Source organism: Pipistrellus kuhlii, unplaced genomic scaffold, assembly GCF_014108245.1.
Source record: "Pipistrellus kuhlii isolate mPipKuh1 unplaced genomic scaffold, mPipKuh1.p scaffold_m20_p_3, whole genome shotgun sequence".
Lineage (NCBI taxonomy): Eukaryota > Metazoa > Chordata > Mammalia > Chiroptera > Vespertilionidae > Pipistrellus > Pipistrellus kuhlii.
In genome coordinates this window covers 73,751,268-73,823,356 of record NW_023425529.1, presented here as the reverse complement: position 1 = coordinate 73,823,356, position 72,089 = coordinate 73,751,268, and positions in this window count along the sequence as shown.

Below are 72,089 nucleotides of genomic sequence, written 5' to 3'. Positions count from 1 at the left end.
CAAAACAATTCAAGAGGAAGGAACACTTCCAAGCTCATTCTATGAAGCCAGAATTACCCTAATACCAAAACCAGGTAAAGAAAATGCAATGAAAGAGAATTTCAGGTCAATATCCCTCATGAACAAAGATGCCAAAATCCTGAACAAAACTCTAGCAAATTGGATCCAGCATTACATTAGAAAGGTCATACAGCATGATTAAGTAAGATTTATCCCATGGGTGCAAGGATGGTACAATATCCGCAAATCAATAAACATGATACATCACATAAACAAATTGAGAGACAAAGATCACACACTCAATCAATTGATGCAGGAAAAGCATTTGACAAAATCCAACACTGTTTCTTGATACAAAATAAAAAATAAAAAATAAAAAAACCTTCAGCAAAATGGGAATAGAGGGATCATACCTCAACATAATAAAAACCTTATATGACAAATATACAGCCAACATCAGACTCAATGGGTAAAAACTAAAACTATTTCACCTAAAACAGGAATGAGACAGGGATGCCCACTTTCACCACTCCTATTTGACATAGCTCTGAAAGTGCTAACTATAGCAATTAGACAAGAATAAGAAATAAAAAGTATCCAAATTTGAAAAAAAAAAAAGATGTAAAACTGTCATTATTCGCAGATGACATGATGATGTACATAGAAACCCCTAAAAACTCCATCAAAAAATTATTAGACTAAATAAATTAATTTGTCAATGTAGCAGGACATAAGATTAATGCCAAGAAATCTATGGCATTTCTATGCACCAATAGTGAACTTACAGAGAGACTAAAAAACAATCTCATTTACCATTGCACAAAAAAAAACCAAAAAAAAAAAAAAAAAAAAAAAAAAAAAAAACACCTAGGAATAAACTTAACTAAGGAGGTAAAAGACCTGTACTTGGAAAACTACAGGACACTGAGAAGAGATAGAGGAAGATATAAACAGATGGAAGAACATAGTGTGTTCATGGATTGGTAGAATCAACATCATTAAAATGTCCATTCTACCCAAAGCAATCTATAAATTCAATGCAAACCCCATTAAAATACAATGGTATATTTCACAAACCTAGAATGAACTCTACAAAAATTCATCTGGAATTAAAAAAAAAAAAAGACCCCAAATAGCTGCAGCAATTCTGAGATTAAAAGAACAAAGTAGGAGGGATCTCAATACCAGATATCAAACTGTATTACAAAGCCACTGTTCTGAAAACTCCCTGGTACTGGCAGAAGAACAGAAATATAGATCAATGGAAAAGAATAGAGAACCCAGAAACTGACCCAAACCAGTATGCTCAATTAATATTTGACAAAGGAGGCAAGGACATAAAATGGAGTCAAGACAGTCTTTTCAACAAATGGTGTTGGGAAAATTGGACAGATAAATGCAAAAAAAATGAAACTAGACCACCAACTTACACCATACACAAAAATTAACTCAAAATGGATAAAGGACTTAAACATAAGATGGGAAACCATAAAATACTAGAGGAATCTACAGACAGCAAAATCTCAGACATATGCTGCAGCAATTTCTTCACTGATACAGCCCCTAGGGTAATGGAAACTAAAGAGAAAAATAAAAAAATGTGACTACATCAAAATTAAAAGTTTTTCCACAGTAAAAGAAGCCATCAACAAAACAACAAGAAAGCCCACTGCATGGGAGGACATATTTGCCAATGTTATCACATAAGTGTTTAATCTCCAACATTTACATGGAACTCATACAACTTAACAAAAGGAAGATAAACAACCCAATCAGAAAATGGGCAATGGACATAAATAGACACTTTTCAAAAGAAGACATAAGGAAGACCAAGAGACATATGAAAACATGCTCAAAGTCACTAATCATCTGAGAGATGCAAATCAAAGCAACAATATGGTACCATCTCACACCTGTCAGCATGGCTATCATCAACAAATCAACAAATGACAAATGCTGGCAAGGATGTGGAGAAAAAGGAACCCTTGTGCACTGCTGGTGGGAATGCAGACTGGTGCAGCCACTGTGGAGAACAGTATGCAGTTTCCTCAAAACACTAAAAATGGAACTCCCATTTGACCCAGTGATCCCACTTCTAGAAATATATCCCAAGAAAGTGGAAACACCAATCAAAATAGGATGTATGCACATAGCAGCACAATTTACAATAGCTAAGATTTGGAAACAGTCTAAGTGCCCATCAGCAGACGAGTGGATTAAAAAACTGTGGTACATCTACACAATGCAATACTATGCTGCTATAAAAAAGAAGGAATTCTTACCATTTGCAACATCATGGATGGAACTAGAGAGCATTATGTTAAGTGAAATAAGCCAGTCACAGAAAGATATATATGACATGATCTCATTCATTTATGGAATATAATGAACAATATAAACTGATGAACAAAAGAAGATCCAGAGACAGAGAAGCATCGATCACACTATCAAACCTCAGAGGGAAGGTAGGGGAGGGTGGGGTTCAGGGAGAGAGATCAATCAAAGGACTTGTATGCACGCATATAAACCTAACCAATGGACACAGACAACAGGGGGGTGAGTGAAGAGGTGGGGCGGGAGTCAGTGGGGGTATAAGGAAACATATGTAATACCTTAATCAATAAAGAAAAGAAAAATTAAAAAAAATTAATATATCTCAGAAAAACTGCCTCCAGGAGATACTCAAACACACTCATATACATTATCACCTGCAAACTATGACTAGACTTGCAGGAAACCCTGGTGCATTGGATGTTGAAAGATGGACATAAGAGGTTCAAGTTGCACAGAACTAAAAGATTGAATCAGTATCTCTGGAGCCCTGTTCTTTTTTTTTTTTTTTTTTTTTTTTTTAATTACTGATTTGGAGAGGAAGGGAGGGAGGAAAGGAGGGAGAAAGAAAGGGGGGAGGGAGGCAGGGAAACACTGATTTGCTGCTCCACTTATTTATGTACTCATTGGTTACTTCTTGTATTTGCCCTGACTGGGGATCGAACCTGCAACATTGGTGAATCAGGACACACTCTAATCAACTGAGATACCCAGTCAGGGCCTATTTGTTTTTTATTTTAATTTTTGAAAGATTACTTGCAGACCTTGCTGGGTGAAGTACTTAAGAAACTGAAAGGAAATGACAAAATAAATAAATAAATAAATAAATAAATAAATAAATAAATAAATAAATAAATAAAAGTAGGACAAAGTTTAAATTTCTTAAGAAATTTTAAAAGAAATTTTCAAAAATATAGCCACTGTAACTCAAGCAATAAACATGTGCTAATGATTATCAATTTATGAGAATATTTTACAAACTCTCTTAGCAAAAGCCACACAGGCACCAAAACTGTGGTTTCTCTACCTAAAAGGCTGATGAAACAAATTCAGCTAGTAGTGATATTCAACAACAGCTATGGAAATAACACCATGAAATGTTAAGTAAGATTGAAAATTTATTTTAACGCACAATTTTAAAATAATGTACTTTCAACTAGGCTCTAAGATATCTGAATGTTAGAAATGTATTTAATATATCAAGATACAAGTATGCTGTCCTATTTTACAAAAAATATTCAGATAATCTTGAATGTGTTGTTAGCATACAATTTTGTATTTCACAGACAATAGATAAAATTCTGGACTTCTTGTGGGTTTTTCCATGACAACGAGAATATTCACAGGAAAAAATAAAGGCCTTCAGTGATTTATGAGTCATGAGAATTTTTTCAATGATCTAATCTAGGGAAATGTGTAATATTGTTTTAAATTCCACATTGGGTTCTACTTAGCTTTCCTAATTATGCAACAAATCATAATAAAGTTTCTGCAATCCTAATTTTTTGAAAAATTGACTTATATTTTTGTTTCCCTAAGATCTATACTTTTTAATATATATATTTTATTGATTTTTCACAGAGAGGAAGGGAGAGGGATAGATAGTTAGAAACATCGATGAGAGAGAATCATTGACCAGCTACCTCGTGCACACCCCCCCCCCCCTGGGGATGCGCCCACAACCAATGTACATGCCCCTGACCAGAATCGAACCTGGGACCCCTCCCTTTCCCCCCCCCCCCCCCCCCCCCCCCCCCCAGTCCTCAGGCCGATGCTCTATCCACTGAGCCAAACCAGTTTTGGCAAGATCTATACTTTTAAAAAAATACCTTTTATCATTTCCTTCTAATATATAATTGATTTATTCAGTGTCTCTTTTTTGATTGAATGTAAGCTGTAGGTATGCCAGGGTGAATGTGAACTCTGTAATACCCTTTCTCTCCCAGTTTCTTGCACTATTCCTTAGAAAGAAGGGTGCTTCCATGATAGATCAAGCTTAAGAACATTTTTTTTTTTTACTGTGTTTAAAGAGTTAGGGGTGTATCAACAGTCACCATGTCAAGTGAAATGTTGGCTGCAGACATAAAGCTTTCAGATTATCTCAAGAGATGAACCAGGGTAACCTTAGGGTAACTCTGTCCTGAGACTTGGCATGTCTTCTCCTCTCATGTGCTTCAAGATTTCAGTGGCAGAGTAGTTGATCAATGACGATAATCCAGGTTATAATGCAATAACAAAAATACCCCAACTCTCTGTAACTTAAACAACAAAGAGGTGCCCCTCTCTCATGCTACATGTCCATTCCAGGTCATCTGGGGGCAGAGTAGATGCAACATTAAAATCACTCAGTTATTTAATCACTAAAAGCATGTTCAGGGGGTTGGGGTGTCCCTCAGCCCGGCCTATTCCCTTGGGGAATGTCTGACTGCCCATTTAGGCCAAACCCTGTGGGGATCAGGTCTAAACCGGCAGTCGGACATCCCTCTTGCAATCCGGGACGTTGCATGAACTAGTGACCATACTTTTCACACAGGCGAAAGGCTTCTTGCTGTTGTATGGGCAGCTACATTTTTTTTGCCCTGATTATAAAAAGTAGTGCATAACATGATCCTTCTGAGGCAGGAGTACCATTTCCCCCATCTTATGGGAGGAAAAAAACTGAAGCAGAGAGAAGTTAAGTAACTGGCTTTGTCACACAGTTATAAGTGTCAGAATCAGGGCTGACACTCATGCAAGCCAGAGTCCATGCATGTCATCGCTGCATCATCCTGTTTTTTCAGTGTTAGAGTAGCCTTGCCAGGTTTTAATTTTTAAATCTAAGAGCCTGTTTCCAATATATAGGGTAGGATCCCTAGGCCTGGCTGGCAATCAGGGCTGATCTGTGGGGTGACCTGCAGGCAGGGTGATCAGGGGATCCCCGCTGATACCCACCTTAGCTGGCAGCCTGGCACCACCCGCCAGCCAGCCCCCCCCCCCGCCCCCATCACCACAACCGCAGGTGGCTTCCTTCTCAGGGGGCAGTGGGCATCATAATGGCCAGTCATTCCACCATTTAGTCAATTTGCATATTAGTTTTTTATTATATAGGATTACCTTTAGCTACTCAGATGCATGTTGATGCATTGTATTATTAATTACTCCCATTGTATTATGAATATTAATTTTACAACTCAAGTGTCAGTTTATGTAAGACTGAAGATAAAATGCTTAGTCATGCAGCTCTTACAGTCAAAGACAGTGTTTAACAATATCAACCATGAAGTGGAAAGACGTCTTCGATGTTCTTCATAAGAAAATCATTTTGTTGGTGAGAATCAACCTGGAAGTTGGTCTTTTCCAAAATATTGCTATTTGCCCTTTCTCTATAAAGAAGTGTCAGAGATGAAAGAAAATTAGTAAAATGTATATGAAAATCTTCCTCCTATCAGAATCTGGGGTGCGCTGCAGGACCAAGAGTCAAGACCCTGACCACGCATGGCACCTCAAAATCAGGGAAGACCCAGACCCAGCCGGCCCCACTCCCGTCAAGCCCTGCCGGGTGGGAAGCACAGCCTCAGGTCTCCCATCAAGCCCCGCCAGGCTGGGGGCATGGCCTGAGGTCCTCTGTCAAGCCCTACCAGGCTGGGAGCGCAGCCTGGTGCAGGGGTTGGGGGAGTGGCCTGAAGTTCCCCTGCCTGGGCCCAGGGTGGGAGGTGCACCTTAAGTTCTGCTGCCAAGCCCTGCCAGTGGGGAACACAGCCTGAGATCCCCTGACAAGCCCCGCCTTACAAGGGGTGCAGCCTGAGGTCCCCTGTCAAGCCCTGCTGAGTGGGAAGCATGGCCTGAGATCCCCTGTTAAGCCCCACCAGGCAAGGGGCACAGCCTCAGATCCCCCGGCTTAGCACCGGAGGGGAGGGGTACATCTTGAGGTTCTCAGTCAAGTCCCACCTGGCAGGGGGTGCAGGCTCAGGTCCCCTGTCCTGGGCCAGCGCCATGCAGCCTCAGATCCCTGCTGATTGCACCTTAAGGCTCGTTATGGGAACTCAGCCTCTGCTATGGGTACAGTCATTTTGTGTTATGGAAACCCCACCACCACTGTGGGCACCACCATATTTGTGATGGATTGGTGGTCAATTTGCATATTCCTTCTTTATTAGATAGGATTTTAATATAGTTCTAATATTTTAAACAAACAAAAAATAGAATAAAACAGAAGTAGATCATCTACTATAGACATTGGCCCAAAGGTTTGCTTAATCACAAATACTTCCTTTTCCATGGCTGTCAATGTCATTAACAAACTTCCAAAAAGATTTTCTAGAAATTAGTGCATTTAAGAAGTAATTTGATTAGCTGACCCTGCTGGGGAGTAAATAATCATTCACCATGATAATCAACTCAAATTGATTTCTCTCTGTGCTTTGTGAAATAAGGTGTTAAATTGAAACTTCCTTTCAGATTAAGAGTAGTGACAATGTTCTCTAGCTCTGGAAGGTTACTAAGCTACAGGAAATATTTGGTTTTTAGAATAGAAGCAAATAAAATATTGTAGCATTTCTCAGGCCAAAAGAATTTATTTAAATTAAATTGTTATTGCTGGGTATAAACATTATTATGTTAATTACTGTCTTCAAGTATTTAGTGTCAATAAAAAGCTTTCCAAGCTTCTTAAGGGTACTTCCGGGCAGAGCTCTGCATCTATTTTTGAGGGCATACTAGGCAGACAACTTCAGATGCTCTCAAACACTGGAGCCAGGAAACCTCTCAGGGTAGAAAACCTTCCACTACATCTGTCATATTAAAATCCAATTATACACAGAGAAAAGACAAAGAAATGTGATAAATTTGGGAACAACATATATTTAATATTGCAAACATATTTCAAGTAGGCTTAAATAACTACAGTTAAGATATTTACTTTTTTTTCTTGGAAATCTGAAGAAAAGCATGGAGTGAAAATTAAAAATAAATTTAAAAATAAACCCACCATGGATTCTCAGAAAATGAATTAATGAAAAAAAATAATCATTTTTATATTAACTGATAAAGTTGCTATAATATAACCTTCTTTTCTATAATATATATTCTATACAATTGCCATATTATACAAGTCTATAAATATCATAGGCATTTAGGTATTGTAAATAGCTTCAAGCTACATCTCTGTAAAAAACAAATCTACTGAAAGAATAAAAAACTCTATTAGTGTTAACCAAGCTCTTTTTAAATTAATAAATATGGATGGGTCACTTCAGATAAATTTATTTTTTGAACTGGCTGTGTATGGGTTTTTTGGGGTTTTTTTTTAAGACAATGGAAGCTTTAATAAAGTGGCAAAATTAAGACAATCTTATTTATAGACCATTAGGCATTATACTTAAAGATATACTGTAAGAGACAGATCTTCCCTTTGACAAATGCCTATTTGATTTTTAAAATAATATTAAGCTTCAAAGACATAATGCTGGGTAGTATGTGCTCAAACTACCTCAGAAGTTACACATTTAGACTTAAACAAAAGCCTGCCCTGGTGGGCTGCTCATTGCTTAGAGCAGTGGTTGGCAAACCGCAGCCCACGAGCCACATGCGGCTTTTGGCCCCTTGAGTGTGGCTCGGCGTTAGAACCACTTCTTCAAAATGGACTCACACAGGCCGACAACCAACTTCTGCGCATGGATCACGAAGTTTCAATCGCACTGTATGTGCGCGCCCACACGTGGAATTTTGTGGAAGAGCCACACTCAAGGGGCCAAAAAGCCACATGTGGCTCGTGAGCCGAGGTTTGCCAACCACTGGGTTAGAGTGTCGTCCTGAGGACAGAAGGGTCAAAGCAACCAATCGATATGTCTCTCTCACATCAAAAGATGCTTGTGCCACAGTCCTGGCCCAGGCTTTCCTTGGCTTTCCCCTAGCCTGTGGCAACAGCTTTCTAAGGAGCTTTTCATTTCCCCTGAGAACTTTTTTTTTTTTTTTTTTTTTTTTGAGAATCAACCCCCAGTCAAGTGCCTTGAACTTTCTGATCCTGTTCTTTTGTTTAATCAGGCAACTTAAGAATGATCCTAGACCTTTACCTGTTGACATCTTATTCAGCCTTTACAGTTCCTCACAAATAACTGCCCCATGCTCCCCACTGTTAGAGGTACTTTTCTTGGTGCCTTCATGTGTAGTATTATCACCAACAGCAGCATCACTTGTTCAACAGATATTCTGTGCCAATCACTGTGCTAGACAAGTGTTAAGTGCTTTCTCTAACTGATAAAAATCTTTTCAGGGAAGATATTACAATCTTCACTTCGCAGGAAAAGAAAGCTGCGTGGTGAGGTTATGAGTCGTGACTATTAGGTGACTCAAAGGAAACGAATTAACTGTCTGCCCGCAGTTACTTGGTTAGTGAAAAGTGGAGAAATATTTGGAGCAGGAGCCTCCCTACAAAGCCCAGCCACTTCCTATTGTAGTTACTGTGAGTTGTGGTCGTGTAGGCTCACAGGGTCCCTCCAGGCAGAACTGAAGCTCTATCTTTTCATCCTCTGGTATTCAGTACAGGCTCTAGCTCTGCACAGAGCAGAGTGTCTGTGAATACTGGTTAAATGTGTGGGATCCTCTTTTTACCCGCTTTCTACTAATTTGTGTGGTAAACCATCAAATACTCATATAGTGAGAATGGACAATATAGTGAGAGATGGAAAGCAATTCGTTTGTTTGTGGCTGGATAATTGAAATCTTTGGAAAGGTAACTCCTGGAGTTACATAATTCTCAAGAATTGCATGTTATTCTGTGTGTAGCTGGATAAGCTCCTTTAGCTAATGGGGTTTGGATTTTGGTCTCACTAAGGTGGAGATTGTGAGTAGAACTCATCCATTGGAGTAGAACTCATCCATTGGAGTGGGCATAGTCTGCCTGGATGGTAGATGTAATGGGGCAAAGAATGTACCAGTCCATCTTGGTAAGAGACTGGACCTACCAGACAAGGAACAGTGACCTGGAAATTTCTTAGCATGGAATTCTGGGCCTTTAATAATTGGAACCCTGTTTATCTCTCTAGCTCACGGTTCCCATCGCCTTGCATGCTAAGCTCCAACCATTATGAGCCATGAAAGCATTTGCATCCCTCTGGATAAGCCATGCTCTTTCATCTCAGGGATCTGGACTCTGCCAGCAATCTACTCAGCTCTCATTTCCCTATCTCCGTGGTTGGCAAACTGCTGCTCGCGAGTCATATGTGGCTCTTTGGCACCTTGAGTGTGGTTCTTCCACAAAATACCACAGCCTGGGCAAGTCTATTTTAAAGAAGTGGTGTTAGAAGAAATTGAAGTTTTAAAAAATTGGCTCTCAAAAGAAATTTCAATTGTTGCACTGTGGATATTTGGCTCTGTTGACTAATGAGTTTGCTGACCACTGCCCTATACCCTCTCCCTTCTCAGGAATGTTTAGATGTGAGCAGGTCCAGATCAGCTTAAATGTCACCTCCACGAAGGCTTCCTCCATGCTATACTCAGTGCTAAAGATACAACTGTGACTGTATTAGCACTACACTCAGTCCCCTGACAGGGGACTAGACCAGGTCTCCTAGCACCCTTTGCTTTTATCATATTGCTCTAGCATTGCACTTCCCTCCCACCCACTACATTGTCAACATCTTAACTCCTGTTAGATTATAGGTTATTTGTTACTGTGATTGTTGATTTTATATGAGGCTACAGAACTCAGATATTTGATCAAATATAATCCCCCATGTTTCTGTCAAGGCAAGAGACAAGAGGGAGGAAGGAAGAGAAGGAGGGAGGGAGGGACAGAGAGAGAGAGAAAGAGAGAGAGAGAGAGAGAGAGAGAGAGAGAGAGATATGAGATTTCTTATTGGTTCTGTCTCTCTGAAGAGCCCTAATACAGTCACCATTGTATCTTTAATACTGAGTATAGCGCCTGGAAAATAGAACAGGTTAAAAAATAATTTTTGATTATTTTGAATCAATCTTACTTACAAGGAAGAAAACCACCACAGACATAATGTCATGACTTCTCTCTTGAGAATTAGAGACCTGCACAGTTCAAGTTACTGTACAGCACAACTGGTTTGCTAACCTGAGATCTCCTTTCTCCTGATCCAGTGTAAAGAACAGAGGAACTGAAGGATAATACAATTTCTCATGTGTTAACATGTTAGCCCATGGATTGCATATACTTGGCACTCTGACTAAACCTCCCTCTACAGTCAGAATGGGGCTTATCCAACACTCTTAAATGCGTAATTCTTACAGTCTGGAAGAGAAAGGCAGATGGGATTGTCTCAGGTTTCCGAAGACACTCTCAGAAAGAGAACTCGGCCCATCTTCATCGTGATCATTTGAAATCTAACACACACCATGGAATTATACAGATTTTAGACTTGGAGAGAATGCTTAGAATATTTGACAACTAGGATTCTTAAATATTCAAGGTGAATGAGGAAATTGTTATAAAAAGTGACCTAGTAGAAACTTTCTTGTCAATGAATAAAGTTAAACTTCTCATCTAGAGCTGCCTGGGCACCTGCTAAGCCAGGAAATTCTTGGATGGGTATGGATGAAAGACTCTGGCTAAAGGATAGGATATAGTATTTGTGACTTAGAGGCAACCACTTGTATTTTCTGTGCATTGAAAAGAATGGGGAGGTAAATAGGCCAACATTTAAACTTGTTTCTTTCAATGAGACTGATTGATTCATTCAGTTTTTCACTAATGTTGATCATTTCTCTGCTTTCTTTACAGAAAAAGAGTGAAATGATACAAGCAAAAAAAAAAAAAAAGACAAGCTATTGCCAAGCAACAAAATTGATAGCATCAGGCAACAAGAGATGAAAGGAGAAGGGAAATGAAAATCTGCAAATCCACAAACTAGATAATCCACTCCAAATCCAAGATCAGTATCTTTTTTTTAATAAGTAGTTTCTCAGTTATATATTCTTATATGTAATCTAATTTTATTAAAATTGTTGTTCTACTTGCAAGGTCTTAATTTGGCTCCAACTTTTCTTTTTTGTTATTTTGAATGGTTTTTCTGAAAGATTTTAGGGTACGTATTTTTGCTGCAGGTATGCTTTTTTTGTGTGTGTCCCTGGACCCAATTCCAGTTGGGGGGTGGGGTGTTCCCACACCAACAAGCAATTCTCCTACACTAGCAGGCTGTCTGAAAATTGAACTCAATTCTGACTTTATCTACCATCACATTCCACAGGTTGAGAGAGGAATCCCATGAGACTTGGCCCTCCTACTCCCCAAACTTCTGACACCAATGGAAAGCCCAGCTTATTTCCAGGGCTTCTGACCCACCAGCTACAGATCAGAGGTTACCACAACCCTCTTCTTACACTTCGGGTGCCAGTCTTACGTCCAGGTGCTAACCTGTACTTCTGACTAACTGTTTGTAAGTCAGAGGCTCTCACAACCACCGCCTTGGGTTTGACTGATTTGCTAGAGCAGCTCACCGAACTCAGAGGAACATTTCACTTACTAGAGCACCAGTTTATTATAAAACAATATAAAGGGGAAGCTGGATGGGAGAGGTGCCTAAAGCAAAGCATGGAGCTTCTATGCTCTCCCCAGGCACTCCCCTCTCGCAGCACCTCCCTATGTTCATCCACCGGGAAGCTCTCTAAGCCTGTCCTTTGGGAGGGTTATGGAGGCTGGATTACATAGGCATTATTGATTAATCACCTCCAGTCCCTCTCCCTTCCCTGAGCTCAGGGGGTAGGACTAAAAGTTCCAACCCTCTAATTATGGGGTTGATCCTCCTGACATTCTAAGGTGGAGTCCAAAAGCCACCTTATTAATACAACCTTATTGTTCTCATCACTTAGATTTCAAGGATTTCAGGAGCTCTGTGCCGGAAAGGTAGACAAAGACCAAATAGATATTTAGGATAGATAATAAGCTAAAGCTTATTTTGAACCTGGTTTGCATAGAGTCTCAAAACACAGGTCAGTTTCCCCAAAGTTTCTTAATGTTTCAAATCAGTTAACCATGCCTTGTCCAATAAACAAAAAGAAGTAGCTTGTTTGAAAACCAAAAAAGACAAGCAGTGCATTCTGCATTAACTTTAATTTCCCATGCATTCCTTAGCTTCACAGCTATTTATAGATATTTTTCCCAGAATAATTTGTAGTTTAAGTGGCTAAAGTTTAAAACTACGGGAAGTAGCTTTTAGTATCTCTCAGTGGAATTGTTTTTTCTTTTCTTTCCTCATCCACTTAAGTTTTTAAAAAAATGATAAGACAATGCAGAAAGTGTTTGAGGGGGAAGCTGCAGTCCTCACTGATTAAGGGCCATGGAAATAACTTTTATACTGTGCTTTATAATTTAAATTATGCTTTTGCATGTATACAATTATGCTCAGAATCAAGGCCAATGTTTAGTAAATAAATGTCAAGTAAATAAAAAATCTACTTTATTAAAATAAATCCCCAATTCACCAAGATTTGGACAGAAAATAACTCATGTAGAAAATTTGATAGGAAGGGATGACCAAGAAATGCTCCCTCCTTTCCCCTCAAAAACCCTCCTTTTGGTTCTTTCTGTTAAATTCCTACTTGGATCTCAGGGTGGGATGTAGAGAGATTACACAGAAAGTCAAGAGTACTCTTCTCTCTGTGTCCTCATGGCCTTGTGCGTTTTGGCATGACTAAGTCAGAATAACCTTGTCAAAAGGACCTTTGAAATTAAACTCTAAAGAAAAATAATAGGTCTGGCATAAAACTGCCACATTCCACAGCATATTTCCAAATCCATAAGTGGTGCCAAAAGATCAAAAGCAAACAATATTACAAACAAGAACAAAAAGATGGCTTCTACAGAGCTCATTACCCTAACAAAAATGGCCCACTAGTTTGACTGTGTCAATACAGCTTTCCAAAAGCCATTGCTGATGTGATGTTCTTTCCTTCTCAACTTCTTGTTTCCTTAAGATTTCTGTTTGCTTCTTATTTTCTTTAGGGCCATCTTGCTCCAAGGCCCTAAGAAGGATTATCTGGAATGATCTTTCTTTCCATTAAAATGTGACCTAGTTAATTCTGCCCACTCTTAGTTAAGAGACCAAATGCCCAGTCCCCTAGGGAGACCTTTCTTTTGTATATATATTTATAATTGATTTCAGAGAGGAAAGGAGAGGGAGAGAAACATTGAAACATAAATGATGAGAATCATTGATCAGCTGTCTCTTGCACCCCCTCCCAACTGGGGATCAAGCCCACAACTGAGGCATGTGTCCTTGACCAGAATTGAACCCGGGGCCCTTCAGACTGCAGGCCAGTGCTCTATCCACTGAGCCAAACCATCCAGGGCAGGGAGAACTTTCTTTATACTCCTGGTGTCCAGCCTAAGTTGGTTACCCTTCTGTATAAATCTCATAACCACACACATTTTCAACTTAACATAAATTCTAATTACACATTTGCTGGTGGAATATTTGTTTAATAAATATTTCTTTACTAAACTGAAAAGAATAACTATTTGCCCATCATTGTATCCATAAAACCTAGCAAGGAATATGTCAAATGAATGGATGATTGGATGGGAGGGTGGGAGATGAGAAATAAAAGAGGGATGAGAAGATTCTCTTTTGGTAGATAAGTTCTCTAATACCAGCTATGTGAGGATATCATGGTATTGCAGAAAAAAATTACTCAATAGAAGTCTGAGCCATATATGTAATTTTAAATTTTCCCTTAATCGTATTTTCTAAGAAGAAGCAAGTGAAGTTAATTTAATATATTTTAATTAACCTAACATATCAAAAAGATAATTTCATCATGATATCAATATAAATATTTTAATGAGATATTTTACCTTTTTTTTATACTGAATCTTTAAATCCTGATGTATATTTTACAGTTCTGACACATCTCAATTTGGACTAGCAGCTTTTCAATTTCTCAATAGCCATATGACATGACCTTGCAAATTCTGGTAAGCCAGCAAGGCAGATCTGCTAAAAGGTTTTGTGCTTATAGAAAGATCTGGAGGGAAAGGCAGAGTTTATTTTGGAATAGAGGGTTGAAAAGACATAGTTCAAGAGAACTGCCTTTGATTAAATAAGAGGGAAATTTTGAAACTAGATTGTCTTAGTTCATCCAGGCTACTATAATAGTAATACCACAATCTGGGTGGCTTTTAAACAACAGAAATTTATTTCCACAGTTCTAGAGACTGTGAAAACCAAGATCAAGGCTCTGGCAGATTCAGTGTCTGCTGAAAGCTTGCTTCCCAGTTCACAGATGATGCCTTCTTACTATAACCTCACATGACATAAGGAACAAGGGATTGGATCTCTCTGGGGTTTGTTTTAGAAAAACACTGATCCCATTAAGAAATACTCCATGCTTATGATCTAAACTAGAGGCCTGCTGCACAAAATTCTTGCATGGTGGGGAGTGGGGTGGGGGGGTGTCTCTCAGCCCAGTCTGTACCCTCTCTAATCTAGGACCACAGCCAGGCATTCTTCTCACAATCCCAAACTGCTGGCTCCTAACCACTCTGTTGGCCAGCCTGATAGACCCCTAACCATTCCCCTGCCAGCCTGATTGATGCCTAACTGCTTCCTTCCCAGCATGATCACCCCCAACTGCCTTTCTCTGTGGGGCTAAGGGACCTGGGGGACTCCAGATGGATTAGACAGGGCTGAGGGGACTGGGAGCCACCATCTTGTGGCTGTGGGCACCACCATCTTGTGAGGGTGTGATGGTCAATTAGCATATTTCCTCTTTATTAGATAGGGTACATCCCTAAGGCCCTACTGTCTAATACCCATACATTGGACTTTACGTTTCAACACATGAATTTTTTTGAGGGGTGGAGAGATACAATTGTTTAATCCATAGCAAGATGAATATTTCTGCTTATTTTATTGTCTGGCCCTAATCTTCCCATATTTTACTATACAATATTCAGAATGAGAAACTTTCACAGAAAGTAAAATAATTTTCATTAAAATCTCTCCAAGGTAATAAGAATCCATAGCAGTTGAGAAATGACCACATGAGTGGGGGTAGGGTAGAAGGGGGCACGGTTTAGGAAGGGGATCAAAGGGGGCAGGGACAGCAGTAACAGCACAGACAAGGAGCACCAAGGAAGAAGGAAGATGGTGGCATCATTGCAATGGCCCCGAAGACATGTTTCTGCAGTCATGCAAGGCTCTTCATGGACAACCTAAGCCAGTTAAGAAGAACTTGAAGTGTGGTTAGGAAACCCGAAGATTTTTATCTTACTAGAATCTGAATTAGACATAGTTTTTTATCGATATAATATTTTCCCCTAAGATGATATCCTGAATGAGAAGTGTGATGTTTTAAAAATCGATCTATTTTAAAGCTAGCCTGACCTGCATTTCAACAGTAATTTAATGGTATCTGTTTCACTAGAAACAGTGGACCTAGATTCTCATCTGTTAAAGATATATAATTATATCTAATTGAATGATTGAATAAATATTATGTGAGATAATGCCATGTTAACCCAAATATATTATATGCATGAAGTGTGATCAGTCATCCTGGTTCATCTGGTATGTATCATTTTGCTTTATTGAAAGTGTTTTGTTTGCACCTTAAAGTTACTGTATAGATCAATAGAGCTGCTGGAGTTCCAGCCATTACATTTGCATTCTAGGAAGCAACAGTAACCAAAAAAGGGTGGTACTGGCAAAATAATAATAATAATAATAATAATAATAATAATAATAAATCAATGAAACAGAAGAGAGTCCAGAAAAAGACCCACATAAGTATAGTTAACTGGTGTTTGGCAAAGGAACAAAAGCAATACAATGGAGCAAAGGTAGTCTCTTCAACAAATGGTACTGAAATAACTACAAAAAAGTGAATCATAATATACACTTTATACCCTTCACAAAAATTAACTTGAAATGGGTCACAGATCCAAATGTAAAATGTAAAACTATCAAATTCCTAGACTATAGCATAGGAGTGTCTGCTGACTTTCTAGATACAACACCAAAGGCATTAAATCCATGAAAAAAAATCGATAATCTGGATTTTATTAAAATTGAAAACTTAGAATAAATCTAAACAAAGCAACTCAAATATATAATCTAAACCCTAATATAATTATGACAAGTGTCAACTTGAAAAGAATTAATGTGTTTTAGTTGATGGGAGATAAAATTTAGATGTCTTGATACTGTAATATGCTTTCTCAATATTCTAGAAAAGACACATTTTCTTATCCTCCATTTCTCTAAAAAATCTTTTTATACATAAAAGTACACAACCATAACTCTCCTCCTGAGAAAGAATGAGAGGAACGAGGAAATAAAAGTTAAAAAAGAAAAAAGAAGAGGAGGAAGAAGAGAATGTGAAGAAAACTAACATTGAGTGCCTTCTCTATGACATGGACTGTGCTAGTACTTGATGTAAAGCATTGGAACTATAATGATTAATCAAAATTCAAATTTATATAAAATCAAGGATGTTAATATGTATTTGCTCTTAGAAGTTATGATAAAAATATAGTGATAGCCCAATACTCTTACAATATTTAGTTATTTAGTTGCGTGATCTTCTAGTTCTAAATATTTCTAAATATATTTTTATCTTTATTCCCAAAGGTCTGTTATTTTTAACTTTCCAGTAGTAGCAATCTCATAAATATTTTCTCTTTATTAGTATTCAACATTTGAAAGCAATGTTAAAACTACTGTGCGTGACATAAACAAAAAAGAGGAAAGCACATTCATTTTAAATCATAAAATAAACCCTGTGGTTCAAATCTAAAAATCAGGATGAAAATCTTGTGGTTTTATTTCAGTAAGACATGTCTTTCTAAAAATAAAAAATAAAAAGAAACACTTGGGCGGACTCTTTGTCTGGGACATCCAGTTTCTATTAGAATTAAGTCCTAATGTTCACGTGCAATGAATTCACTCATGTTCTATGCATTTAGAATGGTACTAGCTATGTACCACCCATGGAAGAATTAAAAAATCATCACTGTGATGTATTTAATTGTCTCAAAGTACACCTGTTGAAAATGATTATTAGTTATGTCCCTAATAAAATAATGCTTTTCAAAAACCATGTTGCCAGTAAATAAAATAAAGAGATGAATGCAGCAAAAGTGGATGTCAACTAATATAGAGGAAATAAACTAAGGAAATAAAAATCTAAAACATTTACTGTCTCATTAGAAGCCCTCTTTCCACAAAGGGCAATGACCCTAGAAAAATGAAATTAAAAGACAGCTTAGAAAGCGACCCCAGTGGCTTTTTGAAGAAGAAAAAAATAGAAGAATAGTGCTGGATGTTTCTTCCCTTTCTTAAAGCAATTCTCAGTAATAGTAAAACTAAATCGAATATAAAAAGCAATTGTGAGCAAGGTAACAATTAAATACCAGTTTCAGTATATATAGCTAACCAAAGAGAGAGGAAGAACACAGAAAAATCTCCACAAATTCCTATATATCTAAGCTCTGATTCCTATCCCTTCTCCATACTGTTGGGCAGATTGTCACCTACCTAAACACCTAGTTCATAAAAGGTACCCTAAGTCTATATTAAGTGTAATATTCTATTCACACTTCTCCTACCTGGAATTATTCCTCAAAGACCTTATCCTGATAACCTGCTACATTTGGCTCAGAATAAGAAGACCCATGTTCAGGTCCCACTACATCATTATTAGAGAAAAGACATCAGCAATTTACTGAAAAGAAACAAAATTAGAAACAGGGCATCGGTAGTCAATGGTAGCTCTATGAATAAAGGCATGACCCTGTAAGAGTGTATGAAAGTGCAGTCCAGGAGAAGTAAATACAGAGGAAGCTGGGTAGGGTGAGGATAAAGAGCCAGATGCTTGTTGCATGGATGAAGAAGAGATGTGAAAGCACAGAAACAGTAGGAGAAACCTAAGTATTATTAACATAAATATAGATTTGCCAACACTACATAATTTTATTATCATATTTTTAAATTTTATTTTTATCAAAACATGTAACTGTAGATCTAGTTCATTATTAAAAATGACCATTTTACAAATGAATTTGCAAAACCAGTCAACCAATCAACTCAGAACTACTTGAAGAAATATCTCATTTCCTTTTCCAATAAAGAGGATTATTTAATATGATTCCTTAAAATATCACCTGTCTACTGATTCTGTTATCTATGTTATTTTGTTCCTAATTATTTTCCTTATATGGGCCTTAATTTCCTATTTCTTAGTATGTCTATTAATTTTTATGGGATTCTATATATTTTGAATATGGTGTCATTTTGAGTATTAATTTTGTTTGGCATTTTTTAACACACACACCCCGCCCACCTCCCGCTGGGACACAACTAAGCTATTGGAAACAGTTTGATTTTTTGCAAGATTTGCTTTTAAGTTTTGTTAGGTGATCCCAAACAGTCTTTACCCTAGGGCTAATTTGGCCCCACTACTGAGGCAAAATAATCTTCTGATGACTATTCAACACCGTATGTGTCAGGAGGCTCTATTTATGTACAACCTACATGTCCCGTAGCCTGGAAACGCAATCTAAGTAACAAGATAGGCAATTATTCAACTTATTTGATGCCTATTCTAAAGGATCACTATCCTGCACTGACTGTTGTCCAATATACAAAAATCATTGTTTCATATATATTATTTTTTTAAAGGAGGGAGGAGGTCTGCTTCCTGTATTCTATCATGACAAGATATTAAATTATTACTTCCCCACTCAAAGATTTCTTAATTCAAAAAAACTAAAATTCAGCCAAAACACTCTGCTTCTTAACCACACATCTCATTCTTAGAACAAATGTATGAGACAGGGGAAATCATAACACATATACTTCCCAAGATTTCAAAATTTCTCTCTTTTTTTACATTCTGATGCCTTTATTCTTGATAAGGATGTGCCATGTAAACCTTTTGGGTGTTTAAATAGCATTCTGTGTCATTCAGGGTTGAATGAGGAGAAAGAAAGCACTCAATAACTTGAAGATGTATGATATGAGAAAAGAAATATTAACTATTTACAGGGAATTCATTACTAAAAAAAAAAATGAAAGAGAATGTTAAAAATGCTGTAGAACTGTGAGAGAGTACTGAACAAAAGAATTAACTTGAAAAGAGGTCCCTTCCCCAAAGCTGGAGCTCAGCCCTCTTTGGAGAAGGTGTGTTGCAGCCTGAGGGATGGTGGTGAAGTTGTCAGGGTTACCACGGGTCAGTTTGTCCATGATACCTACACCAGGACTAGCAGACAGGAAATTACAGGCTGGGACTGGCACAGGTTAGGGTGAGCACCATTGTGCATCCTGCATGCTGCTGGCTGCCTTGCACTGCAGTAGCCTGCAGCCTGCTGAGAATGGTGTACCTGAATCAGGAAGGAAAGTCCCTTCCTGCTGCTGCAGTCTTAATCCACAGCCCTCTACTGGCAACAAAGAAGTGTTTACAAAATTAAACTCCAGGATCACAAGCAGAGTACTAGAGTTGAGCTGGGCTGAGGGGTGGGGAAGGGGAAGTGGGGGAGGTGCGGGAGAAAGGGGAAAGGGGACATCTGTAATACTTTCAACAATAAAGATAAATTTAATTTTTTATTGTTTTTGTATTAGAAAGGGAAATTTAATCTATTGCAAATAAAAAATATTACATTTAAGTTATAGATGGTGTTGAAGAATACATATAAATTATTAGTACTGGAACCAGCATATTTCTACTGTAATTGTCAATGCTAATATTATAAACATTGCATTAGATATAGTTTTACAAGAATTAAATTGGTAGTCAGTACTGTAGCATTTGGGGAGATTTTTTAAAATTTAATTTTTTAAAAAGAGAATCAATTATCAGACAGCTGACCCTGATGGTTTCTTTTTTACCTTCTCTTTTTGTTTTTCAGTGGGCTGCGTGTGGTTATAAATGGAGGTAGGAAATAAGAAAATATGATTAATTTGCCTACAAATGATTCTCAGGCTAATCAATTTTAGAGAATATGGAAATAAAAGATATACAAATTAATTTATTTGAAACAAAATGTGTCAGTCAACCCTGAATGATACCAAATACTATTTAAATACCCAAAATGTTTATTTGGTATATCCTCATCAAGAATAAAAATGTCAAGTTGCAAAAAAAAGAGGAATTTTGAAATCTTGGGAAGTATATGTGCTATGTTTTCCCTTGCCATACCCCATAGAAAGTGTTTGTGAATCTTCAGAATAAAATTCTTCTATGATTTAGCTCATACCTACCTCTCGACACCCATTCCTCCCTGCTTTAGCAATACCAATTATGTTGTTTCTCGTCACTGCATCTTTCACCATAGTGTCTTCTCTGTATAGAATTCTCTTTCTACCCCATATCATTTTAAGCAATACCTTAACTAGAAAGCTCTCTCCTGAATATACTTAACTGCACTGAATTAAGTGCCCCTCCTCTGGTCTTTCACAATATTACCTGTTTATCTCCAGATTATCCGCTTGTCATTTTCACTAAATTATTTCATTGCTAATTACACAGACTATAAATATTAATCTTTTATATCCAACACTAGAGGCCTGGTGCATGAAATTTGTACACCGGGGGAGGGGTCCTCTCAGCCCAGCCTACACCCTCTCCAATCCGGGACTCCTCAGGGTGTGTCTGAATGCTGTTTTAGGCCCAATCCCAGAAATCGGACCTAAACCAGCAATTGACATCTTTATCACAGTCCTGGCCTGCTGGCTTCTAATCACTTACCTGGCTGCCTGCCTGGTCGCCCCTAACTGTCCCCCCACCCTGCTGGCCTGATCATCCCTCTCTGCCTCTATGTGCCAGCCTGATCACCCCTAACTGCCCACCGTACCAGCCTGGCCACCCCACATGGCCCCCCCACCAGCCTGGTTGCCCACGTAGCCTGCTGTTTAGTCGTTTGGTCATCCCTCACTACCCCCCTGCCAGCCTGATCACTCCACACAGCCTACTTGTTCAGTTGTTTGGTCGTCCCTCACTAACTCCCCTGCTGTCCTGGTCATAGGCAGCCATTTGTGAGGGCGTGACAGAGTCTATTTGCATATTACCTATTTATTATATAGGATATAACAAACAATATAGTTTTGTGTCATAGTAAATAATGACTAAATGAGACAACTATAAGTAACCAGGAAAGACTTTATAGGAACTTGAAGAACAGTGTTGTCAAAGACATGTACCCAGCAGAGATGTAAAATATGTTTGCCAAGATTTGGTGAGAGTTAGGGAGGTATGGAAGAAGCAGAATGCAGGAACTCTTAAGTGATTCCTAATGTTTTAGATAATTACATAGGGATAATATTGTTAAAGCTGTTAAATGCAAGAGAAAGGACAGATTTGAACCTGGAGAATAGCAGAGAACATTGGCTATATATTTTCATGTAAAAAAAAAAAACAAACACACAACCCAGCCAACCAACCAAAACAAACAAACAATGGCTTAAGATAATAGTAGACAAACTTTTCCTGTAAAGGACCAAAGATCAACTATTTTAACTCTGTAGATGATACCATCTCTGACACAACTACTCAACTGCTGTTGTAGCACAAAAGCAACAAAGAAAAATTTGTTGGTTTAGCCCATGGGCTGTGGTTTGCCATCCCCTGTAACTCTACTCATTCAAACAGATAAACCCAAGTGGACAGTACGAATGACTGCAGTTGGTTCTGGCTCTTGTTTTTAGCACCTAGCATCCTCCTATATGTCCTCTCATCCACCAATAGTTCTGACTGGTTTTTCTTACAAAGTAATATTTTAACAGAATACAAGGGTTAACTGCTAGGCCCCTTAATGTCTAGTGTCATAGTGGCACAATGTCATTTTCACCACTTTTTTTCCTGTTATTTCTTACCCACCGATTAGTTGCCTCCTACACACATCCAAACAGGGCCTGAGATTGAACCTGCAACCCAGGTACGTACCCTTGACTGGGAATTGAACCCGAGACCCTTCGGTATGCTTGCCAATGATCTACCACTGAGCCACATTAGCCAGGGCTCCACCATATTTTATAGGCCAACATAAGTCTCATAGTCAACTCAGATTTAAGGAAGAGAGGAAATACATTCAGCTTCTTGATGGGAGGAGCTGGAAAATATTATGATTATTATGTTACTGGAGAATTAAACTTCCCTGTCACACATGGGAGCAAGGTTGTTGCAATAAATTTTCTAAGATTCACAAAGGAAAATCAGATGTGGAAATGGCTTTATAGGTTCCAAGGTCCCCTGCCCCTTAAGCCAATCCTAGAAAAGGTACACTTGGGGTTTCAGCAAAAGCAAGGCCATTGTCCAGAGTTTCCATTCCATGTTGCAGCTGGGTGTAGTTCAGCATCCAAACTAATTTAAGCCCAGTAGTCTATGTGTGGGGTCCCATATGGCCATAAGCCACATGGGCACAACAGGAGTGCCAAGGGGGCCTGGTATGCACATGTGTGTGTGTGTGTGTGAGAGAGAGAGAGAGAGAGAGAGAGAGAGAGAGAGAGAGAGAGAGAGAGAGAGAGAAAGAGAGAGAGAGAGAGAAAAAGAGAGAGAGAGAGAGAGAACTTCCTTTGTTTGTAAGTTTAAATATTCAGGTATCCCATTCTTGCTAATGATCACACTTATTCTGGCCACTCATTTCCAGATGTGACTGTTGGGCAAGCCGCTTCACACATCCCTCAGACCTTACAGGGCATGAGTCTATCTGGTTTTCCCTTTCTTCCTTTTCTGTTAAATAATAACGAGGTTATTACAATGGCATCAATTATTTTCCATCTATATAGAGAGGCATAAAGATTTGCACTTTAAGAGAAAAATGAAATTAAAATATATTTTGTAGTTATTAGTACATATACTGAAATTATGAGAATGAGTGAGATTTCTTGGGAGAACTAACTGAAATTATGAGAATGAGTGAGATTTCTTGGGAGAACTAACTACACATATACATATCCTATCTAATAAAAGAATAATAATGCAAATTGACCATCATTCCAAGACACAAGATGACCACCCTCATGTGGTCAAAGATGATTGCCCCCATGTAGACACAAGATGGCCGCCACAAGATGGCTGGCAGGGTAGCGCAGTTGTGGGCAGTTGGGTGTGACCAGGCTTGCAGAGGAGGGTAGTTGTGGTAGAACAGGACTGAGGGGAGGGGAGTTGGGGAGGACTCAAGGCTGCAGGGGATGGCCATTGGGGGGGAGATAGGGCAGGACAGTTGTAGGGGAAAAGGACCCAGGCCTGCAGGAGAGGGAAGTTGGGGGTGACCAGGCCAGCAGAGGAGGGCAGCTGTGGGAGACTAGGCCAGAAGGGGAGGACAGTTGGAGAGGGACCCAAGCCTGCAGGGAAGAGCAGTTGGGAGTGACCAGGCCTGCAGGGGAGGATAGAGGCAACCAGACTGGCAGGGGAGGGCAGTTAGGGGCAATCAGACTGGCCAGGGAGCAGTTAGGCATCGATCAGGCTAGCAGTGGAGTGGTTAGGGGGTGATCAGGCTAGCAGGCAGAAGCGCTTAGGGACAATCAGGCAGAGGCAGGCGAGCAGTTGTGAGCCAGCAGTCTTCTGATTGAGAAAGGGATGTCCAACCGCCTGTTTAGGCCCAATCCCAACAGGTGGTCGGACATCCCTTCAGGGGTCCCAGATTGGAGAGGGTGCAGGAAGGGCTGAGGGACACCCCCCCCCCTGCATGAATTTTGTGCACCAGGCCTCTAGTATATATAACACCATATATTTCATAATGAATGAGCCACTCTTTAAATATTAACATGGACAGATTATAAAATATAATATTGACTAAAAAACAAAGTTTCAAAATTTTATGCAAGTATCAGAGCACTTACAAAAATTTAAAATAAGTTAAATCTACATATTGCTATTGGATTATTATAATGACTAAGACATATTGCTTTTATATGCCAGATCCTCTTCTAAGCACATTTTATATACTAACTATATCATTATTACCAGAAACTTTTGAGTTTGGTACACTAGAACAATAAATGATAAACTTAATTCTAAGAGGAATCAAGTTACTTGCCAAAGGCCACATAGTTGAATGGCAAAACTAGAATTTAAACCCAATTGAAAAACATGGGCCTGATATAGATGATATGCTGGATAGCTGTTGCCTTAAAGTAGGGGAGTAATGTGATTAGAACCAGTCCAAAACATTGGGAATTGTAACGTTATCAGTGTCTAGATAGAACCACAGATAAATCATCTAGCATTTCTAAGGAAAAGGCCCAGAAATAATTACCAAATGAGCTGCTTAGTTGTGATAAATATACATAGTATCCCCATTGGATCTCAAAGTCCATGTCCATGAAAATACAGAGGGCTTAACAAAACGGGTGACTTCCAGGTTTGTGTTGGGAAGTTTACTAGTATAAGATGAACACCAGAAAACTTGATGTGCCAGATAGCAAGGATAGAAGCAAAGACTCAAATAACAACAAAAAAGTGCAAACCCCTCTGGCCACAGGTGGTGAAAATTGAACTTCAATGAGGATAATAACTGCAATAGACTGAATGACACCCAATGCACTTGATCCTTGAGTTCACAATGATAGGTGCAACTTATTGTGCATCTTTACAAAACGCTAGAGAACTTGGGCATTTTCTTGAAAACAAGTAAACAACAGGAAATGATGAAGTCTTTGTGCTGCCTTTCCTGTACCACCTGCATCTTGTGGTGACCAAATAACTGAGGAGGAGAGGTTTCTTTTTAGAGAAGTGAATCAAATGACAAATGCAAAAGGTAACCAGATATCATCATTTTACAGCCCCAAGTAAATTAATGAGTCCATATAATTATCAATGGCTGCTAATATCACAAAAAAGAGAGAGCTATCCAAACGTTATACAGCTTCCTAAAGAACTCCATATAACATTTGTAAGCAATCTCGACAAAAATATAACACTGAATGTGACCCTCTACCTGTCATTACCAACTTACAGAGTACAGAGGAAGAGGAAGATGTTAAATGGTACTAAAAGGACAGACTCAGCAAAATCCCACAGAATTCACATAGTGAACCAGAACCTCTATACAACAGACTGGGTCAGAAAAAGGAGAGAACCAGTTTAGATTCCCGTGTGCCAGAAATTGGAAGTCACTGCAGCATCCTGATAAAGGGACTAGTAAAAAGCTGAACAAACTGAAAGAACAACGACTCTTCTTTTGCTTCATAAAAGAAGTGAGGTCACAGGACAAACCATGGTCTCCAAAATTGTAGATCAACAAAGGAATATAGAGAACCACCACTTACCAGAGCAGATACCAAGGAGCACAAACCTTTGCAGAAACCAGTTCCAGGAAGGGAAATCGAACAGTAATGGACAAACTGCTGGAGACTCAGGGTGAACCAGGATGAGAGGGGAAAACCACAGAGACACAGTCATAGGGGAACTCCACACTTTTTGAAAGTTATTTCTATAGTCCAACCAGGTTCTCACAGTGGATATCAGAGAAAAATTGCCTCAGGCTTCTGGCAAGGGAAGGGAAAATAAACCATTTTGAAAACTCCAGAGTAAGGTCCCTGGCAGGGTCTGTCCACAGGCGAAACTGTGTAAGTGGAGCCTAACTTCTGAGGCTTTATCAGAACCTATTGACTTGGGGGAAGGGAACCAATTCCCACTGCCTCTAGCCTCTCCCAATTAAGGGGAAAGTGTTGAAAAGCAAGGAGCCATTCTTCAAAAGCAAAGAAGTAAACTTTCTCAAACAAACAAAAATTGAGGGAATTTGTTGTCAGTAGATCTGCTTTGCAAGAAATGTTGAAATAAATCTGCACACCTATTTAAAAAAATAAAAAGGATGGCTATCATCAACAAATTAACAAACAACAAGTGCTGGCTAGGATGTGGAGAAAAAAGAACCCTCGTGCACTGCTGGTGGGAATGCAGACAGGTGCACCCACTGTAGAGAACAGTATGGAGTTTCCTCAAAAAGTTAAAAATGAAACTTCCATTTGACCCAGTAATACCATTTCTAGGAATATATCCCAAGAAAACAGAAACACCAACCAGAAAGGACATATGCACCCCTATATTCATAGCAACACAATTTACAATAGCTAAGATTTGGAAACAGCCTACGTGCCCATCGGCAGATGAGTAGATTAGAAAACTATGGTATATCTATACAATGAAATACTAGCCTGCAATAAAAAAGAAGGAATTCATTTGCAATAGTATGGATGGAACTGGAGAGCATTATGCTTAGTGAAATAAACCAGTCACTGAAAGAAAAATACCACATGATCTCACTCATTTATGGGTAATAAACGACATTATAACCTGGTGAACAAAAATAGGTCAATGAGGAAAAAAGGAGACGTGTACTACTATTTGTAATACTTTTAAAAATAAAATAAAATTTAAAAATAAAATAAAATCTTTAGACAGAAAATGCTCTAAGATAGAGACTTGGAAACACATATAAAAAAAGAAGAAGAAGAAGAAGAAGAAGAGCATCAGAGAGGAAATAAGTGAAGATAAAATAAAATAAAAGCTTTTATTTTTCTTATTTTAAATTGATCTAATAGATACTGGTTTATTAAAAATAATAATGGCAACAATGTATTCAATTATGCATCTATGTATGTGTATGTATATATGTCTCTATATGCTTAGGTATAAGTGGAATGAATGAGAGCAAGAATACAGGGACAGGAGGAAGGAATTAGGATTATCTTTTTATTATAAGGTACACTATCTGTGAGCATTTCAATTATCCCGGTTTTAGTGGTTACTCTAGGTGTAATATACATTACAATTAATCCAATCTATTTTCACATAACTCTATACCACTTCACAGGTAATCTAGTTCCTTCATATTTACCCAAAGGATTATGGCAGCTTTGTTCAGAATAGCAGGAACTTAGAAGCAACCTTCAATAGGTGAATGGATAAACTGTGGAAAATATAGACAATGGAATTTTATTCGGTGCTAAAGAGAAATGACCTATTAAACCAGAAAAAGACATGGAGGAAACTTAAAGCATATTACTAAGTGAAAGAAACCAATCTGAAAAGACTATATACCATATAATTCCAACTATATAATAGTATGAAAAAGGAAAAACTAGAGAGCCAGTAAATATATCAGTGGTTGCCCTGGGTTGGAGAAGGGAGGGATGAATAGGTTGAGCACAGAGGACTTTTAGGGTAGTAAAACTATTCTCCACGATATCATAATGACAAGTATATGCCATTATATATTTTTCCAATTCATAGAATATGAAACTCCCAGTTTGAACTCTGGGGTAAACTAGGATCAGATGATTATGATATGTCAATATATGTTCATAAATAGCTAATGTACTTCTCTGGTGGGGGCTGTTGAAAATGGGGCATAATGCATATGTAGGAGCAGGGAATATATGGGAAATCTTTGTATTTTCTTCTCAGTATTGCTGTAAATCAAAAACTGCTTTAAAAACCGTTATGTTTAAAATAAAGAAAAAGGAAAATATGAAACAGAGCCAACTGATTAAATGTGGTAGCTCCTTCTTGGATCATTTAAGTAATGAAATAACAAAGGAAATTTAAACACTGTATTGGATAATTCTGAGGAATTATGCTTAATTTTTTAAAGTATGATAATGGAATTATGGTTACTTTTTAATTGGTTTTTTTGACATACAACCAAACTTAAACAGATAGAATCATATGGTGTCTAAGATTTGCCACCAACATTTTCAAGGAAATTGATTAAATAAAATTGTCTACTATAAATTAATTTTTATTGATGTAGGTAAGGTGAAAGGAACATGAGGTACATTGCATTAATCTCTCTATCTTTGTATATAATAAAAAATTTCCTCAATAAAAAGTAAAGCAATTCAACAATGTCACACATACACACACATTTATACACCAAACACACTCATAGTGTGAGTTATAATAAAATTAACACATGACTCTATGACCCAGTTTAAGTTATAATATCAATACTGTCACATCTAGCTGATTTCTCTTTGACCTCTTCCCCTTTAGCTCCACCCTAAGTGATAATCATTAATCTGACTTTTTATTATTCCCTAAAGCGTTTATTATCATGATCATCATCATTTATTATTGTGTTTCAGGGCTATCTCTAAATAGTTGGTTTTGGTAGCTTTTACAATTTATAAAAAGTGTCATAGTTTAAATAATCTTCTAATGTTTGCTTTTTCATCAATATTATGATAATAAACTTCATTCCCATGGTTCATTTCACTCAGTACATAAAATATACATTTTAAAGAAACTAATTAGAATAGCAGTAGAAAAGCAGAGGTTAGAGATTCCTGTACTAGATGACATTGAGCATGGACTCTTTAATTCTTTGACTCAAGTTCCACTTCTAAATTATAATATATAATATATAGCATTAAAGTACATACTTTCTCAAAGAATAACCACATTTCTTAGGATTTAATGACAAAAAGTTTAAATTATGCTTTTGACATTCAGTGCAAAAATAAAGCATTATTTCAAGATATGAATAATAATATTTATTTTATTTAATTGAAAACTGACAGATGTCTGGCACTAACATTAATTGATGCCCTGAAGTCAAAGCTGATGCAGGAAAGATTAGTCTTCAAAAAAGATAATGTGACTTAAGTTCAAATATTTCTCTATTTCATTTAGGAAGGATTTTACATTTGGGATAGAGGCCAGTGATTTATTAGGTTAAGTTTTCTTTCAACAGCACCCTGGTTACTCTCAGTATTCAAACACAACAGCTTCATTGTACAAACCCAACCATCATACTTTATTTTTATTACTTTTAGGGGACTGTGATAGTATTGAATTTAGAAAGGGAAGACTAATACCCTTGTTGACATTATTGTTGATCAAAGCACTTCTTTGCAAGGAGCATGAGTCTTTGCCAACAATGACTATTGCTTCTTTAGATAAAGCCTCATAAAATGTACAGAAGGAAACTGATGAGCTACAACTTTAGCCCAACAACTGGAAACAAGCTTAGAGTTACTAACAGCTTGAAAATCTCAGTAAAATTTGGTTAACCTAAACATAAAACTAGATAAATTTATCTGTTAAATACCGGTAGTCCCAGTCTCCTTTCCAGATGCTGTTATTCACAGATGCCATACTGTTTAGTCCTCTTATTTTGGAAAGAGAAACTTTCTGTTTTCAATGAATTAAAAAAAAAAAATCTAGGCTTAGAATTTTTTATCTTTTCCACTCTGTTATAAATCTATTTTTCATCAGATGTAATCAAGGAGATAAAAAATATGAATGAGTCCCAGAAATTATAGCTCTTGGCCCTTTGACAAAGTATGTTTCATGCCCTTGATAATTACTAGTATATGGCTACCATTCTTTTATGGCACTAAAAGTTGGGCCTCGTGCATGACACAGTTTGATAAAAATTGTATTATAGGTTAGACTTTGCTGCTGTTTATTACCATCCAACATAATAAGAAATGAGAAGGACATGTTAAATGGAGTTAGGAAAAGGCTGATGATCATTGAAATAATCACATGAAATATTGTGCCTTAATGTGGAGTTTCTCAAAAAGTCAGGATTATTCTAATATTGATACTTATACCTCTTGGGGGTTTTTAAAGAGCCAAGGACACTCAGAGCTCTTAGACCTGACAGACAACCTTATTAGTCACACTGATATGATTATATGCTCTGTCTGCCATAATATAAAATGTCTGCCTAATGTTTTAAAAATTAATCTAAGAAATTGTTCTTCAATAATTATATTCTCAAGTTTTCATATGCTCCCATTGGTATTTATTAAAGATTATAACTAGCATTTTTAAATTCTATGTACTGTCAGTATATAATTCCAACAATATTTGTAACTCAATAAATATTGATATTAAAATATAAAAAGAATTTATATCAGCTTAAAGAAAGATATTATATTTCCCTATCCTTAGTTATTCTTAGAAGAATAGAGATCTCTTCTTTATCTAATTATTTTCTTACATTCTAAATAAAATATGGATCCACAAAAAAATGAATAAAGAGTACTAGGAATGGCAAATACATGGACAAATATAAAATAATGTTTATATGCAAATTTCTTTTAAAAAGAACAACTGTTTAAAACAAAAAAATAGCAATGCAGTGTGTGGTTTCTAGCAAATGTAGATTAAGACATATGACAACAGTAACACAAAAGACCAGAAAAAATAAATGGAAAAATACTATGACAGCCATTTTCAGATGGTGTGCCACTGCACCTTGGTGTGCTGCAGGAATTTTTAAAACATACAATACCTTTCTGTTTAATCAGGGTCATTGACATCTTTTTCTTTAAATTGTCAAATAAAAATATAACAATAGCCAACACAGCAATAGCCATCTGGTGTTAATGAATCAAAATCACAACTATTTTTTTTTTTGTCAGATTGACAAAAAACATGATATAATTTTTGGTATGCCACAGAATTTTAGCAATTAGTTTATGTGTACTGTGAGATGTAAAAGGTCGAAAATTACTGTACTGTAAGTTTCTTATACTATTGTACTTTAAAGAAGACTACTAAGGACACTCTAAACATTAAATAACAAAATAGTTACAGATAACAAGGCAACCAAAAATTAAATAGAATAAATTAATACTAAATTAATCCAAAAGAAAGAAGAAAAATGTGAAAAGGGGAGAAAATAACATAGGAAATAAATAGAAAACAAATAGAAAGATTACAGATTTAAACTAAACCATATCAATAATTACACTGAAAATGATCAAATGATCAAATCATCTCAACTAAAAAGCATGGATTATCCAATTGGATTTTTTAAAAAGCAAGACCCATATTATAAATTCAATTATGTCTCCTCAAAAAAAAAAAAAATTTGAAGTCCTAACCCTCAGTCCCTGTGAGCATGACCTTATTTAGAAAAAGGATCTTTACAGAAGTAATCAAGTTAAAATGGGGTCATCATTAGGGTGGGCTATAATCCTATATGATTAGTACCCTTCATTACAGAGAAAATTTTAGAGAGACAGACAAGGGACACACACACACACACACACAGGGAAGACAATGTGAAGTCACAGAGAGGACACTATCTAAAGAAGAGGATTGAAAAATGGTACATCTACAAGCCAAAGAATGCCTGAGGCTACTGGAAACTAGGAGAGAGGATGGAGCAGTTCCCTCTCTACCACCTTAAGAGGGAGCATGGCTCTGCTGACACCCTTATTTAAGACTTCTGGCTCCAGAACTTTGAAAAGAACTTTCTGTAATTTTAACCCTTCCCTCTCAGTAATAGATTTAACAAGTAGAGAGAAAATTATGAAAGATGTAGAAGACTTGGAAATAACATCAAACAACATGACCTAATTGACATTTGTAGAAAATTATAGCCAAAAAGAGCTCAATAATTGCTTTTTAAACTGCCCATTAAAACAGTCTCAATAAATTTAAAATGACTCATGCCATATAAAGTTCTCTGACCACAACGAAATTAAATTTGAAATCAGTTAGACAAAGATATCTGAAAAACCTCCAAATATTTGGAAACAACAACACAATCTAAATAAGCCATGAGTTAAAGAAAAAACTCAAATGAGAAATTATTTGAACTGAATGAAAATGAAAACACAATCTATCAAAATTTAGAGCGTATAATTAAAGCTGTACTTATAAATTTAGAGTAGTAACTGCCTATATTAGAGAAAAAACAGATCTTAAATGAAACACTTATTTAAAAATTGGCATCACTATGTTAGAATTAATTGAAATAAATGATCATCTCAATAGATATAGAAAAAGAACAAATAAAACCATAGTGAGAAGAAAAAAAATAGTATTGGTATATATATCAATAACTCAATAAAATAGAACAGAAAAACAATATAAAAAATCAATTAAACTAAAAACTACTTTTTTTAGAATATCAGTAATATTGGTAAATATTACTAAGGGGCAGAGGAAGAAAATACGAATTACCAATATTAAGACTGGGGGATATAATAGGGCTGGAAATTTTATGATGTGGAAAGGATGATAAGAAAAGTATATGTCAATTTGATACACTGGATTATATAGACAAGTTCTTTGGGAGACACAATCTATCAAAGCTCACTTTAGAAGTAACAGGTAATCTGTATAACAGCATATCTACTAAAGAAAGTAAACTTGTAGTTTATAAACTTCCCACATAAAAAAACTCTAGGCCCAGATAGTTTCACTAGTAAATTCTACCAATCATTTAGGAATAAATAATACTGACTGCACAAATGCATCCAGAATATTGAATATAAGGAAATCTGGTATTACAAACAAATACATTATCAGGTAAGAAAATAAGAAACCTATAAAATATGCCCTTGGTGTTTTAATGGGGATTGCATTGAATCTATAAATTGCTTTGGGTAGTATGGACATTTTAATGATGTTGATTCTACCAGTCCATGAACATGGTATAATATATTCTTCCATTTGTTTATGTCTTCCTCTATCTCTTTTTTCAATGTCCTATAGTTTTCCAAGTACAGCTCTTTTACATCCTTAGTTAAGTTTATTCCTAGTTAATTTAACTTTTTGGTGCAATGGTAAATGGATTGCTTTCTTTAGTTTTTCTTTCTGTGCATTCATTATATGTATATAAAAAAGCCATTGATTTCTGGGGGTTAATTTTGTATCCTGCTACATTGCCAAATTCATTTATTAAGCCTAGTAGTTTTTTTATGGAGTTTTTAGGATTTTCTATGTACAATAGCATGACATTATATCTTTCGAATAATGTCAGTTTAACTTCTTTTCCAATTTAAATACTTTTTATTTCTTCTTGTAGTTAAAATATCAATGGCTTATTTCACAGACCTAGAACAATCTCTTTAAATTCATATGGAGAAAGAAAAAAAAAAGATCCTAAATAGCCATAGCAATCCTCAGAAAGAAGAACAAGCTGTGTCTCTCCGTGGTTTTCCCCTCTCAACCTGGTCCACCCTGATCCTCCAGCAGTTTGTCCATTACAGTTCAATTTCCCTTCCTGGAAATGGTTCCTGCTGAGGTTTGTGCTCGTGAGGGTCTGCTTTTGTAAGCAGTGGTTCTCTATGTTCCTTTGTTGGTCTCTACAATTTTGGAGACCATTGTTTGCCCTGTAGCCTCACTTCTTTTATGAAGAACAAAGTTGGAGGGATCACAACACCAGATATCAAGCTATATTACAACTAGAGGCCCAGTGCACAAAGTTATACACGGGGGGGGGGGGGGGGGGTCCTCTCAGCCCAGCCTGCACCCTCTCTAATCTAGGAACCCTCAGTGGATGTCCAACTGCCAGTTTAGCCCTGATGCTGGGGACATCCCTCTCACAATCCTGGACTGCTGGCTCCTAATTGCTCACCTGCCTGCCTGCTGGGTCGCCCCTAATTGCCCCTCCCGCCAGCCTGGTCACCCCTTACTGTCCCCCTCTGCTGGCCTTCTATATGTCCTCTTTATAAAAGTGTCTATTTAGGTCCTTTGCCCATTTTTTAATTGGATTGTTTAATCTTCCTTTTGTTAAGTTGTATGAGTTCTCTGTAAATTTTGGAGATTAAACTCTTATCAGAAATATCATTGGCAAATATGTTCTCCCATGTTGTTTTGTTGATGGTTTATTTTGCTGTGCAGAAACTTTTTATTTTGATGTAGTCTCATTTGTTTATTTTCTCTTTAGTTTCCATTGCCCCAGAAGTTATATTGATAAAGATATTGCTATGACCTTTGTCTGCTATTTTGCTACCTATGGAGTGTTGTAGGATTTTGTTTGTTTGTTTGTTTCCTATCTTACATTTAAGTCCTTTAGCCATTTTGAGTTTGTTATTGTGTATGGTGTAAATTGGTGATCTAGTTTCATTTTTTTTTTTTTTTTGCATGTATCTGACCAAATTTCCCCAGCACCATTTTTTGAAGAGACTGTCTTGACTCCATTGTATGTTCTTGCCTCCTTTGTCAAATATTAATTGAGCATAATGGCTTGGGCCAATTTCTAGGTTCTCTGGGTTCCATTGTTCTGTATGTCTATTCTTGTGCCATTACCAGACAGTTTTGAGAATCATGGCTTGGTAATATAGCTTTATATGTGGTATTGTGATCCCTCCAACTTTGTTTTTCTTTCTCAGGATTGCTGTGGCTATTTAGGGTCTTTTTTTATTCCAGATGAATTTTTGGAGAGTTTGTTCTAGATCTTTGAAATATGCCATTGGTATTTTAATAGGGATTGCATTGAATCTATAGATCCTCCAACTTTGTTCTTTATTTCTTAAGGTAGTTATGGCTATTTAGTCTTTTGGGATTCCATATAAATTTTAGGATTATTTGTTTTAATTATATATAAAAAGTGTCATTTACAAAAAAAGTGGAACTTTTAGGGTTCTTTATATACAGTATCAAAAGGCTAGATCAAAATTAATTCTTGATGGGAATGCAGACAGGAGCAGCCACCAAGGAAAACAGTATGGAGTTTACTCAAAAAATTAAAAATGTAATTGCCCTTTGAACCAGTGATCCCACTTTTGGAAATATATCCTAAGAATTCCAAAACACCAAACAGAATGAATATATGCACTCCTATAAGCAACCTTACTTACAATAACTAAGATCTGGAAACAGCCCAAATGTCCATTAGTAAATGAGTGGATAAAAAGAGGTGTGGTACATTTACACAATGGAGTATACTACACAGCTATAAAAAAGAATGAATTCCTACCTTTTGCAACAGCATGAATTGACCTGGAGATTATTATACTATGCAAAATAAGCCAGTCAGAGAAAGATAAATATCACATGATTTCACTTATATGTGGAATTTAATGAACAAAATAAACTGACAAACAAAATAGGTCCAGAGACATGGAAGCATGCTAACAGACTGACAACTCTCAAAAGGAAGAAGGGGGAGGAGGGGAGAGTGGAGGCAGGGACAATAGTTAGGTGAAGGCCTGGTGAGAGTGAAAGAGTAGGAAGGAGGGTGTCCATGGGGGAGATAAAGGGGTCCTCTCTAATACTTTCAACAATAAAAATAACTTAAAAAATAAGCCAGTCAGAGAAAGACAAATGCTATGTGAACTCACTTAAACCTGGAATCTAATGAACAAAATAAACTAATAAATAAAATAGACTCAGATGCCTGGATTCATGGAACAGGCTGACAGACCTCAGAGGGAAGGTGGGTGGGGAGTCCTGGATGAAAGCAGGTGAAGAGATTAGCCAAAGAACATATATGCATAACCCATAGACAGAGACAACAGTATGGTGAGGGCCAGAGGGAGGAGAGCGTGTGGTCTGGTTGGAGTGGGCAAAGGGGATGGGAGAGAAATGCGGTACATCTGTCTACAGTATAAAATAAAAAATTAATTTAAAAAAAGTTCTTCCAGATCCCAGGGATGGGCTTAAAAACATGAAAATGTTTTATGGACATGTGTGTTTTTTCTGAGAAATGGGACTATAGATATGATGAAAGTATTCAGAGGCTTCATAGCCAAAATATTAATGACTACTCAGTGATCTATATCAAGAAAATATTTATGACAACATCTAATAAAAAAACATTTCAACCCTTTTGGTCTTATGTTCTTTATTAAGATAGTTTTATGACCAGCTTGCTGATTTTTATAAGCTTTACTGCATATTATGTGGCAATGTGTTTCTTTCACAATGAAAAATAGGTCTTCGCCAGGGGATATGGGGGAGTTAGAGATCAACCAAAGAACTTGTATGCACGCATCAAATTATTATAACCCAAGGAAACAGACACTAGGGCTGTGGAGGCTTGCCCAGGGTGGGAATGGCTGAGGGGAAGGTCAATTAGGAGAAAAGGAGACATATGTAAAACTTTAGACAATAAAAAAAAATTATTAAAAATATAGGTCCTTGCCAAATGCTATCCAAGAGTTTACCCTTAGATTCTTATCTTGCTAAACAAAAGAAAACTGAACCAAAATCTATCTAATGAGTTCTCTTCTCATCACATGTATAGAGTTGTTGCATTTAGTGTAGCCAATCAATAGTGTAAACTGTAATATCAACATTTTTATTACAAACTAGAGGCCCAGTGCACAAATTTGTTCATGGGTGCGGTCTTTTGGCCTGACCAGCTAGTGGGGCCATTCAGACCATCTCGCCCAGTCCTGATGGGGCTGATGGGGACCAATCGGCTGGGGAGGAACCACAGGAGGTTGGCTGGTCGGCCAGGGAGGGACTGTGGAAGGTTGCTGGCTGGCCGGGGAGGGACCACAGGAGGGCTCCAGGGCATGTCCAGCCCATCTCACCCAATATTGATCAGCTAGACCCCAGCAGCAAGCTAACCTACTGGTCAGAGAGTCTTCCACCTGGTAGTCAGTGTGCGTCATAGTGGCTTGTCAAGCAGTCAACCAAACAATCAACCGATGGGTCAGACACTTAGCATATTAGGCTTTTATATATATAGATTCCCTGTTGGGATCATATTCAGCAAATTAGTGGAAGCCACACAATTTTATTAAAAGTAGTCAAACAGCCCTGGCCAGTTTTGCTCAGTGGATAGAGCATTGGCCTGCAGACTGAAGAGTTCCAGGTTCAATTCCAGTCAAGAGCATGTACCTTGTTTGCAGGCACATCCCCAGTAGGGGGTGTGTAGGAGGCAGCTGATTGATGTTTCTCTCTCACCGACATTTCTAGCTCTCTATCCCTCTCCCTTCCTCTCTGTAAAAATCAATAAAATATATTTTTTTAAAAATTAAAAATAAAGTAGTCAAACTAATTGAATCACCTGCATATGTTTTCATATGTCCTTACAACATTTAACATTTTGCAAAACATTCTTAATTGTAAAAGGCAGATATACTCATGCTATGTGTTAGGAGATACATATCTAAGTAATTTTCATTTCTCTCCATTTGTCCTCTTTTACATTGTCTCTCTCAATTATTACAGTAATCTGTAGCTTTCATGATCTTGTTTTTCTGACTAAACTTTGTAATGCATTGGTCAGTTAAATAATTTATCAAGGAAACAAAATATGTAAAATTAAAACTGTTCTGGAAACTCCGTGTTCCCTCAACTCACTCTTCTTCCATCAACTATGTCTGAAAACAACCAGATGCCAAGAACATACTCCTTAGTGCAGTAGTACTATTGGTACTATTTGCATGTAGATTTCCTACTATCTCTTCTATCCCAAAATGTCCTAAGTAAGCCATGTCTTCTAAATGAACTGAAAACTGATTAGAACCCAATTGTAGTAGATCTACTTTCAAATATTTATAATTAGTATATTTCTCTCAACATTCTTTGAATTATCCTCTACTCTTACTCTACTAGGTCACTCTTTCTGCAATCCTTTTTCTCACCCAATGGTAACAACATTTTTATATTTTTAAACCTTTTTAAGTCAACATCTTGACAACCAGAATCCTCTGCCACTCTCAGCTGTATTTCTCTCTCAACTATGCTCTGATGCACCTTCGCTTAATACAAGAAACATGTTTGTCTCATTTGTTGTGTTCAATTGCAACCTCCCAACCATGTCTATTCCACCTTGTGTATCAAAGAATGAGGTTCTTCCCAGCTCGGGTCTCATTTGGTGTGACATTGACATGTATTTCTTTTCTGTTCTTTATTTGGTTCAAAAATGTAACAGCACTGAGGCAATAATTTGTCAAATTATCTCAGGAGAGGGAAATGTGAAAATTGTAGCAAAGGAGATAAAATGTGTTTTGTTGCATGTTGAGGCACTAACTTAAATGTTATTAATATTAGATGTTGTTTATTATGCTGATACTTTTCTATTAGTAGTCTGAGTGTACCCTGATTTTAATTCCTATCTTGAAGTCATGATTTTGGTGATTATTTGTTTATTAATGTTCTGTATTCTGACCAAAGGGAGGACATTTAATTTATGGTTATTACTCAGAACTTACTCCAACATGTTTCTGAATGTTTTTCTTTTTTTACTAATTTTCTCCAGGATGTGATAAGCCTTTGGATACACATGTAGATCTTTTTACAGCTCAGAAAATTGTTGTTTTTTATGATGTAAGCAGACATTTTATTTCCAAGCTCTTCAAATGTTATTACAAACACAAATAAAATATCCTTTTTAAAGTATCTCAAATTAAATCAAAGAAAAAACAAAGTAAAACACGTGCATTAAAAATCCTTTTGTCTTGTAAGATTTTCACATTATTTTGTTTTTAATAATTTTCAAAGTTTTGTAAGTCATATTTTAAATATTTTTGAAAGATATGAAATAATGGAGTATTTTTTAAAGTATAACCACAACTATAAAGTAGAGGAATTTAAAGATCTGCTGCACAAGCAGATAAGGAGATCTAATACACGTTGCATTAGTATTTTCAGACAAGTTTGCTAAATTGCTTTTTGTTAATGTTTTTCATTATTACTTATTCTGATTTGGGTTTATCCTGCTAAATCTATTATCAATATACTAATTCTTTATTCTTTTTTGAATTTTTATTTTATTTTATGTTTTTCATCAGTAACATATCCCCTCTTCTTATTCTCTATTATAATTTCCTTATCTTTGCTATTTCCCTCTACATTCTGGAAAAGTTTTGGAAGTTTCTTTATGTCATTAACTTAATTCTATGAAATATAATTTCTGCCTCTATTCCTTTGCAATGAATTTTAACCATGTTATTATTCTCTTAGTTCCTTGATATCCTTACTTAGCCATCTCCCTTTTTACCTCTATGTGCTATCCTTCTAACTAATCTACTTATCAGTTTCTGATTCTATTTCAAAGAGCCCAAGACTTCTTACCTTCTTTGGAGAGTGTCTACTTATTTTCTAAACCTTAGAATGGATTCCATTTTAGGTTATTTTCAGAAAAATTCTCTTCCTATGAGTTTTCAGTTGCTGCTTCTTTTCCCTTGGTGTGCAGTATTTTTCCATTGCTCTCTCTTGCTTCATTTCCATTAGCTATCATTAAATGTGGCCAAATCTTTTCAGATTTTATATTTGTCAACAGACAGATTGTATGGATTGCCCTTGGCCCAATTCATACATTCTTAGATAATTGTTAAATCTCTCTTTCAAAGTTACAGCTGGAGCGAAGGTGGATAGAAATCGCTCCTGAATCAATTCTCATTTTTTTTGCAAGGATATGCTTAGTTCAGCTATGCACCATGTGACCGTTTTATATCCGACAGAAAACTCCCTGTTCTTTTCTGGGTAATAATCTATATAAATTAATATAATTCCCTGAACATATTCTTTCTAGGAATTTCTGATAGCTTCCAATTCTTACAGTGTTCTATTAGTGGAAACTATACCTCTTAGGTAATAATACTTTATTACTAGACCTTCATTACCCAGCTGACTTTCTGGGATTTTCATACTTTGGCTAGATAAACAGAGAATAAGAGTAAGGAGGGGCGAAAAAAGTAGTATCATAACACCATTCTGGTTGTTCAAAAACATAACAAATGCATAATAGAAGGATAGTAGCTTAGTATTCTTCTTGATACTAGTTTCAATTATCTAATCCCTGAATATATGGTGGTACAGGTGCAAAGTATTATCTCTATTTATCGATATAAGGTGAAATCTGGATGACCTGTGAGGTGAACTTTAGTCAGCGTTTTCTTTCCCTAATCATATCAACTCTTACATGCTAAACTAAGACTTCTTCCAAAATCTGACTTTAGATTGTGCATGGACTTTAGTATTCAGCGTTGCTTGTGAAATATTTTCATAGATATTTCAGTTAGAAGTAAGGGAAAAGGCAAACCACTTTAAATGAAAAGTCCAGGTGGGAATATTTTGGCTTCATTTATTAATTAATTTGTTTTTTCTTTCTTGTTAAGAGATATTAAGAACCAGTTTATTTTTGGTTAGTTACACATTTATTTCATAGACCTCTTCTATAATTTTTTTTTTAATCTTGAAGTTCCCAGGTTTCTTTGGTAACATTCTTATGTCCTTATTATATGTTAATGATAATAGTTATATTGCAACCCTAGCCAGTTTTGCTCAGTGGACAGAGCATTGGCCTTGGGGACTGAAGGGTCTCAGGTTCGAATCCAGTCAAGGTCATGTACCTTGGTTGTGGGCACATACCCCATAGAGAGTATGCAGGAGGCAGCTGATCAATGTTTCTCTGTTATTGATGTTTCTAACTCTCTATCCCTCTCCCTTCCTCTCTGTAATAAAATATATATATTTTAAAAAAGAGTTATATTGAAGAAGTAACAAAAAATAAAAAAACAGAAGTTTAATAGCATATGATTAGCTTGCTTTTGTATAGTTTTCTAATTGAATGAATAATTATTTATTTTTGAAAAAAGATTTGAAAAATCACTAATACATTTTGGACACCTTCTCTGACCAGCAATGTATTAAGTGCCTTGATGTATCTTTTTCTACTTAACCATTTGAAAGAGAGAATATCTAACAACCATTAATACTGAAGAGACAAAATGAACCTCAGAGAAGTTAAGTGAGCTAGTTCAATGCCATACAACTATAAGTTGCCATAAAATAGTAGGCTGTAGTTCCCAGCAGGGTTTTCTACTGGCCATAAAGCCTCCTAGGAAGGAACTGGGTCAAGTTTGCTGGAGAAGAATTAGTATGAGTATTTGGGGAAAAACATGGATTATAGCCATAATGATAAAGAGGAGGCAGCAATGTGGAACAGACACAATAGACACTAACTCTGTTAGATAAAGTCTATTTGTGATCCAGATAGAGAGAACTTATGGGAGACAAAGTGAGTTGCAGAACTGAACCATGCCAAGAATTCTACTTGAAAATGAGACACAGAACAACCAGATCCAGAGAAATAAACATGATAGTGTAAACAGATTCAAGCCAACTGGTTAATCAGACAGTCATGTCTTCCCACCACCAAGTTGGAAAATCAAAGTCACCCTGGATAGTAAAATAGCCTGGCACAAGGGAAACTATGTCATCTGTCTCTTCTTACCCCCACCATCAAAATCACCATCATGCACACATGTACACAGGCAAGCATATTTTGCAGGAATGTGCTTATCCTTTCACAGTTTTAGGGGATGGGTGAAGAAGAAAAGGAGCTTTATGGTCTTGCCATAAAGCTTGCCAACATCTCATTTTATTAAAATAAATAAATAAATAAAATACTAGAAGCCCGGTGCACGAATTCATGCACCAGTGTGGTCTCTAAGCCTGGCTTGCAGAATGGGACCAAAACTGACTTTATGACATTCCCCTGAGGGGTCCTGGATTGTGATAGGGTGCAGGCCAGCTAAGGGATCCCACTGGTGCACAATTGGGTCTGGGGAGGGACACAGAAGTTCGGCCAGCTGAGGAGGGACCATGGGAAGGTTTCAGCACAAGTCTGGCTCTTCTCATTCAATCTCTATCAGCTGGACTCCAGCAGCAAGGTAACCTACCAGTCAGAGCGTCTCCCCCTGTTGGTCAGTGCACATCATAGCAAACAGTTGAGTGACCTTAGCATATCATCATTAGCATATTATGCTTTGATTGGTTGACCAGATGACTGGACAACCAGACACTTAGCATATTAAGCCTTTATTATATAGGAAGTCAGGTTTCTCACTGCAGTATGCACTCTGACTCTCAAGAAAACTGCAAATCTTCCTTGAATCTTCTTATTTGAGTATTTCCCTGAAGCAATAAACCTGAAAGAAAATTTTTCCCTTTAGGTTTAACAAAGAGGCAGAGTTTAATGATTTAAATTGGTCAGTGTTGTGCATGGTTGAGCATTGACCTGTGAACCAGGAGGTTAGGATTCAATTCTGGTCAGGGCAGATACCCAGGTTGTAAGCTCGATCCTCAGTGTGGTGCTTGTAGGAGTCAGCCAATTAATGATAATCTTTCATCATTGATATTTGTCTCTTTCTTTCCCTCTCTCTTCCTCTCTGAAATCAATAAAAGCATATTTTTTTTTAAAAAATACTGTGCCAAAACCTGTTTGGCTCAGTGGATAGAGCATCAGCCTGCAGACTGAAGAGTCCCAGGTTTGATTCCAGTCAAGGGCATGTACCTTGGTTGCGGGAACATCCCCAATAGGGGGCGTGCAAGAAGCAGCTGATCAATGACTCTCTCATCGATGTTTCTAACTATCTTTCTCCCTTCCTCTCTGTAAAAAATCAATAAAATATATTTTAAAAAATATTGTGGTCAGTTTCTTTTCTAGAAGTGATATATAAATCACACCTATTTCTGTCTCACAGTTAAACATAAGTGTTCAAATTTAAGGCATAAGAACAACCTTTAGCAGTAGTGCTTTTCTTGCTTTATCTGTGTATCTATTTTTTACTACAATAGAGATCCTTGCAGATAAAAGATTTCACTAGCTCATTTTCTTTTGAGTCAATTTCTAGAAAATCTCTACATCAAAATAACATTTTCATGCTTCCCTGGAAGATTGTTCAAGGACATTTCTTATTCTTGATGGAAAGAGAACAAAGGTCAAAATCTACAGAAAAAACTCTCACTTTTTCATCCCTAAAACACTTTATAATTACTTAATTTAATTAAGAATTGATATATGCTTGATATAATTAGTTTTTTAAATCAACCTTGTGATTTTACTGTTTAATAGTTTCATGCACTCTGAATTAGCTATAGGAATTAGGTTATATGGAAATGTACCAACATTTTTCCTTAGAAGTTATTTTTTAATAGCTATCTACATTTAATTATATATTTTGAGTTCTATGAATTTGTCCTTAAATATATACGTACAAGTCCTGAAATATATTCACACAAGCACATTTGTTTCAGCATAATTGGTATGTTGGAAACAATTTAAATGCTCATCTATATATATATATATATAAAACCCTACATACCAAATAGACCAAATAGTGGAACAATCAAATGACTGGTCACTGTAACGTGTGCTGACCACCAGGAGGTGCACATGGAACATGGCAGGCATCAGCAGCAGACAGCAGAGCATAGAACATGGTGGGCATTGGCAGCAGCGGGATAGTGGAGCAGGTGAGCAAAGGCACTGACCAAGGCAGGGCACTGGGGCGAGCCTCTGGTAGTTACTGAAAATTCTTTGCTCCTGCATGCCATGTCATGCCAAGCGCTTGTACCTGCTGCCAGTGCCAGCCCCACTCGTACCCACTGCTGGCACCGGAGCCACTGTTCACACCAGCTGCTTGCACCCAGCACCAACCCCAATTGCTCGGTGCCTTCAGCAGGTGCAAGTGGCAACTGCCAGCCCCAATCTCTTTTCAGAGCTTCTCCACCTCCCCCTGCTCCTGATCAGCGATTGGGGCAGCAGCCACTGCTCCCACCCACTGACAATGCTGGCCCTACTCACACCCACTGCTGTCACCAACCCCAATCACTCTGTGCCGTCAGGCCGATGCCATTAGCACATAGGAGTGGTAGCAGCAAAGCAGGACTTCCGGCAGACAGGGGACTGGGAGCTATGGCGGGTGAGGCCAGGTGGGGATGCAGAGGATGAGCCAAGACCTGCCCCTGTGCCTACCACAGCCTTGTGGCCCACAGTTCCTTTAAAGGTGCACAAATTCATGCACTGGGCACCTAGTAATAGATATTTGGTATATTAGTTAAGCATTCTTGCAATAGAACACCATGAAATTATTTTAAAATGAGAGAGATCCCATGAATCACTATAAATGGATACCCAGATTATATTAAAGAAAAAAAAAAGGCATAGTTTACCGTGTATATGACAATCATATTTGTGTTTAGACATGCATGCCTTTGAAAATGTGTATATGTACACAAAACATTTCTAGAATGACATGAAAGTTATGGTTTACAGCCTCTCATTGGAGAATATAGCAGAGACAAGAGGAGGGAAGGATGCTTGTCACTACAATTAACTGCATAAAAATCATATATTACTTTTATAATAAGAAGTTTAGTATATATTTTCCACCCTACTGTCTAAAAAGTTTGATAAAAGTAATCACGCCTAACACCAAGACCCTAAAAAGGGAAAAAATGTATTTTTAATGAATGTAATCGTCTAAGAAGGAAATACTGATACCATTGTAATTAGCAAACTATTAACAGTTTGAGGCCTGCTGCATGAAATTTATACACTCTTGTGGTGAAGGGGGGTGGGTATCCCTCAGCCTGGCCTGCTCCCTATCACAGTCCAGGAGCCCTATGACTATCACACAGCACCACTGGCCAGGTAACCTGGGCCTCCCCCTGTGGGCCAATCGATCATGGGGTTCTGTGATTCCATACCCCAAAGAGGTAGGCCCGGCCCACCTGGCCAGGCCTCTGCCCTCCTAGCAAGGACTCTGCAATAGAGCACCCTGCAGAGGGAGGCCCCATCAACCTGCTGCAGCATCACTGCTGTGTAGCCTGTGCCTTCCTCTTTGGGGCGATTGATCACACCCTACAGAAGGAGGCCCTGCCCACCTGCCATAGCCCACTGGTCAGTGGCCTGGGCCTCCCTCTGCAGGGAGATAATGTGGCAATGGCCAGGCCCCTGACCAATTGCATCGCACCCACCTTGGTAGGCCTGGTGCTAGTAGGTGTCATAGTGTGGTCATCTGGATGGCTGTACTGCTGTTTGGCTATCTGGTCGATTTTCATGTTATGCTTTTATTATAATATTATAAACGAGAGGCCTGGTGCATGAATTTGTGCACTTGTGGAGTCCAGCCAGCTCACCCTACCATCAGGGGTGGGCTGTCTAGGGTGAGGGGCTGTGGGTGGGACCAGCTGGTGTGAGGAGCAAGGGGTGGTTTGCCAGTCAGCCCTGCCCCCCTTTTATTATGTAGGATAGGAAAGGAGAAAAGGGAAGGATAGGCATTATAGGCATGTTCTCTGAAAAACAAAGGGAAGATAGATGCATGCCCAGTAAAGTTGGGTGACAGGGAAGGAAAGTGCTTAAAGTCAGTGACACCTGGGAGCAGATGGCATTGGCCACTACAAGCCCTGGAAGGTTTGGGATTTATAACCCCAAAGCAAAGGGGTTCACTCTCTTATGTTCTTGGCTCTCTTGGGACTCTTGTGACTCTGGGCTTGTTAGGCTCATTTGCTTCTGCTTCCCTGCATTTGCCCTCACACAATCAATTAAAGGACTACAACTCGCCTGATGCTGTACTGAACCAAACCCCAATAACAGAAAGGAAACTCTAGACACTGGCTTTGTTTTTAGCTCTACTGAAACCCCAGCTACACTTCTTCTGTGACTGGGCTATAGGATATGGGACTTGAGAAACACAGGGATTTAATTCCTTGAAAATAAAGCTTTCTACCACACCCCATTCACCTGTGGGGGCCTCCAGAAATGCTTATTCCAGCAGTTCTCCAAGAAACCTGCTTCTATCTAGAACAATACCAATTTCCTATCCCACTATTCTCCCCATCTTTTTTTGTTGTTGTTTAAAGTATTACAGAGAATAGTATATATATATATCTCTCCTTTTCTCCCCATTGACCTCCTCCTGGCCTCCCAGACCCCCTTGTAGGATCCTTTCTCAGTTTAGGCATCCCCTAGGCCCTAGGGGATGACTGTGATTAAAACTGAAGACCATGTAAATAATATATATTAAACTTAAATTCTTCCCTGTATAAGGGTGCTGTAACACATTACTACAAATTAGGTGACTTAAAAAAAAAAAACACAGAAATTTATTCTCTCAGAGTTCTGAACATTAGAAATTTAAAATTAAGGTGCTGGAAAGGTCATGCTATCTCTGGAGGATTTAGGGGAAGATCTTTTCTTGCCTCTTTTTAGGTAATTGTGGGCAATCTTTAGCATTCCTTGGCTGCAGCTACACTGTTCCAATCACTACCTCGGTTCCTACGTGGTCTTCTCTGTATCTGTCATGGAGTCTCTTCTCTTCTTACAACACTCAGATAGGATTAGAGTCCATCCTAATCCAGGAAAACCTCATCTTAACTTGATTACAACTGTAAAAGCCCTTCATCCAAATGAGGTCACATTCGTAGGTTGGTGGGTTGGGCCTTAACATGTTTTTTTGTGGGACACAAGTTAACCCACAGCAACTTGGTTGTTGTTGTTTTTATAACCTCCATTTTTAATTTCAAATTTCATGATATAAATCCTAAGGAACTATATAGAGGTTGGTGTACCAGATGAGTTAGCGGCATTGGTCCAACAGCAATCTGAATTCCTGGTGATGCCTCTCTCCATCTTCCTCATGAACAAGTCTCAAAATGTAGTTATATCAGAAAAAATGCTTATCTTCCCCTGAGCTTGACACCTCCCAAACTCAAAATGAAGAGTCAAAGACTTAATTAACCTTGGTTCAACTACTTTATATCATTTAGAATGATAATAGCCAGGAATTAAACACTTTTACGACTAAAACTTGCTGCACACAACAAATGATCTCTGATGTTGTGTTTATTTAAATATCTGAAACTAAACACACAGAGTAGAACTCTGTTCTATTAACAAGGGAGAACAGCATAACATGATACACCAGAAATTTCATGACATATGAAAACCAAATTCTGACTTTTAAGAATGGATAATTTCAAAGGTCCATTTGCACATATCTTAAGTAAGCCCTGTGTGAGTTTGCAGTGTGAAAATCCTTCTATTTGACTTTTGAGAAATCCCTTTACCTCTCTGAGTACATATTTTCTGGCATATAAGACCCCCTAATTTTACAGTTCAAACGTAGGTTTAGGCCTATATTCGCTATATAAGACTACCCCCCACTTCTGAGGCAACACCAATTCTTTTTTTAATAGACCGCCTCTCTAACTCAGCCAATCCAAGCAGACTTTTTATGCATGCAAATTATACATGTTCTGTACCCTAAGCTACAGTGTGTTCTAGTAAAAAGCCTGCTTTTTAATTTTTAAACTTTTAAATTTAGGCATAACTCATCTGGTACACCAACCTTTATATAATAGTTCCTTAGGATTTATATCATGAAATTTGAAATTAAAAATGGAGGTTATAAAAACAACAACAACCAAGTAAAAAGATTGGCCAGAGTTAGAGAGGCGGTCTATTAAAAAAAGAACTGGTGTTGCCTCAGAAGTGGGGGGTAGTCTTATACAGCGAATATAGGCCTAAACCTATGTTTTAACTGTAAAATTGGGGGGTCGTCTTATACGCCAGAAAATACAGTATACTGGGCCTCCAGAAATAAAGATACCAACCAATGGGAGCACCCCTTCTGCTGGACATGCATGATAATGCTGAATAGTACTTTTTCTTAAACTTTTAAATTTAGGCATACCTCAGAGATCCTGTGAATTCAGTTCTAATCCACTGCAATAAAGCAAGTATTACCAAAAAATACTAGTGGAGGGTTCTGTCTTCAGTTTGTTAAAAAAAAAAAAAAAAAGTACAACATCTGTGAAGCACAGTAAAGTGCAATAAAATAAGGTATGTTAAACAGCTGAGCTCAAAAGAAAAAAAAAAAAATCCCAGGTGTCAGAAATCAAGAGAACACTTAAAGCTAGAGTGATAAACACATGAGTGGCCCAAATAAACTTTTGACTCTAGCAGGGATATAACTACTAGGGGCTAGCAGTCCTGAGGGAGACACATCGCTACGATATGGGAGACAGGAAGGTGTTGGCTATCAGCTTGCTCAGAGCTGTCTATTTCCGTAGTTGAATGGATTGCTGCTGTGCCTGCTCAGCCTTATGAGTATATGGATCAGATCAGAAGAAGGTGCATCATGATTTGATATCCTATGGTCCCCAGTAGCATGCCAAGAGTTACTTTTCAAATGTTGAATACTAGTAGGCTCTGATTTCTATGCTCTGAAAGGTACTGTCTTGCTCTAAAATTGTAAGGATTCTTCTATGAGGACATGCCAGAGATTCCTTATCTATCATACTCTTACCTCCCACAACACGGTACTTGCATGTTGAAATCTAGGAGAAAAAATGTTTGAAGAAAAAAAAATTGACCAGCTAGAAAACAATGTATTGGTAGAACATTAATAGAAAACATTAAGAGACCAATCATTAAAAATGGGAGAAGTAATCAAAAGTTATGTTCAAAAATGCAAATTTTATTCCTTCAAAGAGACTTAGAAATTCCGGCAGGCATCTTCAAACTACGGCCACATGCGGCCCACAGAGGAGTCTGATCCGGCCCGCCAGGTTTTTTGGGCAGTGAGCGCAGCCGAGGTGTTACAGTAGGAATTAGTAGTTCAGCTCTCTGAGGGACCGTGATCTGGCCCCCACTTTAAAAAGTTTAAGGACCCCCATGAAGTAAGTTTTAACAACTTTTCAAAGTAAAGATATTCTATAGCACCTATTCTCTGACCATAATTCAATTAAGTTAGAAGTTGAAAATATTTTTTAAAAAAATGTTGAACATTTTAAAATATAAGTTCAGACAACTCATGATTAAAAGGAGAAATCAATCTATAAATTAAAAAAAATTGAACTGAATCATTACAAATTTATTACATATTTAAAATTGTGGAATGTGTGTGTGGGGGGGGGGGAGAATTGTTTTAAATGGAATTTAAACCTTTCAGTGTTTCTATTAGAAAAAAAGAGAGCTTGAAATGAGCTAAGAATTTAGTCCAGGAAGTTTTTAGAAGGGACACAATAAACTCAAAGAAGGAAATTGGAAGGCAAGAGACAGGCATACTCTGTATGAGGATCAAGAAACAAGTGATAAGCCTCTGCTGAGATTAGTCAAGGAAACAACTAAAAAATACAAATAAATGTATAATTTAAAAATACCAATTAATGCAAAGTTTAAAATGAGATTATTTTATCAACAACTTTAACCTAATAAATGTGAAAACTTGGATGAAATTGACAGTTTTCTATAGCAACATAACTTAGAAAAATGAGGTTATGAAAAGTCTAAAACAATTACTATACTGAGGCCTTTGACAACAAAAATACCCCATTATTAAACTTGAGGGATACAGGGAAATGGCGCTGCGCGAGAAGCCTTGTACAAGGCAGGTGCCTTTTTGCACATCACTTGGCCTCCTCCAGATTTGTCCCATATGCTCTCCTGGGGGCGAATCTCAGCACAACCAACTGGGAAATGTTGGGCCTTCTAAATAAAGAGTGAATTATACTGTTTCACAGTTTACTTTCTGTGGAAATTCTTCTGAGGAGTTAAAATGTGTTTTGGAGTACAACTTCCATCAAATTAATGTTTTAAGTGAAAGAAGGTTAACAACATATGCAAGATATAAATAATTCACCACATTTCTTTCTTCAACTGCTGTCCGTGCAGCAGGGATCCCTCTAAGTCAGATCCCAGTGTGTCTAAGGTACTGGTGACACTTCACAGCTGAGGTTGAGTGGTAAAACCTGCAGTTAAAATGGAGATTCACTGGTAATCCCAGATATCTGAAGCAGATTATTTTCAGTGGCACAAGGAATGCTTCTATATAATTCTTATTATAGAAAATTGAGTTTTAACTATTGAAGCATATGTTCTTGGCTAAAAAAGAATAACGAAAATCAAGGTAAATTAAGTTGATGTCTGCTTTTTGGGGGAGGGAACAGAAGATGTTAGAAGTATGAGAAGGGAAAAGATTGAATTTCAATAAATTTAAAGATTACTTTCACAGAAGGAAGATGAGTTGAGGTAACTAAATAATTCTGTAAACCAAAACAGAACAAAACTCCCCAATCCTATAAAGCAATTATATTTTGAGGATTAAGCATCTATCTTAAAATTGAATAGACATTAAAATTCACTTTTAATTAAAATTATTAAATAAACTAAGTTTGCTTTCAAAGTCTTTCTATTCCTATTTTGGGGACTCCTGTCTTTGCGTCATTCTCTTTTCCTAGGAATTGATCCTAATACTTTCTCTTTGCCCTCTTCTCTGAAGTTTGACTCATCCAGGCACTGTCTCATATTCCAAAATAACTTTTCATGCTTTCTTCTCAACATTGAAGGATTTCCGCCTGTGACTTACAACATTCTCATCTGTGACACATATCACCGTTTTAGTTCACATCTGCAGTGCACTCCCATGGGTATTCCAACTTTGAGAGCTTCAACTCTTCCTTCTTTTCTCAAGAAACAATTACAGGATGCAGAGAACTGAAAGGGATATTGACCTAAGAAAACAAATAAACAAAAAAAATCTTCTTTAACATTTTTAAAGTGTATCAGTAGTATTAATATTGGTGATATCAGTGCAAGTAAAAAGTTGTGATACTTTTTAACTGACTACTACCTCAGTGGTGAAGACAGCATAGTTAAGCATGATGACTTAGAAGTAGTAATTCTGATTAGACTGATTCACCCTAATGCAAACATTACTGAGACTCTCTTAAGAAACCTAAAATTCTTTTCAACCATTTTTATTTCCAAAGATCAAGTTGCAAACTGAGAAATTCCATGCAAAATGAATGCACATTTTTGTCTCTTTATATTAGTTTATTTTGCTTTTTTTAAAAATTATCATCCAAGGATATTTGCCTTTTTTTTTTTTTTTTTTTTTTTTAGAAAAAGAGAGTGGAAGGGAAGTAGGAGAGAAAGAAAGAGACGGGTGGAAGAGCATCAATTTGAGACACATCGATTGGTTGCCTCCCTCACATAACCCACGTGTAACTGAGGTACCTGCTCTTGAATCAAACCCATAACTCTTTGGTATTCAAGCCAATGCTCTAACCACTGAGTCCTGTCAGCCAGGGCTATGTATCTCCCAGGGCCTTGTTTTTATCTCCCAGTTTTAGACTCTATTTATTCATAAATGGAGGAACAGAAAGCTTTTTTATTGGGACAGGATATTCTAACTTGTCTATAGCACTTGTGGGAAGAAAATCAATTAACCTAGATGATATTTTATTTCTGTCTGTAGAACTAAAAAAAAAGGCAAAGGGTTAGAAAAAGACCAAAGGAGTGAAAGTTAATTACCCAGATGTTCTAAAGATAAATATGTAGTAATACAGAGTGTTATTGTTGTTGTTGTTGTTTTAATTAAAGAGGAGAAAGAAGAAGAAAAAAATGGAGAGAGGGAAGGAGGAAGGAAAGCAAGCAGGCAAAAAGGGAGAGGGAGAGGGAGGAGAGGGAGAGGGAGAGAGAGAGAGAGAGAGAGAGAGAGAGAGAGAGAGAGAGAGAGAGAGAGAGAAAGAAAAAGGGGGAAATTTTTATGGCAAGACATTGTGTCCTCAGCAAAACTACCGGCTCCTGGAGGAAGTCAGGGACTAAATCTTGCATAGCATTGCTTTTGAATCATGTGTAGGGGTGTCGAACTCAATCAGAGAAGGAGCCAAAATCTAAAATCCAGCCTAAATCGCGGGCCGAATGGTTTACTGAACAGTCTTAAACTGTCATTGTGATGGAAACAGATCGGAGTGCAGTGATGACAGCGCGGTGCGGGCCACATTGCAAGGCCTGGCGGGACGGATTTGGCCCGCGGGCCTTGTGTTTGACACATGTGATGTACAGCATACATGATAAGCATTCAATAAATACATGTTGGTTGTTAGAAATAATTAGCCTGCAAATTAGATATATGAGAAAGATTTTGTTTTCTTTAGAAAAATTAAGGGAAACAAGAAGGAAGGAGAAAGCCAACTTCCCAAGCTTTGAGAGAAGGAATGATGAATGTATTTTTTATAGAATTGCACAAGCCAAAGAAGGGAGTCATATTTTTCCTGAGACAGTTCCCTTTGATTCTGTACTATCAGCATCAGCTCCCTCATATCCAGTCAAGTTCAGGCCACTCATAGGTCTGACCATTGAGAGGAAGACCTCCGGGAAATAAAACAATTGATAAAAGGAGAGATGTTACTGAGTCAGAGCATTCTTTTCTCCTTTTTTATTGATATGTTTAACCTTTTCTGGGAAAAACAATTGCATTGCCACACACTACTTTACTTTCAAGATTAAGTACTCAGAGAATTTGTTGTGTTTAATGATTTACAAAATGAATGGGATGAGTTGGTTTATAATTCCAAGCTAATGGCTGAGTAAATTAGTGATACCTAAATGACTCTAAAATCAAGAGATTGTCCTTGAGAAAACATTCAGAAAAATTAAGATGAATAAATAATGCAGAGTTGGCCAACTCTAATCAATGAGTTTTTTCATGTCCTTAGCTCCTAAATTAATTATCACTATTTCTCTGAAAACTAGCTCAAAGAAATGGATTTAGAATATACCATAAGAAGTGAATTAGTTCATCAATGATGAGGAGAATCCAAGATGGCTGCTCGGGTAGGCAACTAGCCGCAGCCGCACACAACAATTTCAACAAAATACAACTAAAATATAAAATGGACATTACCCAGAACTACAGGAAAGTCGACTGACTGGAAATTCTACAACAAGAAGCAAGGAGAAAACCAGAAGGAAGCGCGGAGGAGCTGTAAAAGCCCAAGGTACGGAGACACGCGGCGTGCGCGGAGAGGACGGAGCCCGAGAGGAGAAAGGCCGAGTGCCTGGCTGGCGGTCCCAAGCGGGAAGGAGAGAAAAGCTCCGACTGTGCTGGGCCCAGCTCCAACTGCTCTGAACCCCAATTCTAGGCCAGACCCCGGGGACCCAGGCTCATCCAAAGGGAGCCGGGCTGTAAGGTGGGACTCCGAGGAAGTGGCGAAAGGAGGTACCGGAGGCGCTCACACTGCTCACAGAGAAGGGCCGGCCAGCTGTGCCACGGGATTGCCCTGACGGGAAGGAGACAGGGGCTCCAGACTGCTCTGAACGCCACCTCCAATCCCACTACCAACTGAACTGAACCCCAATACCGACTCATTGGGGGAGAGCATAGACAGTTTGGCAGCAGGCGAAAATCGAGGGCACCTTTCTCTCAGAGGCGCTCGCAACAAGTACTGAAGGACCCTTAGTCTCAGGAGTCGCATAGGGCGGGGCTGAAGGAAGCCAAGGCTGTAGGCTCCACCCTGAAACCCCGCCCCATCAGGAAAGCTGCCTGCGAAAATGCCTAAACCAAATAGATCACAAAGGAAAGAAATGGTGGACAAAAAGCGACTGGATATAGAGTTCAAAACCACACTCATAAGGTTGTTCAAGAATCTCCTAGAAAAGGCCGATAAAATAAACAAGACCTATGAGGATATGAAAAGGGATCAACTAGAAATAATAAGGGATCAACAAGAAATAAAGAATACATTGTCTGAAATAAAAAATATTTTATGGAGTCCTAAAAACAGAATGGAAGATCGCAAGAATCAAGTCAAAGATTTGGAACATAAAGAGCCAGAAGACACTCCTCCGCAGACACAAGAAGGCCAGAGAATCCAGAAAGTTGAAAATAATGTAAGAAACCTCTGGGACAACTTCAAGCGAACCAACATCAGAATTATGGGGGTCCCAGAAGATGAGAGAGAGCAAGATATCAAAAACATACTGAAAGAAATAGTGACAGAAAACTTTCCCCACCTGGTGAAAGCATTAGACTTACAAGTCCAGGAAGCGCACAGAACTCCAAACAAAAGGAATCCAAAGAGGACCACACCAAGACAAATCATAATTAAGATTCCAAGAGCAAAAGACAAAGAGAGAATATTAAAAGAAGCAAGAGCAAAGAAGGTAGTTACCTATAAAGGAGCACCTATACGATTGTCATCTGATTTCTCAACAGAAACCATGCAGGCCAGACAGGAATGGCAAGAAATATTCAAGGTGATGAATAGTAAGAACCTACAGCCAAAGATAATCTATCCAGCAAAGCTATCACTCAGATTCAAAGGTCAGATAAAGAGCTTCACTAATAAAAAAAAAAGCTAAAGGAGTTCATCACCACCAAACCAGAATTATATGAATTGCTGAAGGGGGTTCTTTCAGAAGAGAAAGTAAATAAAGATAAAAATTATGAACAACAAATACGTAACTATCAACAAGTGAATCTAAAAACCAAGGAAACTAAAAAAAAAAAAAAAATCTGAGGAACAATATTAACTGTTGAATATAATAGAATCAGAGGTATGGAAGGGGGGTGAACTGTTTATTCTTGGGGAAAAGGGGAGAGGGGGATGTGGGAAGAGACTGAACATAAACTGTACACCTATGGATGAGGACAATGGGGGGTGGGGAAAGGGCAGAGGGTGGGGTGAGAAGGGGGGGAAAGGAACATTTGTAATAATATGAACAATAAAAATTTATTAAAAAAAAAAAAGTGAATTAGTTCAATGAGCAAGTATGCAGGCACTTTAGTTGCAGGCTGGTGTGGGGAGTGATGACTCCTTCTCTCTTCAATGAAGAATGGGGAGGAATGACTAGATTCTTTATTCCACAACATAAATGAGCATTTAATATGTGCTAAAATATGATAATTTCTAGAATTAGGGAAATGAAGAAAACAGGTACGGACCCTGCCTAAAGAAATTCAGCATCTAATAGGGACACAGAGTATAAGAAATGATTCAGTATAGTTGAATAGACATTAAGAAAGTTTAAATTTATGCTATAAAAAATAATTGATCATTGAAACATATCATTTGTAGTTCCAAGTACAACAATAGAGGTATGAGCATGTGATGAGGGTGCATGAAAGGCTTCAAAACACTGAAGAAGTCAGCAGAAGGCCTCTGGGAGAAAGTGACATTTGAACTGGAGTGGAAAATCTGAGTAGTATATGAAAGGTGGAAATTTTCAGGTGGGGATAATGAAGGGAACAACCTATCAGAAGCTATAAATACATCAACAGGCCTAGCTTTAAGAATAATTTTGAGAAGAGCAGTAGGTTGCATATTAGGGAGTGATATAAATGACACCAGAATAGGAGATTAGCTACAAAATGTAACCAGTGACCTGAAGTAAACCAAAAAAGATTTCTCTCTCCTTCTCCCTCTTCCTTTTCTTCTCTCTCGCCTTCCCCCTGTCATTCTCCTTCTCTCTATCTCTTTCCCTTTGTCCCTCCCTCTATTATCAGAGGATTGTGCTGGTGGAATTTCTCTGATGCTAGTGGGAGTGGGGTATCATTTTCCCCACTGGTAGCTGGAGGTGGGGTTCTTAAGATATCTTGAGAAAAAGAATTTTCTAAGGCTTGCACAGGAGAATTAATTAGATGTGATAGAAAGGTTAATTCACATGAAATTATCTATCTTTGTTTTAAGCCAGTCCTAGAATATATGAAGCTGGGCCTTCAGCAGAGCAAGAAGCAGAGCCAGTGTCCAGAGTTTCTGTTGCATGGTTGAATTGAGTCTGGTACAGCATCAGGCTAGTCCAAGTCAATCAATCCATTGTCTGGGTCCCACATGAGTGGTAGCCATGTGAACAAAGGCAAGAGAGCCTGCCCTCACAACAAGAGTCCAAGAGAGCAAGAAGGCCAAGAGGACCACAAGAGAGAACTCCCTTTGTTCAGGAGCTTACGTATCTCAAATGTGTGCCCTTGCCTATTCTGTCCATGCCCATTCTGGCCATTGCCCATTCTGGCCATTGCCCTATTCCCAGGTATGACTGACAGACAAGCACCTCCCACATCTTACTGGGCATGCACCTGCTGTCTAATCCCTACCTCTAGAATCTGTGGGGAACAGACCTAGAGACTATTAAACTGAAGCTTCCTGCCAAAGCTGTACAAATGCCACGCCTATATTATCTGGCCTTTTCTTTACTCCTTTCCTGTTAATTAATTAACAAAAGGGCTACTACAATGGTATCATCTCTTCCATTGTTATGTAGAACATGAGCTGCATTGAAAAAAGACATTGATGGTCTTTGGCTTGGTGGTTCAGTTAATTGGAGCATCCCATTCACCAAAATGTTGCAGGTTTGATTCCTGGTCAAGGCACATACTTAGGTTGCAGGTTTGATGCCTGGTTGGAGCATGTAAGAGGCAACCTATTAATGTTTCTCTTTCACATCTGTGTTTTTCTCTTTTCAAGCTCTTTCTCTCTTTCTCTTTCTCTTCCTCTTTCTACTTCCTTCCTCTTTCTCTAAAAAAAAAAAAAATCTATAAAAATTAGCCCTTTTCTATATTATTGGCTGATGATTTAAAAAATAAAAAAAGAGACTGATAGAAGAAAGCCCAGTTAGGAGATAGTTCCTAAAGTTGAAATGAGCAATTATAAGCACATGAGAAAAAACAGTGACTAGAAATGAAGAGAAGAAAAAATTGAAAAACATTTCTGAGGTAGAATTCATGGGGTTTGGTTGTTACCTGAGTGAGTTTGTTTGGAAGGTAAGATAACAGGGGACAACGAATAAGATAGAAGACTCTGAAAGACTGAGAAGATTTCCATAATTTTCTTAGAAGAGTGATTCGGAAGAGAAGTAAAATTAGGAGCAAGAAAGTTTCAGAAAAGAAAAAGAGGTCTACTTTGCCAATTTAAATTCTAGATACCTAGAGATACTAAAGAAGTGAAAGAGAACATTTCAGATGGTTGATTTTCCAGTACATGATCCAGTGCATAGGGAGAAGTTTCTACCTGCTCTAAAGATGAAAGCGATATACACAGAAGCCTAGGGCTGGAGAGTGAGGAAGTTGAAGGAGTTTTCCAATGAACTCTCCTTTCTCTAATAAGAAGAGGCATTGTTACCTGCCGAGTTCAGAGTGAGGGCAAAATGAGCTGAAGAAAATGGGTTTGGAAAGATCACTTGAAATTCTGGAATTACTCATTGTGGTTTTAATTTGCATTTCTCAGAAGATTAATGACATAGAGCATCCTTTAATATGTCTATTGGCCATATTAGATCATTAGCAGCATTGTTTCTTTAATTGAGATACATTTTAATGAATTAATAATCAAAATAGAGACATTCTCATAGAAAGCAGGCTGACACCTGTAGGAATGGCTGGGTTGGTGGTGGAGGAATAGAGAAAAAAAGAAAAAAGTAGGAAAAAAATAATTTTTTGACCCCAATGAACTCAGTAAAAATAAAACACCACCAACAAACAAGTACAAGGAAAAATAAATAAATAAAATGTAATGATTTTTTATTTAAATTATCAAAAAAAGAGATCCATTTTATGATGAATTATACCTTTCTAAGCATGATAAAATAACACAAGATTATTTAGAATAGCAGTTTGCTAACTGTCAGTAATGGTATTTTAATGACCAGAAGAGCTCATTTAAGTCTGTCTGGTTCCTTCTAGCCAAAAATGAACTTTTCTCTCATACTAGGTATTTAACCAAAACTAACATATTTCCAAGTTCCAGAGATGTTAGTATTATTAGCTGTGCCAAAGCTTTACCAATGTTCCAATTGTGGTTTTCCACAGAGGAAGTGGAGTCCACCTTTTAGAATAACCCAACTGTTAATTCTCTCCTCTTTTGCTATAGATGATTATGAAAGTATAAATTTAGGGCTTTTAATTTCATCTTGACTTTGGCTCCATGGAAAATCTTTAACTTGCATTTGGTAAGTTTTCCTTCTTATTCCCCTATTTCTTTTATTGAATTTATTAGGATGACATTGGTTAATAAAATTATAGAGGTTTCAGGTATACAATTAACTCTACAATACCTCATTTTTATATTCTACTAGAGGTTCGGTGTATGAAAATTCATGCAGTGAAGGAGGTCCCTCTGCTGGGCCTCCCCCCTCTCACAGTCTGGGAGCCCTCTAGGTGGGAGGTGACTTGGTGACCAGGGGAAGGCGATGCCCCATCACACCTCTGCTGCTGCCACTGTTGACAGGGCAAGTCTCGGCTGGTTCTTGTTACCTATGCCTTGGGCTGACCCTGTGCGGCTGGGGGGCTAACAAACTGGAAGACTCCAGAGGCAGGCATGCGGAGTGACCTTGGGAGGGCTGACTTTTAAACTGCAATGATATCCTTAAGGGGTGCTCTGTTTTCAGTCATTCTCTAAATAAAAAGCATATTCACATTATGACTTTTGATTGAACATGGCTAAAACTATGTTTTATTCCTCCTGGTCCTTAGGCAATATCCTGAGTATCTTACCTAATAATAGACAAACATGTAAATTAACCATACCTCTGCTGTGCCCACAGCCAATCAGAGTGAGTATGCAAATTAAAAGCCCAATATGGCAGCCGCCAGCTGCTCCAGGCAGGAGTGGCCGGGCAGGGCAGGACATCTGCTATGAGAGGGAGGGTGGGGATGAAGGGAACCACAGGATTGGAATGCTGCAGAAAAAAAAAAGACTGCAGACTCCAGAGTCTGTAGCAAAGATAAAGAAGGCAGGCTGGCCGGAACGAAGGCCTGGGTCCTGGATGCCAGAGGAAAACTGGTGCTGGAAGTCAAGGGAAGGAAGGCCTATTGCACGAATCTCTTCATGCAACAGGCTTCTAGTCCTTTATAATAAAAGCCTAATATGTGAGCCAAAACCAGTTTGGCTCAGTGGTAGAGCGCCGGTCTGCGGACTGAATGGTCTCGGGTTCGATTCCGGTCAAGGGCATGTACATTGGTTGTGGGCACATCCCAAATAGGGGGTGTGCAAGAGGCAGCTGATGGATGTTTCTCTCTCATTGATGTTTCTAGCTCTCTGTCTCTCTCCCTTCTTTCTGTAAAATATCAATAAAATATATATATATATTTTTTTTTAAAAAAAAGCCTAATATGTGAAGTGTCTGGTCATCCAGTCATCAGTTCAATCAATCAAAGCATAAAATACTAATGATTTGCTAAGGCTGCTCAACCTCTCGCAATGACATGCACTGACCACCAGGGGACAGACATTCCAACCAATAGGATCTAGGATCTGTCCAATTGGTACTGAGCTAGACAGGCTATACATACCTGGAGCTCACCCGCAGTCCCTCCCCAGCTAGCCAATCTTCTGTATCCCTCCTTGACCCCCATCATGCACCTGTGGTGTCCCTTGGCCTGGCCTGCACCTCTCGCAATCCAGGTCCCTTCCAGGGGATGTTGGAGAGCCCATTTTGGCCTGATCCTACAGGCCAGGCCAAGGGACCCCACTGGTGCAAGAATTTGTGCACCGGGCCTCAAGTTAAATAATATGATGCATACTGACCCCCTTTGTTGACCTGGATTTAATGAATATTAAATACAGATGGAGAATCTGTAATGAATAGAGTAACACACAGGCAGTTATTTTATGCCTTTGTCCTGTGATTCTCCAAGCTGAGAGAAGGGCCAAGAGCAACATAGCAGAGCACAGGCATCACTGCTTGCTCTGCACGTGTTAATCTTGTCAGCACTGTAGGACCTTTCTCTGAATGGCACAAAACAGATTGCTTGAGATACTAAGGCAAAATATCACGCTCAAGTTTGAATCTTCATGCACATGAATCTCCTTTTATCAGGAAAATTTACTATCTGTTTGAAAGAGGATTGGCCCCTTTAAAGGATAAGAGAATCTTCTGTCAAGAAGATAATTCCAGAATATCATGCTCACACTTGGAGGCCTGAAATAGAGGAGCAAAATACAGGTATCAGATTGACCTAAGTGACTTCAGCGTTGACATTACCTAGTTTCCAGAGCTTCTCCCCTTCCTGATTGTAAGCTCAGAATTGCCAGAAAGTCTATACATGTACCCCTCCAGAATCTGTAATGCCACATACACACTTTTACTATTCTTTTCTTGCTTATTCTAGAGATTACAGGAGGTATGCTGGACTCACCTAATACAAAATGTTGACTTTTATATTTCCCCGATAGTTCGGAACTTTAGAACACTTTAATTCCATTTCTTTTACTGGAGAATTGGACAATTTTCCCCAATTCTTCAGTCCTTCTCTGTAATAGAAATATATACGCATAATCTTTGCATCTAAAGTTGGAGTACCCCACTAATGCAAGCAGGGTATATTGCCTTGATTTATTGATATTCAACCTAGCCAAGCAACTTGCTTAGGCTGGTGGTATGTTAGTGGACATAACATGAATGTAAGTAGGGTTTTTTTAAACATAGTTTTAAATGTGCTTGTATAATTTGACTTGTATACTTGCACTTCTGCCATTTCCATAAGAAGGGAATGCTCCCAAGAAGTCCATAGTCCAAGAATGAGACATATAAAGCATACCTGAAGTATACCTGATATCATACTGCAGCCTGCAGCCAAGCCCAGCCTAATTAAGGAAAAGTGCAACTGACCCACAGATCAATGAGTGATATATATATATTTCACAAAATATATATATATATATATATATATATATATATATATATATATATATTTCACAAATATATTTGTAAAATATATGTGGCTTATAACCATACATAATATATATATGGGGAATATCCTAATATATAAAAACCCAGGGTCTGTAATGTCAAAACAACCAAAGGCTTGACAGAACGCCAGGCTAGGGAGCTGAGGGGGCGTGGCCGGCCTTCGAACTGCAGGCAGCCCTAACCCAGGCTGGACAGTGCCCCAGAGGGGGACTCCTGCCATGATGGGGGTCATGATCATGGTCAGCCCCTAGCCCAGGGAGGCCTCCTAGCCGAGGACACCAGTCTGTTCTGAACCTAGGGCTGTGCTCTCCCTGAGAAAAACTTGGAAGTTGCCAGTGTCTAACTACCATTCTCTAAGAGGTGAGAGTATGTTCACTATCCACCAAAAAGTAGGACCATCAAACCGTTCACAGTCTCAGTGCAGACACAGGTCAGTGGCTGATGGGTGGAGGCCAGACCAAAACAAAATAGCAGAAACACCCTATCCACCTTGGCAGGTGCAACTGCAGTCCACGCAGGCATGGGCAGTGGAGAAAGCGCTACCATTTCCAGAGTCCTGCACTGGCACCACCACCTCGCTCACCCTCAAGGCCCCCTGAGTCCTGACAGCGAAGTGTGTAGTGCATCCTGTAGGAGTTGTGCCGTTCTGGGTGCTTTTGCCTACAGACACCCTTTGGGATGAATTCAGAGCCACATCTCACCTCCCATGAGACTGAAAGAACCATGGAAAAGGATTTCGACAAGAGCTTTCCACATCTCTGTTTATTCTTTTGAATCCACAAAACGACCTTAAAAAAAGCATTTGGGCCACCTAAGAGAGAATGCAGTCTCCGGCCAGAGCAATCAGGATTCTTTTGCCCAACAGGTTAAAGGAAGCAGAGAGCTGGCACAGTGGAAATAGTCCTAGTTCCCTATGAGGAGACCATGGGAATGGAGTTGCAGAAATTCCGTAAGCCTCTTGCCATCTTCTCCTTTGCAAACCACACCATCCAGACCCACCAAGTCTGGAGGCAACTGGGAGTTGCAGCTGTGATTGGGATGCAGTAAACAAATCCTGGGGGACCTCTGAAAACATCTGCAGTTGATTATAAGACTGGTCTTTATTTAAAAAGAAATAAAAGAACAGCTTTGTTGAGATATATAATTCATATGTTGTACATGTCACCTAAAGTGTACAATGAACTGGTTTTCTAAAGTAAATTCAGAATGGTACAACCATCACCATGCTTTTTTTAAAATATTTTCATCACTCCACTCCCTCAAAAAAAAAAAAAAATCTACCTATACCCACTAGAATCACTTTCCTGATCTTCTTCACCAAAATAGATTACATTTTAAAGGTGGGTAAAGGAAAGTTGAGGGAAGTTAAAATACTGCACAAAGGATATTGTAAAATGACAAAGCCCAAAGTGAAGAACGTGTTTTTTCTTTTCTTTTTTTGTTATTTTTAATTGTTTTCAGAGAGGGAGAGAGAGATAGAAACATCAATGATAAGAATCACTGATCAGCTGCCTCCTTCAGGCCCCCTACTGGGGATTGAACTCGCAACCCAGGCATGTGCCTTTGACCAGAATCAAACCTGGGACCCTTCAGTTCACAGGCCAATGCTTTCTCCATTAAGCCAAATCGGCCAGAGCCATATGTCTTCTTTAAGTTCTACATGGTTGTAATGGTCCCCAAGTGTATACCAATAAAAAGGTAATATGCTAATTAGAGTTGATGTCTTCCAGACATCCTTCCAGACAAAGCTGCAGCAGGACTGAAGCTCAGGCCAGCAATGGCAGCAGCAATGGGGTGGTGCCTTCTCCTGATCCACCAGGTAACCTCCCTCAGAGGGAGGCCAGATTGGGGGCCAAGGCTGAGGCAGTTAGGAGCAATCAGGCCATCGGGGGGGGGGGGGGGGGGGCAAGTTAGGGGCAATCAAGATGGCAGGGGGCCAAGTTAGAGTCAATCAGGCTGGCAGGGGGCAAGCTAGAGGAGATCAGGCCTGCAGGCAGAGGGATTAAGGGTGATAAGACAATTAGGCTAGCAGTTAGGAGCCAGCAGTCCTATAATAGATTTCGAAAGGGATGTCCAACTGCCTGTGTAAAACCCCTGCTTCATTTCTGCTTCACCTAGTATTTTATTAGAGAATAATTGAAGAAAAATAGAAATACTATCAATTGATTAGTGGTAGCTTTGGCAACCTTTAAAAATATTCACAATACCATAGTTGTTTATTGTTCCCAATTGCTTCATTGTAATGTTAATGAATATCACTATTTTATAAGTTTATCCTTGAATAGTTATTCCATTTTCAAACATTTAAGTTTTCACAAATTTTCTATGATACAGTACCAATAAACATTGTTCATGTAAGTTTCCAGATGTTTTTAATGCTGTAGTCTACAAATTTCCCTCTTATTTTTCCTATCAACTTTGAATTTGCTCTTACTATTGAATGATACTGTCTGAAGTTCACTTAAAATAAAATATATTTTGTAGAAAAGACTTTTTATAGCACACATTTCCCTCAAATCAGATAATTTGTATTGTGTAGAATACAGACTTCACAATTATAATACTTGCCTACACCTTGATCCAAAGGGAGGGAATTATTAAATTGCATTAATTCATCCTAATGTAAAGCAACTTAAGAATCTGAACTGGATATAATGTCAGAAATTTTATGATGTTTACAAGCTAAATATGCTAAGTGAATGTTTGGAAACTAAGCATTCAAGTTTGGAAAAGGATCTATCAATACAGTTTATGTTTAGGTGCATATAAAACTACTAAAGGAAATTCTACAATATGATACTTCTCGCCATAAAAAAAAAAAAAAGGAAAAAAGGTGGGGAGAGCAAATAACAAAGTAGGGATGAAAGGCTAATGAATGGTGGGGCTTGACACAAAATGAAGGTCAACTGCAAAAGGTCAACTGCTCATTTGACCTTTTGCAGTTGCTAAGATCAAGTGAGGAAGGATAGAGGTCCTCTGGGGCTGAAGGTGAAACCCTCTTCAATGGAAGAGAGTGTCCTGGGTCATCAGGGAGAAATTGGAGAAGTGGCCCCAACATGGAACCCAGCTCCAGGGAAGAAAGCTCTGCTTCAGGAAGTGTGCAAGTAAGACTGATCTCACTGGGTCCACCGGGCACCTGTAACCTATAGTAAGGTGTGGTGGGGGTCATGACAACATTGACATCAACGGGATAAAACAGCAGCTGAGGAGGATCTGTAACCATGAGCAATGGATTGACAGTAGCAGAACCACCAGCTAGGAGTTTTGAAAGACGAGGAGAATCAGGGTCTAGAAGGAGGTTCTTGGGCCTCATATTTTTCCTATCATAGTGCATGCTGATTCTGACAACATAATTGGAGGTCAGAGAGCTAGAGCAGTATCTCTGGGGATTAAAAATAATCGATTTATTTTATGTCTGATTCTGAGATTAATCTTATTCCAAGGTAAATAGGTAAGTCCTGTCAAAATGTACATACCTGGGCTGCCAACCATGCATTTCACTTTACTGACTCAATAAAGCTAAAAAGGGGACACAGTGAACTGATTGAGAGGGAGGGCTTTAGCATTAGGCCCCTGGGTTTGACTCCTATTCTGCCATTCACCATCTGTTTGGCTTTAGTTGCTAAATTTCTTTGTGCCTCAATTTCCTAATTTATAAACTGCAAATGATAATAGTAATGTCTTCATGGGACCGGTATTATGATTACCGTATTTTTCGGACCATAAGACGCACTTTTTTTCCCCCAGAAGTGGGGGGGAAAAGTCCCTGCGTCTTATGGTCCAAATATAGCCTACACATATACTTTAAAAAAAAAGTTTTTTTACTTGCCTGGCTCTGTGTGGTCTCTGTGTGCTTGCCCGGCTCTAAAATGGTTCTAAATGCTGCTGTTTACTTTACAGGGTTGATTACATGTGTTTATGACTGTGATGTTGGGTTTTAATGCACATAAAATATTTTAGGACACTATTTGTTTCAGAATCTTTTTTTCTTCATTTCCCTTCTCTAAAAACTGGAGCGTCTTATGGTCCGGAGCGTCTTATGGTCCGAAAAATACGGTAAATCAGTTAACACATATAAAAGACTTAGACCAATAGCTGGCTTTAAGTAGAAATTAAATGCTTTCTAGTTATTATCACCCCCTGCTTTATCAGGGAAGGGTTATAAGGTCTCCCTGGTTTTCCTCCCCTTTCTCCCTAACCTAAGAATGTAATAAAAGTACCAAGGGGTGGGAGACAGAACTAGATGTGACTCAGTGATAAATTCTCTAAACTTTTGCCTCTGTTTGTGCCTGATTGAATGTGTGTGGCGAGTCAGGGAGATACCTCTCTTCTTCCCTTCTCCTGGCTGCAGCCTGGGAAACCAGCAGACAAGAATGCCACGACTTCTTTTGTGGAAGAAAGAGACAGATGATGGAATCACCTTGGTGATGCCCTGGCTCCTGGGTGGGTGGTATGTTTGTCTCCCCGCTTTATTCTGATTTTGTGAGGTGGCTGCTTTCATGCAACAGTTGAGATTTAACACATTCATTTTGAAATAATTGTTACTAAATTTGGAAGGAGAGCAGTTTGAAACTAATAGAAAGTGGTCAGAGAAAAATGCAAAATCCAAATTATCAATGTTTGTTGCATAGGGAAAAGAAAAAGTATAAAACCAATATTATTTCATAATACAATCCTGAAGTATAATTATGCCTATTTAAATACTCATGGGCTATTAAGTATTAAAAAGAGTTCCCCCAAAAAAATAAATTGTAACAAAGGTCAAGTCTTGCAAAGAATTATAGGGTACCGAATGAGATTTCCCAAGAATAAATTATTCAAGGAAATCTAAACTTGAGGGTGGTGTTTTGAAATATAAAAATGTTCATAATTTATGTTCTGTGATAACAGCAAATTATACCCCTGGCTAGCTGGCTTCGTTAGTTAGAGCATAGTATGGGTTGGGGTTGGATTCCCAGTCAAGGCACATACTTGGATTGTGGGGCATGTGCAGGGGGGCAGCCGATCCATGTTTCTCTCTTACAACACTGTGTTGTAGTTGTTTTCTTTCTCTCTCTCTTAAAACCAATAAATATTCCCTCAAATGAGGATTAAAAATAAAAAAAACTGGTTATGAAATGGTTTTGTAGGTTTACTAGTAAATAATTTTCATTATTTAAATTAAAAGGAAGAAGAAGATTTTTTATGTCCCTGTACATGTGTGTGCATAACTACTAAATATTTTGGAAAGATGTACATCCTATATAATAAAAGCCTAATATGCAAAATGTCCGACTGCTCATTTGACCTTTCGCAGTTGCTATGATGTGCACTGACCAGCAGGGGACAGGCACTCCGACTGGCTAGCTTGCTACTGGGTTCAGGCCAATTGGAACTGAATGAGATGGAGCTCTCTCATAGTCCCTCCCGGACCAGCCAATCTCCAACCCTCCAACCCCAGCCCTGATTGTGCACTGGTGTGAGAGACCTCACCAGTGCATGAATCCATGCACCTGGCCTCTAGTTAAAATATAATACTGGTCTTCTTTGGATGAAGGATTAACAACGACATATATATATATATATATATATATATATATATATATATATATTTTTTTTTTTTTTTTTTTTTAATCCACACCTGAGGATATTTTTCCATTGATTTTTAGAGAGAGTGGAAGAAAGAGGGAAAGACAGAGAGAAATACAGATGTGTCTCATATTGATTGCACACTCCAACCAGAGACCCAAGCCTACAACCGAGGTGCCCTTGACTGGAATTGAACCCAGGACCCTTAGGCCCGTAGGCCAACACTCTATCCACTGAACAAAACCAAACCAATTAGGGCTTATGTAAATCATTTTTGAAGAGTAATTGAATTAGTAATTAAAATAGATGGAAAAGATTTGGGGAATGAGTTTGTCATTCACTTTTTTAATGTGTAGATTTAGACCAAGATAGACTTCCAGGAAGATAATGGAATGAGTACACATTTGCATAACCAAAAAACAAGCACATCATGAAACAATAAAAGAATATCCACTTATAAAGAAATTAGGAAATTGCCAAAATCCCTATCTGTGGAATTTATGATCTAAGTAAAAGGAAGGTGCTCAGCTTTGACACATGCTTTCCATAATTAAGAGTGGAATGAAGTTTGAGGGAAGGAAGCAGTAGCTTTAAAAATCCTGTACTTGGAGATTGGACCCCTCTGAGTCTGGGTGGGTTTTGGAAGTGTGAGTTAGCATTTTAGATCCCCTAGATCACAAGCTCTGTGAAGTCAGGAACTGAAGTGCTTTTTTGTCAACAGCCTTATCCTCAGTTTCTGGCATATAATAAGGGCTGAATAAATATTTGTTGAATAAATGCCTGAAGTTGTTTTATCCTCCCACATAATAGCAGCAGTGGAAGGAGAAACAAAATGGCAATGTCATTTTAATTTAACCCAACCTAGTTTCATAACCAGAAGGAAACAGCTGCTCAGCCACAGAGCAAAGTTAACCAAACAGACATAAATAAACATTCATCTGTCAAGTAGAAATCCTGTGAGCCTTTGAGTATTACACTAATGTGGAAATCTGCCAAAGTGACCTGAACAGGAGGACTCTCTAAAACAAAGGAATAGTTAAAATCCAAGATTTGAAATCTCATGCTGTTGTATTTTTTTTAAAGGAGGATGCAAGAAATAGTCCCAACAGCTAAATTATAATAATAAACATATAACACTAGGCTACAATATGATCTTGCTTTTCTAGGTGGCCCTAAATAGAGTCCGTTGAGAACTCCTCTGATGCAGCTTTAATGAAAGACTTGGTAATTCAGATTATCTCCTAGGAGACCACACAAAAGCGACATGAGACTCTTAGGAAGTCAGTGTGCACCTTACCAAGATCTGGCCTCAAGCCGTAGCCTATGGATCAAGAGCTCACAGAATTCCACTGGATTTTAGAATGGACTCAAAATTGTATGATCTTGCTTTCTAAGAATATTTTCCACATCTTAAGTTCTACATTGGCTTTCCACATCTTAAGTTATATGTTGGTTGTTAAGACACAAGCTCACCAAAAGTCATAAAGAGCATTTACTTTTGGTTAAACATTTGTCAATATTACTTTGAATATAGCTTTTTTAAAAATTGTGGTGACGCTGAATCTGGTTTGGCTCAGTGGTAGAGCGTCAGTCTGTGGACTGAAAGGTCCCGGGTCCGATTCCAGTCAGGGGCATGTACGTTGGTTGCGGGCACATCCCCGGTGGGGGGTGTACAAGAGGCAGCTGGTCGATGTTTCTCTCTCATCGACGTTTCTAGCTCTCTAGCTCTCTCCCTTCCTCTCTGTAAAAAATCAATAAAAATATGTTTAAAAAATTAAAAAATAAAAATTGTGGTGAAAAAATAACATGAGATCTACTCTTTCAACAAAATTTTATGTGTAGAATACAGTATTGTCAACAATTGAGACTATAAACAGATCTCAAGGAGTTTTTCATCTTGTATGACTGAAATTTTATACCTACTGAACAGCAACTCCTCATTTCTCCGTCTCTGAACCTCTAGTAACCACCATTCTACTTTCTGCTTCTATGAATTTCATTACTTTAGATACTTTATATAAATAGAATCATGAAATGTAAATATATAGAGTGTCCTAAAAATGTATATACAATTAACAGCTGATAGCTCAATTGGTGTTTCTTTCTTTTCAGATTTAACCCATTGTAATTAATAATTATTCAAAACTTGTATGCATTTTGGGACACCCTGTATATTATTCCATTATCTATAATTACGTGTGTATGTAAAATTAGATCAGAAGTAAAATTAAAATTAATTAAAAAATAGGTGAAAAAAATTGTTAATTGGAACTGTATAAAAAAACTAACCACAAGATACTAAATAGAAATGTCTTCATTATTTATCTATATATCTCACATATACTCATTCTCATCAATCTATGACTATCATTAATTTTTGCTTATTTATTTACTTAAAAAAAAAGCCATAGCTGAATTAGTTATAAAAACTAGTTCATCTTTTTTTTTATACTCATCTATACAGGAAGACTAGAGACTTGAAACAGCCAAGATCTTAAAGCAGAAATATGTTTAATAAGGATGTAGTGAATAAATAAGAAAGGTCAAGGCATAACTGTTAGATAACTGGAAAATACCAAGCAAGGAGGTTAAATTTATTATATTACTAAGACAACACATAAAACCAAAAAACATATTGAACCATCATCCTGCCTTGACAAAGTCCAGAGAAAAAGGTCTTTAGCATCACAAACTGTTGAATCTTTTCACAAATATTGGTAATAGCTATCCCAGTGCTAGTAACCTTCATTCTCTAGGTGCTTCTGTTCAAGTTTCATATTTCCAAGAAAGAGAATTAGATTTGCCAAACTTAGGTCAGACATCTCTGTCCTTAAAAAATCAGCCAGGCAAGTGCTTTGGGCAGACATTGACACAATCACAGGGTAAAACTGAAAACAAAATGATTGCCCCAATTTGTATCACTGCAGTGGGTAATTCTCGCCAACAGAGCATGTTCTTTTGGGGTAGAAGTGGACGGTGATGTGTAAGATCCCTTTCAGAAGGTGGCTTGACCACAGTTGGGTTGCTCTAGGACTAAGCCAAGAAGTAGAATTATATTTCTTAAATTAATTTATATAAGTAGAAAGTAGTATACTAAATCCTATAGCCCTTGCTTATGACTTGTATTTAATATTAGTCTTCCCTCTTTCCTCTTCCTCCAGCTCCTATTGATAGAAACAGTAGCCATTTTTTCTTTGCTTCGTCTTTCTCAAGATTGATTCATAAGCAATGAGAGCTGATTTCTCATTGACTTGCGCAGTTCTGTGTTTAGCTCATCAGATGTGGAAGGACCACATCTTGTTGGCTCAGGGCTTGCACTAGGAATTAGAAAATATTGCAGTAATCATTTGCTAGGAAATGCAAGATTACATCTACTTTTTTAAAATATATTTTTATTGATTTCAGAGAGGAAGAGAGAGGGAGAGAATCATTGACTGGCTGCCTGCTGTACTCTCCAAACTGGAGATTGAGCCCACCCCACGCCCCAGGCATATGCCCTGACTGGGAATCAAATCATGACCTCCTGGTTCATAGATCGATGCTCTACCACTGGGCCCACGGCTGGGCCATCTACTTCTTTTAACCTAAGTGGTATATTCTGAATTTAAATATAATCCAACATTTTACAATTTTCAGATTATCCCCACCCTTTTAAAGGTAAAGTAACTATAAAAATGTAATAGTATACTTGTAATATTTCCCTTATAGAAGAATATCAGAAAAGCTAAATGACCAGGTGTTTTGGTTATCTTTTTCTTCATAGCATATTATTCCAAAACTTAGAAGCTTAAAAAATAAACATTTATTATCTCCCTGTCTCTGTGGGTCAGAAATCCAAGAGGAGCTTAAGGGAATGCCTGTCTCAAGATATTTTAATTGAGTTATAGTTAGGATGTTGGTTAAGACTGCAATCTCTCTTAAAGTTCAATTGGTGGAGGATTCACTTCCAAGTTCCCACAACATGTTTGTGGGCAAGGTTTAGTTCTTCATGGGCTGTTGAATCGCTGTCCTCAGTTCTGTACTGACTGATGGCTAGTGACCTCCCTCTTGCCCTTGCCATGTCAGCTTCTCCATAGGATAGCCCAACACGTGCTATCTAGCAAGCAGAAGCCATAATCTTTTTGCAACCTAATCTTATTAAAAATATCCCATAACCTCTGCTACATTCCACTTAACAGAGGTGATAGTTAGGGTGTCCCACCCACACTTAGAGGAAAGACTTGCACAAGGATGCAAACCTCAGGAAGCAAGAATCATTGGAAGCTCTTTTGACACCAAGGAAAATTAGATCTGCAACCCCTTTAATATTAGAATTACAGCCAAAGCCGGTTTTGCTCAGTGGATAGAGTGTCGGCCTGTGGACTGAAGGGTCTCGGGTTCGATTCCGGTCAAGGACATGTACCTTGGTTGCGGGCACATCCCCAGTAGGGGGTGTGCAAAAGGTAGCTGATAGATGATTCTCTCTCATCGATGTTTCTAACTCTACCCCTCTCTCTTCCTCTCTGTAAAAAATCAATAAAATATACTTTAAAATAATATTAAATTTCAGGTATATTTTCACTCTTAGAAAATAGAAGATAGAAGAAAGTAAGAAAGTAAAGCACAATAAAGTAGAATTAAAACTGAGAAGAGACTTTGGCTACAAATGAATGGTATTTAGTATTATTATTCTATAAACCAAGAGAAAAAGTAGTTTTATTTGCTAAGACAGATTTTCAATTGGCAAGCTTAAAAATTTTATAAGAAACATTTCTGTACAAGTTTTAAGACTGTGCTGAGTTACTCTGTATAATAAGGTGAGTTTTGGTTATCAATACAAATTAAATAAAAATATTGATAATGTACAAAAGCCTTGTAAAAGAAACCCTTGTCAATACAAGAAAAAGTATCCAATAAGTTTATTTAGAAAGAGTCATAGAGCTCTACCTGGTTTTGCTCAGAGGTTAGAGCATCAGCCCACAGATTGAAGGGTCTTGGGTTCAATTCTAGTTAAGAGTTGCAGGTTTGGTCCCTGGCCCCAATGGAGGAGAGGCAACCAACTGATGTGTTTCTCTTACATCAATGTTTCTCTCTCTGTCTCTCCCACTTCCTTCCACTCTCTCTAAAAATCAATGGAAAAAATATCCTCCCTTGAGGATTAATAACAAAAAGAAGAAGGAGGAGGAGGAGGAGTAAGAGGAAGTGGAGGAAGAGGAAAAGGAGGGAAAGAAGAAGAAGGAGAAGGAGAAGGAGGAGGAGGAGGAGGAGGAAGAGGAGCAGGAGGAGGAGGAAGAGGAGAAGGAAGAGGAGGAGGAGGAGGAGGAGGAGGAGGAGGAGATGAGGGAGGAGGAGAGGAGGAGGAGGAGGAGGAGGAGGAGGAGGAGGAGGAGGAGGAGATGAGGGAGGAGGAGGAGATGGGGGGAGGAGGAGGAGATGGGGGAGGAGGAGGAGACAGGGGAGGAGGAGGAGGAGATGGGGGAGGAGGAGGAGGAGGAGAAGGACTTATAGAAAGAAAAAAATGCAACAATTTAAACAATTTGTATTAATACGAAAGCAAACTATTTTGAGGCAAAGAACTTCAAGGGTTTGGGGCCTCTTTCAGCTCTATAGAAAACTGGCCAATTACACTTCTTTATATGAAAAACAAGGAGGATAACCAAATTTCTTAACAACAAAATAAGATAATTATATTTAAATATACAGTATATATTTGCCGAAACCAGTTTGGCTCAGTGGTAGAGCGTCGGTCTGTGGACTGAAAAGTCCCAGGTTCGATTCCGGTCAAGGGCATGTACATTGGTTGTGGGCACATCCCCGGTAGGAGGTGTGCAAGAGGCAGCTGGTCGATGTTTCTCTCTCATTGATGTTTCTAACTCTCTATCTCTCTCCCTTCCTCTCTGTAAAAAATCAATAAAATATATTTTAAAATAATAATAATAATAATAATAAAATAAATATACAGTATATTAATCTTCTCAATGAATTATCTGATACTGATACCCAGAATGGATGTTGTGTATGGAGTAACTGAGGAACAAAGACAGAAAAAGGAAATGAACAGACATTGGGAGAAAAGCTTAAAACATCCAATATATAATAGATATGTTAAAACCAAAAAGCATTTCTTATTAAGAATTGGCAGATGATCTTTCCTACTCCTCACCCTGAAGATTCTTCCCTCAGATAACAGGGTGCTACCCTGTTTCCCCGAAAATAAGATAGTGTCTTATATTAATTTTTGCTCCCAAAGATGCACTAGGTCTTATTTTCAGGGGATGTCTTATTTTTTCATGAAGAAGAATATGATACACATTTATTGTTAAATGAAAATAAAGGAAATTTATTACCTGTATACGGTATG